Raw genomic sequence first — 72,089 nt, 5'->3', positions numbered from 1 at the left:
GATTTTTCATCAAGTTCCTAGCCCTATACATTACAAATTACTATAAATACCGTGATTTTATATATATTTATTTTTCACATCCTTGGGGAAGGAGGGGGAAATTCATCCTCATTTCCTCCTAAGTTCAACGTAGAATTGGAAACGAGGCAAGTGCGAAGAGAAATATGGAATTCCTAATATCCACTGCCTACCATAAACTATTCCGGCAGGGCAGCAAATCACGTGATCGCAAGAAATGTTTCGTCATAATAATTTCATCTCCCCTTCCATCTATTGGTACCAATAATAACCCAAGGCTCGACAGCCCTCGAAAGGGCCTTGGCCTATCTCCCGACTGCCAGTTTCCCTCCCACAATCCTACCTTGAGGTGTGAAGTTCTTCAACCGGTAATGGTGTCACGGTATCTTGTGACATGCTAAACGCAGTTCGATATAAATTATTTTTTGTTTATTGATTCATTTTATGCACAAACAAGAAAGTGTGAGGTTTGATTTTATTTTTGTGAATAAACTTGTATCCGAGCCAGACGTCGGGAGTTGGGAGATGGGTTTTTTCTTGAGTGACAGCCGCCGCCTAGAACATGACATATTTGCACCAACGCGGAGATAAGGAAAGATTATTTTCGCCGCTACCGGGCTCGAGTCGCAGCAGGCGTTCGAACCCATGTTCACGGATGACCAGGAGAACCAGCTGGAGCCCAACTCTGCAAGGATCCAGGACGCGTCGCTGACCGCGCCTTTCAAGACAATGGACAGAGGTCATTTCCATCCCCTGAGAAAGCGAAGCCAAGCCACTAGAGCGTCCTGTTCAACGGAAGAATTCGAATCTCTTATATATAGGCAGTACTATGATTCCAGACACAGTTTTTACCCGGATTTCATAGAGAGAGCATCTCCGCGCTACACTCTCGCGTGATCATTGCTTTGTGTCCGTGAACTTTGTTTCCTTACGTACTGTGAGCGACTTGCAGATAGAGAGTTACCAGTGTGCGCCTTATTTTGGTGAAGATTACGCGGTGATTTGTTTTTGCCAAGCGTGGACTACATAAGGATGGAGGGCTAAAGAAGATAGAGAAGGGAGTCCGTCGACTCCCCTGACGCCTGCAACGACGCCGAAGCCAGTCAGACGACGCCGAAACCAAACACTGCCCAAAGCCCGAAGGACGCTGTCAGATCGACGTCCCAACCAAAGCCCGAAGGACGTCTTCAGAGAGAGAGATTGAAGGACGACTCCAGAACGACGCCGATCGAAGCCAGAGGGAGAGATTGAAGGACGACTCCAGAACGACGCTTCCAGAACGACGCCGAATCGAAGCCCGTCACCAGAGAGATTCCTGACCGGCGCGTGACCACGTACATCCGACGCTAGTGGCAAGAGGAACGCCCGAAGTACTAAGGAGGTGCAAGTACACCAGATCGTCGCAATTATTCTTCGTCGCGATCGACCTCGGAGGACAATTTCGCCACAAAGGAACCGTGTGCAAGTCCCGCGTCCAGGAGAGATGAATGACCACGCCATGTAGCAGAGTCTGGTACAGTATACTTCAGAGGGTCTCATGTTCATGTAAACGTGCGTCGTTAGTATCAACACCGTACAGTTAACGCCGAAGCCTCACTTATTTGCAAAGTTACTCAGGAAACACCGAACATAATCCCCGCATCTGATAATTTTTGGTATTGTTATAAAAAAGAGTCATTTCATGTTCAGATGTGCTAATTTAATTGTCTGCATTCAGGGTTAGAAGCTCCATTTCATTTCTTTAATATTTAGTATAAATTGTCAAAGTGTGCTCCATTTTTTGTGTAACCGACCGCCCCGTCGCGCCATTTGATTTGTCAATACTTGACTGATGAGTCCTTTTTAATTGTGGAAAGTGTAAATTTTATTGCAAGGTCGTGCGCATGAAGTAGTATTATTTGTTGCATAGTGGTTTTTAAGGTAATTTTTGCTCGCGCCGACGATTGATTAGTGTATTCCGGCAGCTGGAGCCAATTAAGTTTTTGCATCCCTATGTAATTGTGTAGTTGTTCTCATTGGACGAGAGAGGCTTATGTGTAATACCCCCGTCCGAGAAACTTGTATAATGTCGTGATTACGACTCGATGCATACGTTCATTCGAACGAAAGATTTAACCACGCCGACCCAATTGTCTTAGTTAACCGCTTTCCGAGGGCTGGCACTTAAGTTAATTTAAAAGAGCACAGGAGCTGGCAGACAAATGCCCTAAATTCACATAAAGGTTTAAAAATTAAAAGGAATGATATCGTACCATACCCCGTTCGATTAAGAAATATTGACCCTGGCAGACCTTGTCAGCTCCTGCTCAGAATGTGTAGAATAAGCATTCTACAGGAAATGGTAAGAACACTGGCCTTTGGCAAGAGGTGACGAGAGGCCAAGCGAGTGTTTAAATACGTGCGCATGAGAGCGACACGAGGTCTTTTAATCTGGAATCATCGGAGAAGCAGGAGCTACTGGTCTTATTTCTAAACCGAACAGGGTAAGCTAGTCTACACCCATTCTGCCATTTGCATTGCTCACTTCAGTCTAGAAACGAATCATGAGTCTATTTTAATGTATAGTTAGATATTTGTACCTGCCCGTTCAGGGCTGTCTCTACCATCAACTAGTACTGATAGCTACATCCCTATTTAAGATCCCGCGTTCAGAGGAACGCTACGTGGTGAGATGCTTGGGCTTTTCATCCATTTTTACGGAAATGTGATGAAAAATTAGCGCTACGTAGTGGAGTTGCGGAATTTTTTCATTTATTTCACTCTGAAATAAATGAAAATTGAAATTTGTTAAATAGTGACATGTCAGAATTGTTTTTTTTCTCCGCGAATCTTTATTTTTGGGGAAAGCTGCGTAGCACGCAGTTTTAATGTTAATGATGGTTAATGTCGATAATCAGCTTTAATTCAGTCCTTACCCACCGCACCCACCCAATAGGCTAATCACCCGCTGCATTAAAGCACATTACAATGCGGAGGAAACGGGCGCTTTTGCTTCGTCGCGGTTTTCCGCGTCGATGCGATGTGGCATAAGGTACGTCCGTCATTCCGCGCGCCGGAAGGTTCGATGTCGGACATTCGAGTGTCATATTCCGCCCAGAATTTGGCCAGCCCGGGCACGTCTACCGACAAGCCCTTGTCATTCCGCTCCTAGGAACGCCGTGGTTCGCTCGAACCCGGTACCTTCGGTCAGGGCCTGATGGCTATGACAAAACTACCACCTGGGAAATTATCATCAATTCCCAGGATTTTATCTAAATTTTGAAAGTGGCATTTGATTTTGATGACCCTTGTCCTTGCAGTAGTCTCTTGAAATACAATTTGGTATTTTTTTAAACGTAAATTTGGTGCGTGACTTATGATATTTCGGCTATAAACGATACGACTCAATCACACCATGATGTGTGTACTTAGTGGGTCACAGCAGAGAGTATTGCTGAAGTTAATTGTGTTTTAATTAATTAAAGTCCTTTAAAGTTTCAATTTCATATATATATTTTTAAAACAGACCGTAACTTGTTAATGATCCGAAAAGTAACGCCGTTTGTGTTTATGTGTTTTAAGTTAAACTGCGTAACGCAACTCCCATACCTTGGGTACGATACGACTGTTAAAGATTATCGCAAGGAGGATATTTAATTTTATCACGTATAGTTTTGAAATGCACAAGGATCAGTGGTCGACTCACTCGTAATTTAAAATGACTGAAATCTCCTCGCCCCGAAGATGGGAGCCTTGGTACTAATAATTGTAGTGCAAATTGATAAGGAGATAGTCGAGAGAATACACGAGTCAGTCGCAGAGCATTTTTATTTTTACCTTGTTTAAGGAATATTTTTTTTACTAAAGTAAAGTTAATATGTGAAAAAACGAAACGCTAATTATATTTCTAGGAATAGAGGAGCAATTATATGTCCGCTACTATACGCTGGCGTAAGTAGTAAGAGTGACGCTACCATTCGGCTAGAGCAGGGGTTTCCAACTGGCGGCCCGCGGGCCGCATGCGGCCCCCGTTGCCTTTTTCTGCGGCCCGCGAAGCCAGTTTACAAAGTACATTAATTTTATTTATTTTTATTAAAATACGTTCTTTTTTTACTGAAGGAACGGATGTTCTGTGAAGAAAGACAATATCACAGGTAGAATTGATTTTGCAGTCAATAATGATAATCAGAAGAATCTAAAGTGACGTAACTTTCTCTTCACACCATGCATTCCATTCCTTCGCTATGTGGAATGAACTCGCCTGCTTCCGCGAAGGCTTCACGCTTTGTGTTCAGAAACAAACTGCAGAGAGGCGCTATAGAGATCTGTTTTACTATGCACGAAGTACGAAGAGATTTCCAGTGTCCCAACTCGGATTGTACTGTGACTGATTGTTAAAGTTTGTGCAAATATCGAAATGAGCGATATCTCCAAAAAACGTAAGATTGAAAATTAAAATAGCTTCTCTCCAACTTGAATTGCGTGATTTGCAAGGCGATGTGTTCCTTCAAACTAGGCAAGAAAAGGAGCCAGACTTTTTCAAATACCTTTCAAAAGAATGCTTTCCAAACCTTCGTAGTTTTGAACAAAGAATGACATCGATGTTCGGCAGCACATACACGTGTGAAAGCGTTTTTTCTTCAATGAAGTTCATCAAGAACCGCTACAGAAGCAGACTGGCAGATTCTTCACTGCTTCACCTTCCGAGACTTTCAAATATAGAAACTCAAATACAACTTTAATAAAAGAAGCAGATCGGGCTCAATTTTCACATTGAACACTTACTATGAAGGATTCTTATTTGTATGGTGTGTCTTTAATTTCTTTCAATTCATCAATAAGTATTGGGTTTTTGTGAAATAAATTGTAATTATACAATTTTGATTTGTAATTCCATTGTTTTATTGCCTCATTTTAGAAATTTAGGTCATGCGAAAGTACTACATTTTGAGTTCAGTACTTACAATTTTTGTAATTTTTAATTCCCACCCAAAAAAAAAAAAAATGCGGCCCGCCTATCAACTGCTGGATATAATTTTGGCCCTCGGACCTTTTGAAGTTGGAAACCACTGGGCTAGAGTATAACCCGCTCGTTGATTCAATGTTCTAGCTAAGGGATAATAATAGGTGTTTTTAGTTGTACGCGCAGAAATACCGGTAGTGAAATATAAAAGAGTGCGCAAGTGTTTATATATATGTTTTAAGGAATAGAGGAGCAATGATGTCCGCTACTAAAGGTAGTAAGTGTGACGCTCCCTTCCATTAGTTTTAAGGTTAATTATGTCTTCCCCTACGAATTAATTGTGTACACAGAGGTACCCGTAGCAAGAGGAATGACACTGTCATTGTAGCGCAATGACATAAGAATGACTTAGTCTGCATGACTTTTAGTTTGTTAAAACACCATAGTTAGGCGTAAGCCAACTTGTAATGAAAAGTAGAACGAGACGTAAGCGGTATTCAAGGCGTGGAGTATTTCACATATTAACGAGATTTTTTTGTTATTATCCATATATTTATTGTCTCCTTCAGCTATTTATTAAAGGATAGCTTAATATTCCTCCTCTTGCGTTTTCTAGCTTTGAATTTTAAATACCTTAAATTTCATGTGTATTTATATTATGATATTTATATTTCAAGTTACGGCATTCCTTAATGTTTAAATAAACATTCTTTAGCGTTATTCAACAGATTTCGTGTGGTTATTTAATCGCATCGCAAATCACTAAATCACTAAATAGCGATAAAAGTTAAAAAGGTTGTTTAAATTAAGGCAAATCTGGTTGTCATTTTTTTCATTAAATAACGATGAAGTATTGCGAATAGTGTAATCAATCAAGCCCTCCCCTTAGGTATAATCACGTTTACTTTCCGTCAGCTTACGATAGGTTTAAACACACAAGTTTAATCTCTGCACCGAAAGCACGATTCATTCGTTGTTTTCCTTTTGTTCCTTCGAACTCAGGATATGTGCAGTCGCAAGACTCAAGTCCAGGATTTTCCTCCCATGTAAGTCACCAGATTTCCGTGCGGAAATTTTCACATTCGAGTTAGCGGAAGAATCATATCTTATTTCAGTCTCGGAGAGAGATAATTTGATGACACCTTTCTTTGTTGTAGATGAACTTTACACTCAGCTGGCGTCGACACTGAAATTCCTAGCCTCCCAAAGAGGCGAGAATAAGAGTCTTTTCAAGGACGCTTATTTATGCGACGTTTTCTCGTTCCTTCAGAATTTTCAAAAGTTTCCAGAATGAAATTTAATTACTTCTTACAGATTAATTTCATGTTAATCTTCGTAAAGTAGGTAATAGCGAGTAATTGTGCTTATATTTTAATCTCCCACACGTCATAGACTTTAGTTGAAGTAATATCATACGAAATCCTATAATTTTCTCCCGGCCCGGCGTCATGATGTTCATTTACGGTTCCGTTTCAATTTTTTTTCCTAAGGCGACCATAAAAAGTAGTTTTGTTTACCTTATTAGGCTAAAAACTCAAAAGAGTGGATTTAGACGCCTACAGTTGTCATGGGTCAAGTGTAATCTCTTACGCGACGAGCATTTATGCTAAGTGACGAAGAAAATCCACGGCGGTTTATAGCATTATTATTATTATTATTCCTCTTTTCTGTTTAACGCAATGCCTTATATTTTTTTTCCTTTATTCTCAGAACCGTAAATTTACTTCACGGATAGCCAAGAAATGTTTTCTAAATCAATAACCCAGTTTAGTTTCAGTTTTGAATTTACTGTTATCCTATTACTAATTTGGAACTTCATTTTAACTGTTTATTTATGCTATACGTCAGGCGTATGCAAGCGCAAACAAACCTTGACTAGTGAGCGCTAACAGTGCGTCACTATGTCGCCTTGATTTATTCATCCATTCTATTATGTACCTTTCGTAATTAATGATTTTAAGGTCATTGGAGCCATGTCATTTACTCTTTTATTTTACTTGTGGTTAGGTCCGTTTTAACAGCTGTGACGTTACCAAATTTTGGGTTATTTTTTTTTTCTCGTCAGTTCCGCATTTTTTACAATGCTTTGACACTTCTGACATGATATTAATGGATTTCGTCGGGTTAATTTTCTGATACCAGGGGATATATTTGATACCATCTACATACTACTTTTATATATTTATCAATATTTAATCCTACATTTTTCGTTTATTTTATAGTGCCATGTCATAACTTTAGTTTTATATTGCACATTATTTTATATTTGGGAGAAGCCAGGGGCTATATATAATTTAGTCAATATATACATATATTACTTTTGATGAAGTCAGATTTTCATTTTAATGGTGTTCCAGTGTTACGGCGTCAAATGACATTTTCCGCCTTTTATTTTCTTTAGCCTTCATTCAAACTTTGTTTTATACCTTATATCACTTATTGGGCAGTTTATTTTTACTTATTTTTACTCATGATTTTCACTTGCCTATAGAAGACGATTACTTTACACATTTTTTATATATTTTTAAATATTGAATGACTGAGAGCAATGTAGTTTTTACCATGTCCAACCTGTTTCCTCCCCTGTTCGGGAATTCCAAGAGTTCAAGGAATTTCGAAAAGTCCAGTGATTTTTTGAGGCCGGAAGAAGAACGCATTCCTGAAGGCTTTGGAGCTCACCAGCCTCCTTTGGTTTTCAGCGGTGTATGTCACGTAGCAGCACCGAAAATCCTATTCCAAGTGACATCCCAGGACTGGAACAGCGTCAGAAACATCAGAAGAAATGTCATCTTACAGAGCAACCCCCCCCCACGACTCTAACCCCCTTAAGAAGAAGCATGAACATCTTTCATGTACATCGTCCCCTTTTGCTCTGTATGGCCAGGCAATGTCCTTCACCACATATTGGAACTTTCCGGGTACAGTCAACGACCCAAATGTGTTGAGACCCAGCCCTGTGGATCAGCAACCTGCCAGGCCACCTGTGACGTTTCATCCTACCAGTGGCCATAATTACTGTATGCAATGGCGTCTGCTGTGAACTTTCGGGGGCCTATCCTAACATCCCCCCAGTGTTCGCCATTGGACAAGGCATATTTTTGGGGCTTGGAACCGCTACTTGGAGTGGCTTCCCATGGACTACCCTGTGTTCGCCCGCCCCACGGCCCACGTCTTTTCATCTGACCTTTGCTGACCAGTATTCCGAAACTTTCCACACCGGGATTCGAATCCGGTCCCCCAGTGAAAATGATCGGTCAAGGACCGTGTATGTCACAGAACAGTGCTTCGTACCCCAGGACTCCGGGGTTGGAATGTATTTGGACTGTCCTGCCGTCTCATTTCTCAGGTCATAGTGTGCACACATAGTGTGCTAAGAACGTCAGTGGCAAGTGCAAACATAACCTTCATCCATTTTTTAATCTTCGTGTGGTTGTGCGCAGTCCAGTGGAGTTTGGTGTTTACCACGGTCCTTTGCTCTCGCCTCGAACTGTCATCCTGATGAGGCGGAAGATTGCGAGCATGCGGCATTAAAGTTTCTCACGGATTATGTTCTGTGCTTATTTAGCACTTATTCAGAAGCAAGTCGCATGTATCGCGTTACGATGCAGTGTGTTGAACTTTCCGCTGACTCCACGGACCTGCGAACAACACTTTATATCGCATGTTGACCAACCGTCAGCATTGTTGATTACGAAAGACTCTTCCAGCGTGTGGCTAATGAAAACAAAAGACTTTCTTTCAGCTTTCAAGCTTGAGCTTAATTCTGTTCCATTTAATTTTCGTTGAAGGGTCTCCGACATTTTTTTGTTATTATTTTATTTTATGTAACTTTTTTTTTCATGTAATAAACAAAAACCTTTTAAATTTTGGTGAATGGCAGAAGGTTCAATTTAAACTTTTCATGACTACAATTTCAATTTTAGAAATTGTCTTGCAAGAGGGGGTGTCGTACCATACCCCGTTCGATTAAGAAATATTGACCCTGGCAGACCTTGTCAGCTCCTGCTCAGAATGTGTAGAATAAGCATTCTACAGGAAATGGTAAGAACACTGGCCTTTGGCAAGAGGTGACGAGAGGCCAAGCGATTGTTTAAATACGTGCGCATGAGAGCGACACGAGGTCTTTTAATCTGGAATCATCGCAGAAGCAGGAGCTACTGGTCTTATTTCTAAACCGAACAGGGTAAGCTAGTCTACACCCATTCTGCCATTTGCATTGCTCACTTCAGTCTAGAAACGAATCATGAGTCTATTTTAATGTATAGTTAGATATTTGTACCTGCCCGTTCAGGGCTGTCTCTACCATCAACTAGTTCTAATAGTACATCCCTATTTAAGATCCCCGCGTTCAGAGGAACGCTACGATATGTTAATGAGATCCATGATTTGTATCCATACTTCACATGTAAAAATACCTCATGTGTGTGAAAGAGAGATAGAGTGAATGTTGTGAGAGTGAGGAGGCTTTGTAAACAGTTGTTGATTGCAATATTTTTTTGTTGTTACAATATATATTCACTTTTTTACCGTTCGTCAGTGTTGTTATTTGACGTTTTTCAGGTACCAGATATTATGCTATTAGTGTTTTTATGACTGTTCGAATCTACATATCAAAGGTAAACAAAACAGTGTAACTTTTCAAGGTATTAATCTCCGCCTCGCAATAGTATGACAATAAACGACCGTCTCAGTACCGAACTTGATAACTGGACCGTGAGTCACGACCGGTTTCCCGTACACATAATGACGTTTGGCCCCGTGCCGGGGTATGATTGACACGTCATTTCGGGGACCGTGAGTGCACTCGTTACATTTGGCGCCGCGAACATGGGACGGCAACTTTTGTCATTCCTTTCCAAGAAAACCAGGTTACGAGAGCGGTAGAAATTTCATTGTTGTATACGTCATGCATAAAATTCTTGTGTTAGGTTCCTGATGATTTGTGTGTTTTTCGTTTTGTATTTCGAGGGTTATTTTCATGTATTTGTCGTATGTTCACGTGTAAGGACACGTTTTTGGGCGTAATTGGTAACAATAGGGCAGATATTTTTTCGGCGAAAGCAGCAAGGGCAGCTGCATAGGGCATTTTTTATGTACTTTTTGTGCATTTTTTTGGTTTTTGGCGTAATTTATGGCATCAGGCTGAGTTGCGGGATAAGGGATTCCCGACGGACCTCCTTTTTCTTTTTATGTATCGATTTGTAATTCACATTTTGTGTGAGCTCGCGTAAGTTTGCGTAACTTTTCCAAAGTGCGACAGAAAATCGAGCAGATATTTAGCGAAAGGCCTTCATGAGATTAAGAAATCGTCGTATAGACTGTTTGAACAAGAGTGACGTCATGATGGTCTGCGAGGCTTGTGGAAAGGAATTTGCTGATTTCGAAATCGACAGCGAGGGGGCCAGACTGGTTTGTCTTCAGTGCAAGGGCCTGTTGGAAATGGAAAGGGAGATACCAAGTGCCCAAGGGGGTACATCGTCACGTGCGGACAGCGACCACAGCAAGGAACAAGATGACGTAGGAAGTGGCAGTGGTGCCAACCAACTCCAGCTGGTCCTCCAGATGCTCCAATGAATGGAAACCAGGATGCAGACCGAGATGCGGACCAACATGCAAGGAATGGAAACCAGGATGCAAGCCAACATCCAGGGATTGCAGGCTGAGGTGCAAGGGATGCAGACCGACGTACGAGGGATGGAAGAACGCCTCCAAGGGACGGTTCGCGCCTCCGGAGAAGAAGTGACACAACAGCTCCTTCAGACGATCCAAGAATCCGAGGCTCGAATCGAATCCAGGATCGCCAGGACTGACGTTCGCCTCAATGAACAGGAAGCCAAGGTGGCAACACTGGCGCAGAGCGTGCGTGAACAGGAAGGAGCTTTGCAACACATCGGCCAACAATGTGCACAGCTGGAGTCAGACTGCACTCGGAGCAACGATGCCCTCGAGCGACAAGTACGGCGAGCGGTGAGCGTAGCGGAAGGGAATTCCGAAAAGATAAAGGAAATAGAAGAGAAACTGCAACGACTGAACGTAGCCGACGTCCCCGGATCATCGCGAGAGCCGGCAGCTATGACGTCACCACAGCCAGCTGCGGTCCCCTCGTCTTCAAGGCGCGCGAGTGACGCAAGACCGACTACGCTTGTCAACGGAGGAAGCGAAGTGGAACCTGGACTACATCTTCCATCGCCGCGACCGTTCGAAGCCCAAACTTCAAACAGGGAAGATATACGGTCTGAACCAGCACCGACGAGAAGGGCTCTGTTCCCGCCTGAATATAAGAAACATTTCAAGAAGTTCTCCGGGGCCGACAGGATATTGCCGTCTGCCTTCATCGAGGAATTTGAAGCAACAGCCCGGGAGTTAGGACTTGTGGATGGGGAGCGATTACTCGTGCTGAAAGGCCTAATGCAAGATCGGGCAAAGAACTGGCTGGATCGGAATGAAATACACTTTCATTCATACTCGGCGTTTAGGGAAGCGTTCTTGACACACTTTCAGCGCCCCATGCAAGTGGAAAGGATGCTTATCCAACTGAGGAACGAGAGGTACGACAGGAACGGGGGACTTACTTTTTCACAATATTTCTGGCGTAAGTTCAATGATTTCCAGGCTCTCCAGCCACAGATGACCACGTCGGAGATAATTGCGGCCCTAATTTATCATTACCCGCAAGAGATAAGACGGCATCTCAACGGGGCGTGCGTTTTCGATGCAGAGGCCATGTCGCTTACGCTCGAGAACTTAAACCAGTGCGAAGAGGAACGCGAGAGGACGCGGAGTGACAGATGGAACAAAAGGAGACGACCGGAGGATGAAGGAAGCCGAGGAAATAAGCATCCACGCGTTCACCTGGTCCAGCAAAGATACGGTGGGCAGCAACACGCTCCAGGAGCCGAAGTAAGCCGTTTTCTAGACAATCCGCCTTCACCGCGACGCAGACGCCAGTGCCGAGGAAGGAGACGTCGAGGTGGACCGAGCCGTAGGTCGCCGGGTCACCATGACAACAGCGACAACAACAACTTCTTCAACGGGCGGGTAAGCAACGGCTATTACCAACGTCATCCGGACAGTAGACCGGGGAGCCCGCGTTCTGACAACGAGAACACAAGGCGCGGCCAGATGGGGGTCCAGAGGAGCCCGACTAGGAATGCGAACGGCCCGGGTTCGAGACATGGATCACCGCAGCCGGGGCCGTCAAATTACCACCACACGGGAAACCGTTAGGAGTCTCGCGTCAGGGCTCAGATGCGGGACAGACTGCACCCAACCCACCTAAATTCGAGCCAAACCACCCAGGAGAAAAAACCACGCCAATCCGGATTCGAGCTGCCTGGTTGGGCGAAGATATGCACGGCGATGAGGATGCGGAGGAGAAACGCGAGGACCATTGGCCTACGAGATCACCGTTAGTGGAGCTGCGAGTTGGAAACGAGGTTGTAACTGGACTTCTGGATACGGGATGCGAGGCAAGCCTTTGTTCCGAGGCAACATGGCGGCGAGTAACAGAAGGGGTACGCCGGCCACAACTTCGCCACCTACGAGATTTCAGACTCGTAGATTTCTCCGGGAAAGCGAGAGAGAAGCCGCTTGGACACACAGTTCTGCATGCGTCCATGAACGATCACCCAGTAGAAGTTGAAGTTTTGGTGGTCCAGTCTTTGTCTGTCGACTTGTTAATCGGGATGGATTTCCTCAGTCGATATGCCTCGGTCCTGAATATCGGCAAGCATTTCGTAACTCTGGCTAATCGCGACGAAGAGTTTGACGTCGAGTTCATGAAGCCCGGGGAAGGAGAAGAGAGCGGGTTCCAGCCAAACGTCGCATTGTGCACCGAGGTCAACCACCACGAGAAGCTTAAAGAGAAAGTGGATTCAACGGTAGCCTCCTGCGGAAGCCTCACCATAGGGGAGAAGAGAGTCTTCGCCGAACTATTGGAGGAAAATGCCGTCGTTCTCGCCGAGATACCAGGGAGGTGTAACAAATACGTGCACGAAATCGTCGTTGAGGGAGAAAAACCGGTAGTCAGCAAACCTTACCCCATCGCTTTTACGCACCGCCCGGAAGTGCGTCGGCAGTTGCAGCAGATGTTGGAATGGGGCGTCATAAGAAAGTCACGTGCGGTTCATGTAAATCCCCTCCTAGTTGTGAAAAAAAATGACGGTAGCCTTAGAATTTGTGGCGACTTCCGCGGATTGAACCAAAGATGCAAGTTAGAGCGCGTCCGGAGATTAAAATTACAAGACACCCTGCAGTTGTTCCACGACAAAAAGGTATTCTCTAAGATAGACATGCTGTCTGGATTTTGGCAAATATCTCTAACGGAAAAAAGCATGCCATACACCGCCTTCGGGTTTGAGGATAACCTGTATGAATTTACTGTAGTTCCTTTTGGCATATCAAACGGGGTACAGGCCTTCACGCACGCCATGGCGGAGGTACTAGGGGACGAAGTCAAAGATTTTTGCCTGTGGTACGTGGACGATATATTGTGCTTTTCGAGGGACGTGGCGGAACATTTTGAACATCTGAGCATCATCTTCACCAAGTTGCGAGAAGCGGGAATGACGATCAAGCTCGAAAAGTCGGCCTTTTTCCAATCAGAGGTGAAGTTTTTGGGACACGTGATAGATGAAAAAGGTGTGAGGCAAGATCCAGCGAAGTTCGAGACGATCCGGAAACTAGAAGCCCCCACGACCAGAAAAGGAGTGCAGCGCCTGCTGGGAATATTCACGTGGCACCGCCGCTTCGTTCCGAACTTCAGTGACATTGCGAGCCCACTCTTCGAACTTCTGAAGCAAGGGAAAAAATGGAAGTGGACAGCCGAACACCAAGGAGCCTTGGGTAAGCTGAAGGACGCCGTCTGTGAGCAGCTTTACCTTTATCACGCCGACCTCTCGGACACGTTTTATGTGCAGAGCGACGCCTCGATTTCGGCTCTAGGGGCGGTCTTGTATCAGGAAAAAGAGGGGGAAAAACGGATCATCCAGTACGCCAGCCGCTCCCTGAGAGGGGCGGAAAGGAACTACTCCGTCGGCGAGCTCGAGTGTCTGGCGGTAGTTTGGGCACTAGAAATTTTTCATGTTTACCTGGCCGGAGGGCACTTCGTCGTAAGGACAGACCACCGTAACCTACAGTGGCTGCACCGTGCGAAGAACTGGAGCGGACGCCTCACGAGAAGGAGTCATCACTTGCAGAAATATTCGTTTGATGTAGAATATGTGAAGGGGCGCGACAACGTAGTTCCAGACGCCTTGTCCAGATACGTCGAAGGAAAGGGACTAACCAAGGTGCGCGTGAATCTCATGCAATTTGATTCCCCGTACTTAACCATCTTCAGTCGTGAACGATTCGCCGAAATGCAGCGTGAAGATGCCGAGACCGGGGAGTACTACCGTATCCTGGAGGGTCAGCAACCCGCCGAAGCCCGCCGCCAGCGACGCGTAAAGGAGCATTTCGTTATCTCGAACGGGATCCTATGCAAGGTAGACGTTCACAACCCCGAACTCCTGAGGCTGTGTGTTCCAACTGAAGCGAGGGAGAAAATCTTAGAAGAGGCGCACGACAAGTCGGGGCATTTCGGCGGGAAGAAGATGTGGAGGCATCTCGATCACCTCTATTTCTGGAGAGGGATGCGCAAGGATGCGAAGAGATGGGCGCGAGACTGCGTAATCTGCATGCAGACGAAACCTAACCGTGCGAAGGCGGCCAAGAATCCGACGTCGCTAGTGGCGGAAAAGCCGCGGGAGATAGTCTTCGCAGACTGCGTGGGACCGCTTCCGAAGAGCAGTGACGGAATGAGGTACATTTTCACCGTTATGGATGGATGCAGCCGTTTCCTCATGGCGTACCCAGTCCGGACAACCACGACGAAAGTACTACTCCAGAAATTGACCGGCACCTACTTCACACACATGGGGACCCCACGCTACGTGCTCACCGACCGAGGAGGCCAGTTTACGAGTAGCCTGTGGAAGAAGACGTTGGAAGAGTATGCTGTCAAGCCCATATGGACACCGAGCTACCGACCGCAGGCGAATAAGGTAGAGTGCATGCATTGCGAGATGAATCGTCTGTTGCGAGTATTTTGTCACAAGCAGCATAACGAATGGAGCAAGCATATTCCATCTATTGTGCTTCTTCTCAATAACACGGAGTCAGACACCCTAGGTTTCGCGCCCGCAGAGCTTCAGTGGGGCAGCACGCAGCGAAGAGACGTAATCCGCCACTTCGGTCTCAAGGAGGGTGACCACGACCTAACGGCCAACCAAAAGGTCTTAATGGCCGTGGAAAGGACGAGGAAGGCAAGACAAACAGCAAACGAGAAGAGGGCACGAGACGGCGCAGGGGTTAAAGCAGGTGACCTCGTGTTCGTGAAAAATCACGGACTCGGCTCGCAAATTGAGGGAAAGATAAAGAAGCTGTTTTTTATGTACGACGGGCCGTATTTTTGTAAGAGCAAGCTAGCCACCAACATACTTGAACTGGTAGATTGCACGACCGGAAAAACGCTAGCGCCGCAACATGCAGAGAACTGCAAAAGGTGGAACTGCTCCGACGAAAAGCGCCAAGAGTGGTTAGCGCGATATAAAAGCACGAGCGAGTCTTTGGTTTGAATTCTGATCAGGATGTGAGGTACATTTATCCTATTTTTGTGTAAATTATTGAGAGTGTACAATATGTATATTTATAATGTAAATTGGAGGTATCATTTATATCATGTGTGTTGTGTTATCGAACTGGTTGACTTTTCTTGTACAGGGTGTTAAAAAATTTGTAGTCAAAATTTCATGCCCCTGAGTAGTAAAAAATTTTATTCGCCTACAGAATTTTTCGATCGGAAGGAGGGCGAGATGTCACGGTATCTTGTGACATGCTAAACGCAGTTCGATATAAATTATTTTTTGTTTATTGATTCATTTTATGCACAAACAAGAAAGTGTGAGGTTTGATTTTATTTTTGTGAATAAACTTGTATCCGAGCCAGACGTCGGGAGTTGGGAGATGGGTTTTTTCTTGAGTGACAGCCGCCGCCTAGAACATGACATATTTGCACCAACGCGGAGATAAGGAAAGATTATTTTCGCCGCTACCGGGCTCGAGTCGCAGCAGGCGTTCGAACCCATGTTCACGGATGACCAGGAGAACCAGCTGGAGCCCAACTCTGCAAGGATCCAGGACGCGTCGCTGACCGCGCCTTTCAAGACAATGGACAGAGGTCATTTCCATCCCCTGAGAAAGCGAAGCCAAGCCACTAGAGCGTCCTGTTCAACGGAAGAATTCGAATCTCTTATATATAGGCAGTACTATGATTCCAGACACAGTTTTTACCCGGATTTCATAGAGAGAGCATCTCCGCGCTACACTCTCGCGTGATCATTGCTTTGTGTCCGTGAACTTTGTTTCCTTACGTACTGTGAGCGACTTGCAGATAGAGAGTTACCAGTGTGCGCCTTATTTTGGTGAAGATTACGCGGTGATTTGTTTTTGCCAAGCGTGGACTACATAAGGATGGAGGGCTAAAGAAGATAGAGAAGGGAGTCCGTCGACTCCCCTGACGCCTGCAACGACGCCGAAGCCAGTCAGACGACGCCGAAACCAAACACTGCCCAAAGCCCGAAGGACGCTGTCAGATCGACGTCCCAACCAAAGCCCGAAGGACGTCTTCAGAGAGAGAGATTGAAGGACGACTCCAGAACGACGCCGATCGAAGCCAGAGGGAGAGATTGAAGGACGACTCCAGAACGACGCTTCCAGAACGACGCCGAATCGAAGCCCGTCACCAGAGAGATTCCTGACCGGCGCGTGACCACGTACATCCGACGCTAGTGGCAAGAGGAACGCCCGAAGTACTAAGGAGGTGCAAGTACACCAGATCGTCGCAATTATTCTTCGTCGCGATCGACCTCGGAGGACAATTTCGCCACAAAGGAACCGTGTGCAAGTCCCGCGTCCAGGAGAGATGAATGACCACGCCATGTAGCAGAGTCTGGTACAGTATACTTCAGAGGGTCTCATGTTCATGTAAACGTGCGTCGTTAGTATCAACACCGTACAGTTAACGCCGAAGCCTCACTTATTTGCAAAGTTACTCAGGAAACACCGAACATAATCCCCGCATCTGATAATTTTTGGTATTGTTATAAAAAAGAGTCATTTCATGTTCAGATGTGCTAATTTAATTGTCTGCATTCAGGGTTAGAAGCTCCATTTCATTTCTTTAATATTTAGTATAAATTGTCAAAGTGTGCTCCATTTTTTGTGTAACCGACCGCCCCGTCGCGCCATTTGATTTGTCAATACTTGACTGATGAGTCCTTTTTAATTGTGGAAAGTGTAAATTTTATTGCAAGGTCGTGCGCATGAAGTAGTATTATTTGTTTCATAGTGGTTTTTAAGGTAATTTTTGCTCGCGCCGACGATTGATTAGTGTATTCCGGCAGCTGGAGCCAATTAAGTTTTTGCATCCCTATGTAATTGTGTAGTTGTTCTCATTGGACGAGAGAGGCTTATGTGTAATACCCCCGTCCGAGAAACTTGTATAATGTCGTGATTACGACTCGATGCATACGTTCATTCGAACGAAAGATTTAACCACGCCGACCCAATTGTCTTAGTTAACCGCTTTCCGAGGGCTGGCACTTAAGTTAATTTAAAAGAGCACAGGAGCTGGCAGACAAATGCCCTAAATTCACATAAAGGTTTAAAAATTAAAAGGAATGATATGTTAATGAGATCCATGATTTGTATCCATACTTCACATGTAAAAATACCTGATGTGTGTGAAAGAGAGATAGAGTGAATGTTGTGAGAGTGAGGAGGCTTTGTAAACAGTTGTTGATTGCAATATTTTTTTGTTGTTACAATATATATTCACTTTTTTACCGTTCGTCAGTGTTGTTATTTGACGTTTTTCAGGTACCAGATATTATGCTATTAGTGTTTTTATGACTGTTCGAATCTACATATCAAAGGTAAACAAAACAGTGTAACTTTTCAAGGTATTAATCTCCGCCTCGCAATAGTATGACAATAAACGACCGTCTCAGTACCGAACTCGATAACTGGACCGTGAGTCACGACCGGTTTCCCGTACACATAACGACGTTTGGCCCCGTGCCGGGGTATGATTGACACGTCATTTCGGGGACCGTGAGTGCACTCGTTACAATGGGGTTGCGTATGGTGAGCACGTCGTACCCCCAGTTGCTGTTGGAGATTTCCGAGACCGGGTTACGCTACTCACTCGAAGCTCCCCAATTTCCTCACGATAGTGGGTTGCCAAAATACCATATAATTCATCTTTCACCATCATCCTGCTACCTAACAATTTCACACATAGGCTACATACTAAAAGAAAACAACAACAATATAACGAGCACTAGAAATTCATAACCTTAAATCTTACTTGTAACTGCTTCAGTTTATAATTTCTTTTTAATTTTGTACTGAATTAGTGTAGTTGCAAGAGCGAAGCGGGTTGTGAGACAGAAGCATGGTTGATCTTAATAAAGGTGACATGATCTCTATAAAAGCACAATGGAGGTAAAATAATACAGAGAGATGCAATAAATGCAAGGGCAAAGAAGTTAATCGAGAATATACGAGGGTGCATGAAGTCAGGAAACAATATGAACAAAATAATTCAAGTAATTTCGGTAGAAGTCAAAATCACAAGGATAGCACAAAATAAGTATCCACTGGATGATGTGCTCAGTACGTATCGCTCTGCCATCTATTGCGGAAATTGCCAACTACGAAGTTCGAGAGCGAGTTCCTAGATGTCGCAACCTGCACGATGCATCCGTTGGCGTATTGATCGCACGAAGGCATTTCTTAATCCCGCGGTCCAGAGGAAGGACATGATATTCAAACGCAGCATCCCATCTTCCCATCCCCCGTTTTTCTCATCTCCGTGTTTATTTCGCGAGAGGTTGCCATGGTTTCCGAACGCTCTACGTCGTCTTCATGGAAAGATTTCCTTCTGCGGTGACGCCATATGGGGAACAGGAGTGATTATCTCGGTTCCAGCTTATCCTCTTTTGAAATTTCTCCCTCTAACAACTTTTCTCAGTCAATAAAAGCGAAGCGTTTCTTCTGTGGAAAATGAAAAGACACGGAATTGGAACCAATGTTGCCAGTGTTTCAATTAACGGTCGCTAAGTCGAAATATGTAACTGTATTTTGAGTTTGGCGCCTAAATCAATCTGCCAGGTCTAAATTTCGGGCGACTTTGCGGTTCTCATCTTTATAACCATATATTGAGAACCTGTATATGCTCTCTCGAATCTTTTTCAATGCAGGAACATGCACTACTTGATATTTTCAGATTGCATCATGGATGATCACTTTTATACTTCGCTGGCTTCATCATGACAATGAATGCATATGAATACTTGCCGAAGTTGAGCTTCGCGGCCACAAGAATTTGTCTTCGTTACGTTTTTAAACATTCAAGTACAGGGGCGGCGATTTGGTTCCAAAACCTGGGTGGAGGGAACAAGGTGCCAAAACTGGATGGGACAAGGAAAGTTTACTTTTCCTTGGTAGATAAGGTTTAGTATGCTGTGAGGGCAAGAGTGGCAAAAAGTAGGGGGGCGGGGCTACAGAATTATGGCGACCAAAAGGTTTCAACTAACAATCTATGTTTGAATGCAACCCACAAACAATCCAAAATGTAGGTTTGTACAGAGCATTCCCTGACATTCGCTACGAGACTCGGTGGCAAGCGGCCCGGCATCAGCGCTTGTCTTTCCCGGTGAACGGGTCGGTTATGCAGAGTGTCCGAAAAGTCACGCAACCCGGTGTTTACGACCGTATAACGGAATAGCGAAACGGAATGAGAAGAAACGCTTGCCGAGAGAATTCCCTGTATATTGGGAAAATTTAGAGAGACAAACATATGTAAGAACATGCATGTTTTAATAACAAATAAGCAAAGTGTTGCAAAAGGCGGATTTTTTTTTTTTTTTTTTTTTTTTTTTTTTTTTTTTTTTTTTTTTTTGCAAATCGTGTGTATTGATGCACAGAACTCACTGAGGTAAATTATTGCAACATTTCACAATACCAACGAACAATTTGGATGGCCATCTATTGAATTTGACAGAAAAAGAACTTTGACGAAGTTTCAAAAACATTGCACAAGGGAATAAATGGGCTGTTTCAAGAATCGATGTTTTCACAATATTACGAGGGACACTGGCAACACTGTTGCTGTCACGTGTCACTAACAGACGTGTTTCACCTCAGGCTATCACACTAAGGCACTTTTAACGGCAAAGGAGAAAGTTGGTTATTCTCGAACATATGCAATAAATTACATACACCTTGCAACCCTGAAATGTGGGTATCCCTACAAATTAAAGCAAATGTTCGAAGTGTCCACCATTTTCTTGGATACATAATTTGGTTCGCTTGATATGAAAACTGTAATTTTAATAGCCGACTCTAGCGACTGTCGCGGACCCGTTAACCGGGAAAGACAAGCGCTGATGCCGGGCAGCTTGACGCCGAGTCTCGTAGCGAATGTCAGGGAATACTATGCAGTATCCACTTGGTACCGGATTTTCTGTTATTTAATCGCATTTTTGGAGGCTAATTTGCTACCTTTGCCACATAAATGTTATACATTAGTCTCCAAACGGAGCCTATATATTGATAAACTACTTTCGAGTGCACAAAACCGACGCAACACAACTCTCATTAAAGATTTCAATTACTTCTGATCTGTGCAATACTACATGTTGGTTCGGACTCTACTTAAAACGGTAAGCGTAGTCCAGATTAGCCTGATCATAAAGTGGGTTTAATAGAGTGTTTCAAAAATGGGGCTGGCCCAGAACTATCCGTTTCTATACTATATTAACGTAAACACCAACAAATATCCTTAAAAGGAACAGAAACAGAATTATGAAGTTTATACACACAGACAGCACACTATTTACAAAACTGTAACATAAAAACATAACTGTAATAGCCAATAGCTTTAGGTTAGGCTAGGTTTAGACAAATTAGTTACTAATTTAATCAGTAGCCTGGTCATGTAGGTATGTATGTATGTATACATGTATGCGTGTATTGTGTACGGTAACAAATTCGATAACGGACAGCTATTGGATCATTGAGTTGTAATAAAAAAACATTAACAGATGCACACCTATGTGTGCGTATGCACACAAAACATATAACTGTAAGACAAACAGGAATTAGGCAAAAAGAGGAATTCCTGTTTCGTCTAAAATGATGTGCAGGTGTCAGATGATCTTGTGCTGATTAGATATTGGGTGAAACGAGAATAGAATAGTGAAGAATGAGATAAAATGTATAGTGTGGGTACTTCCTTATGTTGTTGAATCATAGGTTTGTTTGCCTCATAATTCGCCGTAGTGGACATTCACGTGATATAAATTAACAAGTCATTTCTTCAAAACTACACATGATATTTCACTTCTGTCTGTTTTGTTCATTTGTATACACACGAAGGTACGACATACTCTAATTTCTAAACAGTATAGCCATTGTTACACTTATTAAAAAGTGCAATTTAAAAATAAGTTTGTTTTACCTCACAGTATTATGGGATAAATTTCATAAAGTGCGGTATATCTTTTCAACTACCGTTTTAAACTTGTTGTAAATAAATTTAAAGCACATGTTCACAACGTGCGACAATTAGGGATCCAGTGGGAAACTAGCAATTTTCAAAATTTCCCGATAACTGCAGTTTTCTAAGATTTGCATATTTTCTGCTTTTTCTTCCGATATTCGGGTAGGTGAATTACATGTCCTCAAAGAATGGTCTTATGTCGTGCTTTCCTGAAAATTTGGTCCATCTAGCGTCAATAGGGTCAACACTAGAAACAATTTTCCGGTATTGATTAATTGAAGAATTGGAAACATCTTTTCTGGATTTCTGGTGGGCACAAGAGTTGAGGATATGCTCGCAAGTTATGCTGCTTAATAAGAGTAGCATTCAAGTCCCTGATGAGTGAAACAACAGGGCGAAGTAAAGACAAGATAACAAAAGTTGACGTCAGAGTCTGTTGCACTCAGAAGGGCATTTCTAGCGCTCCTGAATCTGGCTCTGCCCTAGAGACCTCCAACCAGGCGCTGTCTATACGCCTGAGATGTTCGAAGGAGAAAACCACCTTTGACATTTGTCGTTCGTTAGGAGCAAGACGAGGGTGGGACAAAGGTAAATCGATACAGGCAGAAATACAACAATAAACGAAGTTTGAAGGAACTTTTCAGGCTGTCAAATGAACAAGATACGCACTGGAAATTCAACTCCCATTTTTGTCAAAGTCATAGTTTCAGAAGAGGAAAGTAGTGCTTTTGTAAGAAAGTAATCAGCCGGGTAGAGTGAGCTTAGGACGTTCTCTCCTTTTACAGAAGGAACTTATTTACATCTCACTTCGAACTAGATATGGTATCGAGTTTGTGTTTGTGTGTGTGTGTTAATCGCATTTAATTCACATATAGGCAAGGAGTTATTTAAGGGGGCCTAGGGGGTCCGTACCCCCCCGAAAGGCTTACTAAGTACTAAAATAATGAAAATAATAATAATAATAATAATAATAATAATAATAATAATAATAATAATAATGAAAATATTATACCGCCGCACTTATTGGAATCATACGACTTTGAATGACAGTAGCAAAGAAGATTTATACAAGATTTATTATTATTACTACTACTAATAATATGCATAAAAATATTACCAGGAACTTTACTTTCCGTTAACCGGATCTAACATCTTTCTTTTGATATTCAATAAATTTTCTTCATCTATTTGACATTAATTTCCTTGGTAGGCCTTTTATTTTTTTTTACAAAATTTTGCAGACCTTAGCTATACGTAAGGTAGGTAATGAATACGTGTTCTTATATCACTATCCTTGTACCGTCTTTAACCTATTCATGTAATAAAAATATATTACTTAATATGAATATATTAATTAATTCCATTTTAATTAATGTAATGTAATTATCATTATTTTAATTTAAAAAATGTTATTATTGCATTCTTTGTTTATCTTCAGTCCCCCATTGCAGTTCTGAAGATAAACAAAGAATGGAAGAAGGTGTTAGAAAGAGTGGAAAGGACAAGAGAGAAAGAGGAGAGAAGAAGGAAGAAGAATGAAGGAAAAAGAGTGTGAGATAAAGAGTACAACCGCATTCCATGTGGAAGAAAATGTTTAGCCTTTTAGGTGAAAGTACATTTGACAAAGGAAAGCCACCTGCTAGAATGTTCCAGAACAACTTTCTAATAGTCTAGAGGGGAGTAATGTTTGTGTATATATATCGTCCTGTTTTTGTACCTTGTTACATTTGTACTTGGTGCAGAGTTTGAAGAAGACCTTGCTAGAAGGTTGAAACGTTATGTTTAGTTTATGTTTTTAATAAAATAAATTTCTGCCTTGGTCAGCATATTTAGTTTTTCATATCATGGAAACAAGGCTTAATGGTGTTATAGTTATTTTTATTATTATGAGACACTTGATTCGGACTCATCCATCCCCGAAATATATTTCTAGGTACGTACCTGCATATAGGCTAATCGAGGCTAGAATTACACTTTAAAGTGGAATCCGAACCACTCAGTGGGGGTATTATCACACGTTACCTGGCTTACCTTTGCCGGAAAACGTGAAGTTGTCGGACTTCTCTTTCTGTTTTACTTGCATGCTTGCATTGGCACTTCATTTCCATTTTATCTATTCATAAATAAGAATTGTTTCGGCTAACCAGGTCAAATTTGTAACGATCACTTGTTAATCATTTTGTACAATTCGAATTAGTTCATAAATATGCTGAAATATAACACGAAGAAGAAGATATAACTTCTTGATATTAAAGCAAAATAACTACGCAAAATGCAGTTCACTATTGTCTATATTCAGTTTTGGTTATATGCAGGGCTCGAAAAATCCCGGTCGCCAGGTTGCCATGGCGACTAAAGATTTCAGCCTGGCGACTGTGATCTTTTGCTATAATATGTACAAAATTTTGATGATTCTAAGTTCAAATTGCAGTAGAGCGTAAGTTAGCAAGTGATTTTTTTTTTTACCAACGTTGTGAACATTCTAGTCCGTAACAATTTCTTACCGTTTGTCCCCCAACACCCCATTTCCTGCTTCCTCAAATGATTTAGCGATGTTTTAAATACGGTGATGCTCAGCATCTTATACAGAGTGTTTCAAAAGTCGCACAACCCATACTCTGGAAATCATGAAAACCGTAAGAGATATTTACACCGGGTTTTCTGCATTATAAAGTCTCATCCATTGAGATATTTTTCAATGCTTAAAATTATCAGTTCACTGCGTACAGAAAATTATATAAATTACTGTAATAACTAACGGAAAGCAGCATTCAATTTTTTTTTCCAGAAATGAACTTCTGAGTAAGAAAAATATGTAAGAAATTATCGAAAGGTCATAATTAGACATTTGATGACTGATGCCATGTCAGTCTGTCATTTGGGACAATCTATCGCATCTTGTTATTGTTTTTAACTTTTGTTATCTTTGTTTCTACTTTATGTTGTTTCAGTGTAAAATGGCCAAATAAGACTGTATCTGAAACTCAGAGTAAATAAATAAATATTGGTCATGTGCAACATTTGATGAATTTTTGACTGGCGATTTTATGGATTGAGTGAAAAGCGCCAATTTTTGGGACATATCTCCATATATGGCAACACTAGCAGGTCGAAATATTGTCAACAGTTGTATGCAAGATGTGTCTACCTATTGGATGTACATTTACGTGAAAAATCGTAAATCAATATTTTGTGCCGAAATTGGACTCTTGAGAGAATCGTAGGTTGCCCGTGGTTACATTGAATTCTCTTCGCTCACTTTCGCCGCTACTGTGCCTTTTAAATTGATTCAGAATGGCGTATTCATTGGAGCAGTGCGTGTACATTGCTTGAGAATATTTTACTACTTATTCTTACACTCATGTGCAAGAGGTTTTCCAATAAGAATGCCTTGCTTTTGCTGTAGCTCACAAAGCAACTGTTTTACAACCAGTCAAACAGCAACAAATGATCCCACAAATTGTTTAAGAGTTGGTATTTATTGTTGAAAATCAGTTCTCAAATGTTTTCAGCAAATTAACAATGTTTTTTTAAAAATAATGTAATTGCTTTTATTTAGATAAATGCTAACATAAATTTATGAGCCCAGTGATAGCCTGTAGGATTAGTTTAGTGCAGAAAACCTGGTGTATATATCTCTTACCATTTTCATAATATACATTTTCAAAGTTTGGATTGCGCGACTTTTGGGACATACTGTAGTATGCATAATTGCTAGTAGGTGGTTTCCTGGCGCCTGATTTTCAGAGCTGGCGCCTAGCTTTGAAGAAAATTTTTCGAGCACTGGTTATATGCATTGCTATTACATGACTATTGATTTTTAGTTCCCATAGCAACGTCAGAATTGTAAATATTACAACGTTTATACAGCGTTAGCGGCAATTAATTATACAACACATAATTAACGTTGTGCAAAAGTTATTATTATACAGGGTCTACCAATTTAAACGTTAGAACTTTAAAATTAGATAGAATGAAAACCACAAGTGATAATGGCATTAAGTCTTGAACAATATGTTGTTCAAATGTCATCTTCTGCTTCGGTAGGTGGAATTGGTATTCTGAATGTTCAATTTTCCAGCACGTCTGCACACATTGAGCGGTATAGCCTCAATGGTTCGTTCGATGTTCCGTTTCAGGTCACGAACTGTGCGTGCCTTAGTCTCATAGACCTTACATTTGACACAATCCCATCGAAAATAATCCAGGGGGGTTAGGTCACATGATCTTGGTGGCCAGTTCACATCATCCTCTCTGGACAAAACTCGTTCGGGGGATTTTTCCTGTAATAATTCCGTTGTTTGACGAGCTGTGTTGCAAGTTGCATCCTTCTGTTGGAAAAAAACATTGTTCATGTCAAGATTTGCCAGTTTTGGCCACAAAAAACAGACAGGTTTGGATCTTCAAACGCGCTCTGGCCTACCGAAGCGATAATGTCAGCTGAACGGCCGACTGAGCCTGTTCGTTCAAATTTCTCTACGAGGCGGTAATTATGGCGTTCTGTCGGTCGATTATCTTGACCATAAATTGCTCTCAATGCACGAAATGTCTGTCGAACTGAACACGAATTTTTATAATAAATTCGAATAATTTCTATGCGTTGTTGCATTGTGCATCTCTCCATGAAAACTTGCCACAGACTACTGCACACAGATGTCACAGTTCAATCTCGACATTTCAGTCAGTGTTGCCACACCACTCTTTCAAAGTTCTGACGTTCAAATTTTTAGACCCTATATAAATTAAGTAGACTTGAGTTAGTTACTCCCAAGAATTAAAAATAAACTTCAAAATCAATGGAAACAGTAGTGTACAGTACAATTTCAATCCACGGATAACATTCACAAAATAAACCTTGGTTCCATCCAAGACCAGTAATAATTTTTATTATTTATTTATTTATTTATTTATTTATACATACTCCCCATAACAGAGCTATTGCTCCACTTACAACGGGGGCTTACAAGTAAATAAACTATGGTACATAATATCCATATACATAAACATAATATTAACATATACATAAACACAAATATTAACATATACAAACACATAAACCAATTGCATATACACAAATAATTAAATGATATTAATGCCTATTTTCAGTTTGTGTTATATTATATTGTATTATAAAATTATATTTAGCATTGATAAAATAACTAAAAATACAAAATTACAATTTTTTAGACAAAATACTAATTATGAATAAATTGTTTAATGACAGATAAATATCTCTCGTAGGACATAGCAAAATCAATATTAACATTATTTTGTATTAGTACATTATGAGCTTTACATATTTGAACCATTACTGAATTCTGATGTACAATATTTTTAGAATTAACCAAAGAAAATGGCAAATAAGAACGCAACGTTCTAGGTTTAATTGTGAATCCTATCAACTGAAGACAATCTTGAGCATCAATTAAGTTATTTATAAATTTATAAAGTAAAATATGTTTGGCTAGTTCTCTTCTTGATTGTAATGAAGAGAACCCAAATTCAGATAAAATAGTATTATAGGATATTCTTTCTAAATATGAAGATCTTTTAAATTTTTTGTAATATAAATATCTTACGAACTTATTCTGAACATTTTCAATTAAATCACGGTAGCATTGAAAATAAGGATCCCAGATGACACTAACATACTCTAACTTACTTCTTAATATCGAATTGTATATTGAAGCAATAGCTTGAATATTATTAATTTCTCTGGTAGTTCTAAATATAAAGCCTAAAATTCTAAATGCATCCGATACTAATGTTTGTACGTGCTCTCTGTAAGTAAGCCTTGAGTCGAGTAAAAGTCCCAAATCCTTTATAAGTTTAACTCTATTTAAAACTATTCCATTCATAGTATAGTTATGAGTATAAGATAAGTTATGTCTGCTAAACGTAATAGTTCTGCATTTACTTATATTAAAATCTAACCTATTGGTGACACTCCACTGAAAGCAATTGTTTATATCTTTCTGTAATTGCGCTAAATCACTTATATTTGTAATGGATTTAAATATTTTTAGGTCATATGCGCCTACGTACGGGTTATGTTCGCACTAATGATTACGTAGCACGTTTACACATAACATCTAAACAAGCCTGCTCATGCGGGGAAATTAATTAAGATGCCACACATCTCTCTTTACAATGTCCTAATTTCGACAGAGAACGACACAAACCCTGCATCCCTAATTACCCTCCTCACGGATCCCAATCCTCCTGTTATGTGGATCCTTTATGGATATGCAAGAAGATGTAAATTAACAATTTAGCAAATGTTTCTCCCTTTATTTCTCGTGAAAAACAAGTGCATAGCGAACTAAATTAATTTTGTCAAAAAATTCAGAAAGATGACCAAAATCTACTAACAGTCGATAGGGTCAGTAAGTAGAAGAAGAAGAAGATGAAAGGGCGTATGCTGTAAGGTCCCAGCGAATATGAATACAGATTGTCAAATACTATTCTATTGGCAGGCATTGAAGGTTAATCTTGAGTGTACGTACAGTAGTAATGCAGATCGCCTCAGGACACATAATACTCAGTTCCCATGCTAGAATGTAATGAAGGTGGTTAGTTTCACCAATATACGTTAAGTGATTGATATGCTTTATTTTACTTTGCTTTTGCGAAGATGACTATGAGTGATGATATGATGAAATTGGTCACCCACAAACATCCTTGCCCAGGAGGGAATTCGAACCCGGGACCCCTGGCATCATAGCGCGATGTGATAACCACTCCGCCATGGGGGCAGGCTAATATACGCGTTTCCTAGGATGACCGACTAAGCTTTGTTTGATTGATTCAATTAGGTTGAATCGAATCCGTTTTTCTGCCACTTTGGCTAATCGCGAAGATGTGGATGAATGGTGAGGAGATGAAACGGGTGAAGGGACAATCAGAAATACGAGGGACGGCACAAGTAACAATTAGAACATAGCCAGGGATCCCTTCATCAATTTCATCATATCATCAGTCATCCTCATCTTCGCGATTAGCCAAAAGTGGAAAATAAGCGACATAAAATACAGTAGCGTGCAAATTAATCCGAACAAGATACACATTTTGTCATTTAATGCAATTGCTGCAATATACATAACTATACATGTATTTAGAAATACCCTTAGCCTAGTACTTTATGTGACCCCCTTGTTTGTAATCACATCATTGACACGTTTAGGCATGGATGACACTAAATTTGCACAAATATTTTAAATTTCTTCATCATGGTACCATACGTTAACAAGGGCACAAAGCATTTTCTCCTTGGTTGAACAATCCACTTTTGACATCCATCTTTTGCAGATAGATCATAAATTTTCAATTGGATTTAAGTCAGGTGAGTTTCCTGGCCAGAACTCATTGACATTTCGAGATGTATGACATTTCGCTAGGTCCTGTTCGAAAACACAACTGACTCTTCGTCTGTCGACGATAACAAAATACTTCAACAATAGACTACACTTCGGGTCTTCAACAATGAACTATTTTGTAAAAATGGATCGTTGTTCATAGCACAGGGCATTATCGAGAAAGAATGTGCAGTTATTTAAAAACAAGTGAAACTAAAGCTTAAAACTGCAACGTATTTTAAGCTTATTGTATACCTGTAATCTTGTTCGGATTAATTTGCACGCTACTGTAACTCATATCATCAGTTTTGGGGATAGCAGCCCCAAATGTCAGTAAAATACTTAGTACAATGTTGCAAGACTTAAGTCGCACTTCATAACGAGTTAAATTACTAAAATGACATCAACGACAACGTTTTAAGGCTGTAAAGTCGTTCTTTATTAACTCATACTTGTGCAACGTTCCAATAAAGCTTACGTCCTCAACGCGCAATTTTGACACTTTTTTTTTCCCAGCACGATTGTGCATAAACAAAATCAAAGCGTATATCGAATCGGACAGTCGGAAAAATGGAAGTCCCGCTCCGCTCGTGGTCCGGACTAAGTAATTTGCATGCAACGAAACGTGGAACGAAGCGAGTTGTACGATCCCAATGTTAACGTTGAATGAATCATTTATCAGCGGCGTGCATAAATATTTAACACTTGTTAATGGAGTATTCGACAACACTTTCGCCCGCCCTTCCCATTTGTGAGTTGCGATTGCTCTGCATTCGACTGGGACAGGTGCTGCTACACGCTTGCAATTGGTCGCAAGTCATGTATTTATCATCCACTCCTTTAAAATGACATATGCATCCGGGAAGGAATTGTAAATTACGAATATTCAAGTGCTTATTTTTGGATAACGAAAAAATTGTTTCCGACGACGTTAATAATTTTTGTGCTATTTACGAAATCGATTACTTTTTTATCTTAGCCAATCGAGACCCACTTCCAATTCAATTTCTCGATTCGTTCACGCGCTACGACGCAGAGGTGCCGGGTTCGAATCCCCGCCTGGGCATTGATTGTCTTTGTGAATGTCCCTTTATCGATTTCAGCATTGCACAGTGGTTCGGATCCCACTTTAAACTGTAGGTCCAGTCCCGATTACCCTATCTGTGCATAAAGTGGACCAATCAATTTCATCACTCATCCTCAGCGTCGCGATTAGTCAAAAGTGGTAGAAAAGTGATCCTAAATAACAAACAAATCGTGTATTAACAATACATTCTGTATCACGATTCACAAAATGTCCTGTGGATAAAATAAAATTGGAAGGGAACAATGAGGATTTTAAAGGTAGCGATCACTCACTGATCTCGTCAATACGCTTACAATTGACAATAGAAGAGAGTTGTGAGTATGAATCAAATGTAGGATATGCTTATTACTCATAGACTTTGAGAAAGCATTTGATTCGATTAATGCACACACAACCGGATATGCGTTACGATATGACTATTATCAATGTCAGTTTTTCTAATATTTCCCTTCAATTCCCCTTCACGACGCCTATGGATGGATCTTAGTGAATTTTGGATTCGATAGAAAAGTCTAAAATTCTTGTACAGTATGCACCAAAATATACAGTACTGAAATGAAAAGATGAAGAAAAGTATAAGACATGTTACAATATAGTGACTGGTCTATATGCAACCCAAAAAACAATCGTGCCTTTTGGGTTGAATAACTGTCAGGAAACCTAAGGTTAGGTTAGGTTAGGTTAGGGCATGTGGAGTGGACGATTGTCATTTGGGTTGCATATGGACCAGTCACCTTCACGACCGCTTCCGTAAGAGCGGAAATAATGCTCAACTGTGAATACTTTCTCCTCCGTCGAGAGACCCATTTCCAACAACAACTGCACAACACAACTTCCTTTTCACTACTGCGAACACGTGCAGCTGGAGCTATGCCCCGTCGACAAACGCAACCACGTGTTCGAGATGCGCGAGTTTCAGTACTGTATATTTTGGCGCATACCGTGTTTAGATATATCCGTAATTCACCTTAAGCGTATTTAATATGTTGGGTCGAATAGAAATATCAAAGGATGATGGCCGGGAGCAATTCCAGGGATGATCAAAAGGCCAGAAGGCGAAAGGTGATGTATCATTAATGGTAAAGCTTGCGTCCGTGTTTGGTGAGCCAGAATGCCACTGATTAGAGGGAAAGCTCTTTGAAGTCCGCAAATTTACACCCGCTGAGTAACATTAAACGCATTAACACATGCATTTCGGTCACCAACGTGCATTTAAATACAAGTGAACGTCACAAATTGTGATTCACAAGAAACAAACTGGCAATATTTCACGTTGATCGTGTCGTGGTGTGGTTGTGTTCGAGATTTCCAAATTATGCAAATTCTCAGATAATTGCTGTAGAATGTAATTTCGGTACACTTACAACACTTCTAGCAATTTCATTTTCTTTCTGTATTTCTTGCGTTTCGTGCGGTAATTTCATTAAATGAACGCAGGGCAATTCCTAGGATCTTAATAAGTTCTTACATTGTGTTCACAGGTGTTAATATTCAGCTTCGACGCCCGCTGAAGAAGGAAATAGGTGTTAAAACTAAGAAATCTTGTGACGTCATGTTCACTGGTCAGTGTAAAATATACACATATGGCCCAGGAAATATTAGGCTTTGGCCCATAGCAAATTATGGGGACGCTGAAATTTGGTTGACCATTTTGGCCATTAGGGGGTGGAGCATTTTCACAAAAGCTCCCAAGTATCGTCTTGCGATACCCCTTTCACTAAAGATCAAAATCGAAGATTTTCAGAAATTCAGTTATAACGTCTGAAGGAGTAGGAGTTTCGGAGCAAATCTTTTATCGATTTATTTTTTAATGCTTCAGTGAACACATTAAGCAGGAAAAACGAAAATATTTGGGACTCGTTTTGCAGTCTAGGCCGAACAGAAATTAAGAAAGCTGTGAATTATTTCTTAACCTTTAAAAAGGGTATGCGAATATGGGTATGCCAAAATACCTTTTTCGGCCTTCATTGGCTGGGACTAAGAAAAGCAGAGGAAGTAGAGAGAAAAGAAACAAAGCAAAGCGCGAGATAAATAAGTAAAATAATCGATTTATCGATTTTGTGTATCTTACTTCGCTTTGCTGCAACTTATGTCTAGGCCGCGATTAGAACCCGAAACCCCAGACATCGTAGTGCACCGTGCTAACCACTCCGCCACGGAGGTCGGCTGCTTATACACGAGACAGGATGTGCAAGCGGTCGATCAACTCCGTCTAAAGATACAGTCACCACCACTGCATGGGTGGTGAAAATTTTAAACTACAAGTACGCGTTGCTAACTCATTATCGTCCCTCATTGGATTGTTTATATACGCCGTAACTCGTGAGTTTGAACATATTAGGCTGAACCAAATTTTCGTCCGTCTCAAATTGCCCCGTTGCTACGTAAAATGTTGAGAATTTCGAATATTTACCACCAGCAAAGCCGGTTCAGTAGAGCGAAGAAGGTGGAATTTTCTTGGAGAAGGGTTGGGTTGACTTCTAACTCCTCTTCATCGGGACTGGACCCCAACCATACCGAAAATCGACCCCGGGACCTCTTGATTACAAGGCTACGGCATCGGGGAGGTCCGATCTTGGAGAAGGGTTGCGTCCTGTCAGATATGGTGGCAGCTGGAAGATAATAGAATATTCATTGTTAACCTCAAGTGTGTTTTACGATACTTTATAATACTACAAGATGAGTCAAAAGTCCCTGACCGCCCCTTATAATATGAAAAGGAGTGTAGATTTCAGCAACTGGTCATGGTGGTAATATGTTAGACCTAGGGGGAAACTTTTTGATGCATGTCATGACAACGTCCGCCATCCAACTTTATTTCTTTAAATGGGAAGGGGGCATGTGGGGTATGATTTTGGGCTAGAATTTTACCAGGAATTCAGTGGTGAATCAGATTTATGAAAATTTTAATGATAAGGAAGTTATGAGCATATGAAAACAATGAAAGTTACACAATGTGTTCAATATGCTGTCCTTCTTGTGCTATGCACATGTTGAGACCGTTCTGCCATGCTCTGTGGACACGGAGCAATATCTCAGGTGTGATTTGTGAACAGTCATCCAGTATCCGTTGCTCCAAGTGACCCGCATCCGAATCTTTTCGGCATGCACGATCGACTTCACGTAAAAATCGAGTGGGGCTAAATCTGGTGATCGTGGAGGCCATTCCACTGGCCTACGTCGACCAATCCATCGACCAGGGAACTGGAGATCCAGATAGTGACGAAGCTATCGCCCATAATGAGGTGGTGCCCCATCCTGCTGAAAATATGAGGGGAAGCTGCCATCCTCCGTCACAACTGACGGTAAAATGTGTTCTTGTAACAACTGTAAGTAGCCCTCTGCATTTAAATTGTCATGAATGAAGATCGGGCCAATGATACGTGTCCCCCAGATCCCGGGCAACACCATAACCTTCCCAGCACCAACCATATTGCTTGGATCTCTACACAACGGGTTCTCGGAAGACCAATACCGCATGTTCTGTTTATTCAGTTCCCCATTCACATAAAAATTTGCTTCATCAGAATTCAGAATATGCAGTGCAAAGTGTGGGTCCTGGCGAATTTGCTCCACAGCCCATTCACAAAACTGCATTCTCCTATCCGGGTCGTCCTCAGAGAGATGGTGATACAGCTGCAGCTTGTACGGGTGCCACTTAACCATCTTTTAAACCCTGCAAGTGGAACTCTGGCTGACTCCACATTGCACACACATTCGACGTGTGCTGCGCTGCGGAGACTTGGCAAACGATGCTAACACTGCCGTAGCTGTTCCTGTCCTGGACTGTACCGTTCTCTTCGAACCTGACCAGCAATTGGGACACTAATGTACGACACTGGGTTCCGTTCGTTGAAATCACGAGCTCCAGCACGGGCACTTCTGCCCCTCCCCCAGCTTGATGGTCTGAATTCGTTCGGGCTTGGCCAATGGCATGGTCCAGCTCCTGCAAATGATACGTAATTATCACTTTCATATGCCCATAACTTCCTTATCATTAAAGTTTTCATAAATCTGACTTCACTACTGAATTCCTGTTGAAATTTGCAACGTCCCACCTACACAAAATCAGCACACTCTAAACACTTCACTTAGGAGGACGGCAAAAGTCTACCCATATGCGCTAACTTTTTGTCAGTCGTAGAACATGGACTCAGAAATATCTCAGGGCTTGCTGGGTGTAAGGAAAGACTATACCAGCTTAATATATATATATATTTATATATGTTTATTATAGTCTCAACACAAGGGTGTCCGTTTGCACACTTACACACGTGTCTTTACCTGAAACCTTTACCACGCTCGTGCATTTACTTGTACCACACACGTGCTTTTACCTGTTCCCCGCACGTTCACCAAGAGATAAGGGGGGCAGGGAACATCCAATTTATTCCTCGCTGTGAGGCGCCAGGGGGAGTATGGGGACCTAATTTTATTTAGGGCCTTGGTCGCCGCTGACGTCACGGGTTCCCCTGTAAAAGAGAGTAGGTTGTGCGTAGTACCCCAACCACAGTAGGGAATTGGCCGAAACCAATCGGTACTCCCGAATAACGGGCGCAGGGTAAAAGGATTAAAGGATGCCGCGACACCCCGGCGTTAGCTGGGAGTTGGCAAGCCAACCGGTGTCTCCTATGAAGGGACGGCAGGTTAGAAAAGGAAGGTCCGGGTGCTCCCAGACAAGCCGGGCAGGTAGAACCTGGGCACCTATCAGCCTAAGCGAGCGGACCAGGTAGGTAGGTTGCTGCTAGGCTCTTCTTTCTCCGTCCTTCCTTCTGGGATGGCTTCTAGTTCTCAGGCTGGGAGGCCAGTTAACCCTGGATGTTTGCCTGTTGACATCAGGGAGCCAACTAAGCTCCGGTCTCGCTGCGCTGGGTTTTATACTCGCGGTGGCGCATGGGTGGTGAAAATTTTAAACTACAAGTACGCGTTGCTAACTCATTTTTTTACATATTGCAAACTTCGTACTGAGGAATATCAAGGTTTTGACATTGAGAAATCACTAGTGGGAAAATCACTAGATGCACGTGACAATATAAACTAAAACTGTGTGCATTCAGACAATACAATTAATAATGAGCCTCGCAGGACTCTACTATTCTAAACAACACGTTGAACAATGTAAATGACAATAATTGATAACATTAAAAAGAATATAGTGACCACGCAGGGTCTAATAATGAGTGAAGCTAGTAAACGTAGAGGTGGAACCGTTAACGTTTACTGAATACATTTAAACTAAAAGTGTACGCCTCGCAGGGACATTCCGCTTAACTCTTTCATCAGATTAAAAAGAATATAGTGACCACGCAAGGTCTAATAATAATTAAATGGCGACCAAGCAGGGTCGTTACATATGCCCCTTCCTCGGGCGAAAATTTTGAAGAAATTTAAATCTTACAATTTATGAAAAATTTTCATGAAACATTGATTTCAAATTCAATAGAAAAAAAATGACAGTAATAAGAGTCTGTTTCTCCTACACATTAGTCACTAGGTCATCTTCTTCCCCTACCACTTCTCTTCTTCGCTCCGTTGAACACCTGTAGAGGCGAAGGTTGTCGAAGTTGACTCGGTCGACGGGTTGCCTGGTCCTGGGGTGAACTAACATTGCTGTGTTGTTCCGAAGATCAGTGGCTAAATAAGGTCCAATATACACCTCGAAGAGCTTAGCTATTGTTCTATTCTTCCTCGAACTAAGTTTATGATTTCGAACAAGAACCAAGTCGTCTTCGTGCAGCTCGAGCACATGGCCTTTAGTCTTAAATTTTCGTTTGATATTTCTAGAGCGCTCTTTGGACTTGGCTGGAAACAGCTTTTGATTCCAGTAGGAGATTTGCGGTCTGCTTCGTTGAAAGACCAGTTGTAATGATGAAGGACTTCGTTAGGCATGAATACATGGATTAATGACCCAAGAACAATACATTGTAATATCTGACACAGAATGTAGAACAAAGTAACTAGCCAGCTGATAACCAATACACTCACAAATAGATACCGTGATGGTCGGATAATGTTCCAAGTCTTCCACAGATATAGTTCATTCTTCAGAACTTCCATCAGGAAAAGTGGCACAGAATACGGCGTGTAAAGAACAGTTTCGGTACACTGCAACATCTCACACTTATCTTCCTTCACTGGAACGAGCTTCTCAGGGATTCTCTTCAGAGTACAGTCCAGCACACTTCTCGACTCCTGTGTTTGGGAACCAGTCAAAATATCTACTGACACTACTTTCCGTCGTAGGTCCGCGGATTTATACATCTCAACATCCTCTTCCTGGGCCATGTGGATGTACCGCACTGCTTCAATATTCAGAGGATTCCCTTCCTCATGATCAGGAGTTCTCCCGAAAAATAACTTCACTGAGCTTCTTCTGAATCGCATCTCTACATCGTGCTGCTCGATGAATTTCTTGACTAAAAGAAGATCTATAACAATATATTTCACAATTCCGATCTCCAGTCCCACACGTCTACTTCCGATGACACGCTTCTTATGACTTCCAGAGAAATCTACCAATCGCACCTCTGGAACTTTCTGGATCTGTATGCCAGGTATCCTATCTACTAACTTAGTCCAGATTGAATAATTAAGGATCGAGCATTCACTTCCAGTATCAATCACACAGGTTACTGTAAAGTCCATTAATTTAGCTTGCACCACTGGAGATCTGTATCTAATTTTGAATTCCCTTGCAGACTTCAATTCCTTTTGTAAAATGGTCTCTTCAGTTTCTGTTAGCTGGAAATTTACTTGTAACTCTTGGACATCTTTATCTATTAATTTGGGCCGCTCCATCGAAGTCCCTTGCCTAAACAGGAACGAAGCATTTAGACAAGGTCCTAGTTTGTCTGGCTAGACTGGGACCTTTGATTTTGATGAAACACCCGCGTTGTTTCTACGGCCTCCTCCTGCTCCGATGTAATGTTTTGTCTAGGAGATGGAGGTCCGCGAATCTCATTCTGCTCACCCGAAAATTGTCGTCTCGGAGGACTAGGGCTACTTCTACCCTCACGGATCCTTCTTGGGTAAGGAGATCTACGTCTTTGGTTTTGGTAAGGTCGGAAAGAGTTTCTTCTAAAATCACGCCTGCCTCCTCTTTCATCAGTGAAACGTTGAGAACGCTGACAATTACCGTCTGACCTCGTTTCTATGTTCCGGACTTTATAGTTCCTTGAGGGATTCTGTTCTTTTCCCTTCGGTTCATCTTTGTTCCTCCATGCATCTGGCTCATCATAGATTTCAAAATCCTTCAGGAAATGAGTTAGGTCATCTACCGTTCTAGGCGCATGTGCTAAACAAAGGTTTCGCATTCTATAAGGAAGTTGTCCGATGATCAAATTAAGTACTTCTCCCTCATTAAAGTTATCACTCAAGTTTCTATAGGCCGCATAAACGCTCCAGGCAAAGCTCTCCATACTTTCGTGGACAAGTCTGGAATATCTCCTGTTCCTCACAGCTGTTAGCTGCCGTTGTCTAGCCTTCTCAGAAGCGAATTCTTCTTTGAACCTGGCGCAAAAGTCAGCATCATTCACGAAACTATCGATATTTCCTGCAAGCCAGTGTTCAGCTTTATCAGTGAAGACTCTAGGAAGCAACTCCAGCCTATAATGCTCGGGTACCTGCATAAGTTCAAAGCTGACGTTGAGCTCCCGAAGATATTTTTCAGCTGACTGAGCCTCAATGTCGCCTTTAAATTTAGGAATGTGGGCGATATCCGCCATTCTAGGCATCTTAAAATCTGGCCTTCTTCTAGGTGGCGATCCATCTGAAGTGTCATCGTATCGAGGCCTCTTTCTTCCATCAGCCTTCATTCTGTTGGCAGCGAATAGAGGTTTCTCAGCCAACCTGGGAGGCTCATAAGGAGTAGCATTCGGATTGAGATCTCTATCCGGAGTAAAAGGGCTGGAATGATCATCTGGAGTGGGTTCTGTCTGAACATTCAATCTTTGGAACTGAATCTGAAGTTCACTTATCCTCTGGACAAATGTTCCTGTCTGATCTTGCATTTCTCTTCTCAGAGATACTTAAAGCTTCCTTGTCTCTACCCTAAGAGAATTCACCTTCTCTTCAGCTGCCTGCTCTACGTCCTTCCGCAGAGTTGCGGTCATTGACTCCATCACTTCCTTCTGTTCCTGCACGACTTTCTCGATGGATTCGGTCTTCTCTCCCAAATTTTGGACAGCTTTCTCAATGGACTCCACTGTAATCTCTACTTGTCCGCGCCACTGAGATGATGGTTCCAGTTTTTCCTGAAGTACCCCTTTCAATCTTTCCTCAACCTTTACTATATCTTGCTGAGAAGTAATTTGAATACTTTCTACTCCGGCCTTAAGACCTTCTATGTCAGTCCTCTGCTGGGCAAAGAGGGCTTGCAGTTCATTCCTACGCTTCTCTTCTTCTTCCTCTTTTTCTTTTCGTCTTCTGGCTTCTTCTTCCTCTTTTTCTCTTCGTCTTTTGGCTTCTCCTTCCTCTTTTTCTCTTTGTCTTTTGGCTTCTTCTTCCTCTTTCTCTTTCTTTCTTATTTCCTCTAGGCTCTCAATTAAAGCTCGGAGAGTTTCAAAGTCTTTTTCCCTTTTCTCCTCAATTTCTATTCTTTCTAGCTCTCTTTTCTCTTCGATCTCTCGTTTCTCTAGCTCCCTTTTCTCTTCAACCTCTCGTTTCTCTAGCTCTCTTTTCTCTTCATGGAACTCTATTAAGGATCTAAGTTCTAACAGTTCCTTTTTTCTCAGCTTTTCAGCTTGAACTGCCTCTCTTTTGCGCATCTTGTCTTCCTCCTGTTTCTCTTTCTTTCTGTCTTCTCTATCTTTCGTCAGCCATTCCAACAACCAATGGTCTGATGGAGGCTTGGTCAGCGGACTTGGTTCTTGTATTGCGGTCTCCGCTACTTGGGTCTGCGGAGCACCTTCACACGTCTGGCATTTAACTTCTACAGCAGGGAAGGTAGCCACATCTTTTCCATCACAGTTCCAGTGAATTTGGCGCAGGCACTGGCAACACTGGAAATATGCTGCCTCTTCTCCCAGTTCTTCACAGCAACCAAATCCAGACTCTGAATCCATGGTCTTCCTCCCTCTACTTCTCAGGTTCATACCAGTAAATTCTTGCTCCATGTTTAATACAGTCCACACTTTCACTTTCACTGGACAGTCCTTTTAATGCACGGTTCGGTTGACTTCACTTAATTGCACAATTCTGTCGGGCCCCACGTTATGGCGCCAAATACTTTTGCAATGGTGCACACAGTACTTTCACAATCTGGCATCCTTTCTGCCTTGCACAATCGAGCCCCACGTTAAGGAGCCAAATTCTTTTGCAACGTCCCACCTACACAAAATCAGCACACTCTAAACACTTCACTTAGGAGGACGGCAAAAGTCTACCCATATGCGCTAACTTTTTGTCAGTCGTAGAACATGGACTCAGAAATATCTCAGGGCTTGCTGGGTGTAAGGAAAGACTATACCAGCTTAATATATATATATATATTTATATATGTTTATTATAGTCTCAACACAAGGGTGTCCGTTTGCACACTTACACACGTGTCTTTACCTGAAACCTTTACCACGCTCGTGCATTTACTTGTACCACACACGTGCTTTTACCTGTTCCCCGCACGTTCACCAAGAGATAAGGGGGGCAGGGAACATCCAATTTATTCCTCCCTGTGAGGCGCCAGGGGGAGTATGGGGACCTAATTTTATTTAGGGCCTTGGTCGCCGCTGACGTCACGGGTTCCCCTGTAAAAGAGAGTAGGTTGTGCGTAGTACCCCAACCACAGTAGGGAATTGGCCGAAACCAATCGGTACTCCCGAATAACGGGCGCAGGGTAAAAGGATTAAAGGATGCCGCGACACCCCGGCGTTAGCTGGGAGTTGGCAAGCCAACCGGTGTCTCCTATGAAGGGACGGCAGGTTAGAAAAGGAAGGTCCGGGTGCTCCCAGACAAGCCGGGCAGGTAGAACCTGGGCACCTATCAGCCTAAGCGAGCGGACCAGGTAGGTAGGTTGCTGCTAGGCTCTTCTTTCTCCGTCCTTCCTTCTGGGATGGCTTCTAGTTCTCAGGCTGGGAGGCCAGTTAACCCTGGATGTTTGCCTGTTGACATCAGGGAGCCAACTAAGCTCCGGTCTCGCTGCGCTGGGTTTTATACTCGCGGTGGCGCATGGGTGGTGAAAATTTTAAACTACAAGTACGCGTTGCTAACTCATTTTTTTACATATTGCAAACTTCGTACTGAGGAATATCAAGGTTTTGACATTGAGAAATCACTAGTGGGAAAATCACTAGATGCACGTGACAATATAAACTAAAACTGTGTGCATTCAGACAATACAATTAATAATGAGCCTCGCAGGACTCTACTATTCTAAACAACACGTTGAACAATGTAAATGACAATAATTGATAACATTAAAAAGAATATAGTGACCACGCAGGGTCTAATAATGAGTGAAGCTAGTAAACGTAGAGGTGGAACCGTTAACGTTTACTGAATACATTTAAACTAAAAGTGTACGCCTCGCAGGGACATTCCGCTTAACTCTTTCATCAGATTAAAAAGAATATAGTGACCACGCAAGGTCTAATAATAATTAAATGGCGACCAAGCAGGGTCGTTACATATGCCCCTTCCTCGGGCGAAAATTTTGAAGAAATTTAAATCTTACAATTTATGAAAAATTTTCATGAAACATTGATTTCAAATTCAATAGAAAAAAAATGACAGTAATAAGAGTCTGTTTCTCCTACACATTAGTCACTAGGTCATCTTCTTCCCCTACCACTTCTCTTCTTCACTCCGATGAACACCTGTAGAGGCGAAGGTTGTCGAAGTTGACTCGGTCGACGGGTTGCCTGGTCCTGGGGTGAACTAACATTGCTGTGTTGTTCCGAAGATCAGTGGCTAAATAAGGTCCAATATACACCTCGAAGAGCTTAGCTATTGTTCTATTCTTCCTCGAACTAAGTTTATGATTTCGAACAAGAACCAAGTCGTCTTCGTGCAGCTCGAGCGCATGGCCTTTAGTCTTAAATTTTCGTTTGATATTTCTAGAGCGCTCTTTGGACTTGGCTGGAAACAGCTTTTGATTCCAGTAGGAGATTTGCGGTCTGCTTCGTTGAAAGACCAGTTGTAATGATGAAGGACTTCGTTAGGCATGAATACATGGATTAATGACCCAAGAACAATACATTGTAATATCTGACACAGAATGTAGAACAAAGTAACTAGCCAGCTGATAACCAATACACTCACAAATAGATACCGTGATGGTCGGATAATGTTCCAAGTCTTCCACAGATATAGTTCATTCTTCAGAACTTCCATCAGGAAAAGTGGCACAGAATACGGCGTGTAAAGAACAGTTTCGGTACACTGCAACATCTCACACTTATCTTCCTTCACTGGAACGAGCTTCTCAGGGATTCTCTTCAGAGTACAGTCCAGCACACTTCTCGACTCCTGTGTTTGGGAACCAGTCAAAATATCTACTGACACTACTTTCCGTCGTAGGTCCGCGGATTTATACATCTCAACATCCTCTTCCTGGGCCATGTGGATGTACCGCACTGCTTCAATATTCAGAGGATTCCCTTCCTCATGATCAGGAGTTCTCCCGAAAAATAACTTCACTGAGCTTCTTCTGAATCGCATCTCTACATCGTGCTGCTCGATGAATTTCTTGACTAAAAGAAGATCTATAACAATATATTTCACAATTCCGATCTCCAGTCCCACACGTCTACTTCCGATGACACGCTTCTTATGACTTCCAGAGAAATCTACCAATCGCACCTCTGGAACTTTCTGGATCTGTATGCCAGGTATCCTATCTACTAACTTAGTCCAGATTGAATAATTAAGGATCGAGCATTCACTTCCAGTATCAATCACACAGGTTACTGTAAAGTCCATTAATTTAGCTTGCACCACTGGAGATCTGTATCTAATTTTGAATTCCCTTGCAGACTTCAATTCCTTTTGTAAAATGGTCTCTTCAGTTTCTGTTAGCTGGAAATTTACTTGTAACTCTTGGACATCTTTATCTATTAATTTGGGCCGCTCCATCGAAGTCCCTTGCCTAAACAGGAACGAAGCATTTAGACAAGGTCCTAGTTTGTCTGGCTAGACTGGGACCTTTGATTTTGATGAAACACCCGCGTTGTTTCTACGGTCTCCTCCTGCTCCGATGTAATGTTTTGTCTAGGAGATGGAGGTCCGCGAATCTCATTCTGCTCACCCGAAAATTGTCGTCTCGGAGGACTAGGGCTACTTCTACCCTCACGGATCCTTCTTGGGTAAGGAGATCTACGTCTTTGGTTTTGGTAAGGTCGGAAAGAGTTTCTTCTAAAATCACGCCTGCCTCCTCTTTCATCAGTGAAACGTTGAGAACGCTGACAATTACCGTCTGACCTCGTTTCTATGTTCCGGACTTTATAGTTCCTTGAGGGATTCTGTTCTTTTCCCTTCGGTTCATCTTTGTTCCTCCATGCATCTGGCTCATCATAGATTTCAAAATCCTTCAGGAAATGAGTTAGGTCATCTACCGTTCTAGGCGCATGTGCTAAACAAAGGTTTCGCATTCTATAAGGAAGTTGTCCGATGATCAAATTAAGTACTTCTCCCTCATTAAAGTTATCACTCAAGTTTCTATAGGCCGCATAAACGCTCCAGGCAAAGCTCTCCATACTTTCGTGGACAAGTCTGGAATATCTCCTGTTCCTCACAGCTGTTAGCTGCCGTTGTCTAGCCTTCTCAGAAGCGAATTCTTCTTTGAACCTGGCGCAAAAGTCAGCATCATTCACGAAACTATCGATATTTCCTGCAAGCCAGTGTTCAGCTTTATCAGTGAAGACTCTAGGAAGCAACTCCAGCCTATAATGCTCGGGTACCTGCATAAGTTCAAAGCTGACGTTGAGCTCCCGAAGACATTTTTCAGCTGACTGAGCCTCAATGTCGCCTTTAAATTTAGGAATGTGGGCGATATCCGCCATTCTAGGCATCTTAAAATCTGGCCTTCTTCTAGGTGGCGATCCATCTGAAGTGTCATCGTATCGAGGCCTCTTTCTTCCATCAGCCTTCATTCTGTTGGCAGCGAATAGAGGTTTCTCAGCCAACCTGGGAGGCTCATAAGGAGTAGCATTCGGATTGAGATCTCTATCCGGAGTAAAAGGGCTGGAATGATCATCTGGAGTGGGTTCTGTCTGAACATTCAATCTTTGGAACTGAATCTGAAGTTCACTTATCCTCTGGACAAATGTTCCTGTCTGATCTTGCATTTCTCTTCTCAGAGATACTTAAAGCTTCCTTGTCTCTACCCTAAGAGAATTCACCTTCTCTTCAGCTGCCTGCTCTACGTCCTTCCGCAGAGTTGCGGTCATTGACTCCATCACTTCCTTCTGTTCCTGCACGACTTTCTCGATGGATTCGGTCTTCTCTCCCAAATTTTGGACAGCTTTCTCAATGGACTCCACTGTAATCTCTACTTGTCCGCGCCACTGAGATGATGGTTCCAGTTTTTCCTGAAGTACCCCTTTCAATCTTTCCTCAACCTTTACTATATCTTGCTGAGAAGTAATTTGAATACTTTCTACTCCGGCCTTAAGACCTTCTATGTCAGTCCTCTGCTGGGCAAAGAGGGCTTGCAGTTCATTCCTACGCTTCTCTTCTTCTTCCTCTTTTTCTTTTCGTCTTCTGGCTTCTTCTTCCTCTTTTTCTCTTCGTCTTTTGGCTTCTCCTTCCTCTTTTTCTCTTTGTCTTTTGGCTTCCTCTTCCTCTTTCTCTTTCTTTCTTATTTCCTCTAGGCTCTCAATTAAAGCTCGGAGAGTTTCAAAGTCTTTTTCCCTTTTCTCCTCAATTTCTATTCTTTCTAGCTCTCTTTTCTCTTCGATCTCTTGTTTCTCTAGCTCCCTTTTCTCTTCAACCTCTCGTTTCTCTAGCTCTCTTTTCTCTTCATGGAACTCTATTAAGGATCTAAGTTCTAACAGTTCCTTTTTTCTCAGCTTTTCAGCTTGAACTGCCTCTCTTTTGCGCATTTTGTCTTCCTCCTGTTTCTCTTTCTTTCTGTCTTCCCTATCTTTCGTCAGCCATTCCAACAACCAATGGTCTGATGGAGGCTTGGTCAGCGGACTTGGTTCTTGTATTGCGGTCTCCGCTACTTGGGTCTGCGGAGCACCTTCACACGTCTGGCATTTAACTTCTACAGCAGGGAAGGTAGCCACATCTTTTCCATCACAGTTCCAGTGAATTTGGCGCAGGCACTGGCAACACTGGAAATATGCTGCCTCTTCTCCCAGTTCTTCACAGCAACCAAATCCAGACTCTGAATCCATGGTCTTCCTCCCTCTACTTCTCAGGTTCATACCAGTAAATTCTTGCTCCATGTTTAATACAGTCCACACTTTCACTTTCACTGGACAGTCCTTTTAATGCACGGTTCGGTTGACTTCACTTAATTGCACAATTCTGTCGGGCCCCACGTTATGGCGCCAAATACTTTTGCAATGGTGCACACAGTACTTTCACAATCTGGCATCCTTTCTGCCTTGCACAATCGAGCCCCACGTTAAGGAGCCAAATTCTTTTGCAACGTCCCACCTACACAAAATCAGCACACTCTAAACACTTCACTTAGGAGGACGGCAAAAGTCTACCCATATGCGCTAACTTTTTGTCAGTCGTAGAACATGGACTCAGAAATATCTCAGGGCTTGCTGGGTGTAAGGAAAGACTATACCAGCTTAATATATATATATATATTTATATATGTTTATTATAGTCTCAACACAAGGGTGTCCGTTTGCACACTTACACACGTGTCTTTACCTGAAACCTTTACCACGCTCGTGCATTTACTTGTACCACACACGTGCTTTTACCTGTTCCCCGCACGTTCACCAAGAGATAAGGGGGCAGGGAACATCCAATTTATTCCTCGCTGTGAGGCGCCAGGGGGAGTATGGGGACCTAATTTTATTTAGGACCTTGGTCGCCGCTGACGTCACGGGTTCCCCTGTAAAAGAGAGTAGGTTGTGCGTAGTACCCCAACCACAGCCGGGAATTGGCCGAAACCAATCGGTACTCCCGAATAACGGGCGCAGGGTAAAAGGATTAAAGGATGCCGCGACACCCCGGCGTTAGCTGGGAGTTGGCAAGCCAACCGGTGTCTCCTATGAAGGGACGGCAGGTTAGAAGAGGAAGGTCCGGGTGCTCCCAGACAAGCCGGTCAGGTAGAACCTGGGCACCTATCAGCCTAAGCGAGCGGACCAGGTAGGTAGGTTGCTGCTAGGCTCTTCTTTCTCCGTCCTTCCTTCTGGGATGGCTTCTAGTTCTCAGGCTGGGAGGCCAGTTAACCCTGGATGTTTGCCTGTTGACATCAGGGAGCCAACTAAGCTCCGGTCTCGCTGCGCTGGGTTTTATACTCGCGGTGGCGCATGGGTGGTGAAAATTTTAAACTACAAGTACGCGTTGCTAACTCATTTTTTTACATATTGCAAACTTCGTACTGAGGAATATCAAGGTTTTGACATTGAGAAATCACTAGTGGGAAAAATCACTAGATGCACGTGACAATATAAACTAAAACTGTGTGCATTCAGACAATACAATTAATAATGAGCCTCGCAGGACTCTACTATTCTAAACAACACGTTGAACAATGTAAATGACAATAATTGATAACATTAAAAAGAATATAGTGACCACGCAGGGTCTAATAATGAGTGAAGCTAGTAAACGTAGAGGTGGAACCGTTAACGTTTACTGAATACATTTAAACTAAAAGTGTACGCCTCGCAGGGACATTCCGCTTAACTCTTTCATCAGATTAAAAAGAATATAGTGACCACGCAAGGTCTAATAATAATTAAATGGCGACCAAGCAGGGTTGTTACAAATTCTAGCCCAAAACCATACCCCATATGCCCCCCTTCCCACTTAAAGAAATGAAGTTGGATCCAAGATGGCGGACGTTGTCATGAAATGCACCAAAAAGCTTCCCCCTAGGCCTAACATTTTACTACCATGACCAACTGCTGCAATCTATACTCCCATTCATTTTATAAGGGGTGGTCAGGGACTTTTGACTCCTGTACAATCGAAATTTTATATTTTCTCTTCTAATTTTTCTAAAAGAATTAATGTTTGATCCACAAAATATCTATAATTTACCAATGTCTTATAGCCTTAACGAAAAGTATTTTAGAAAGGCCACCGTGTTTGCATCCACGTTCTTACCAGGTGGAGGCACATTGCACAGTGGTTCGGATCCCACTTTAAACTGTAGGTCCAGTCCCAATTTGCGTATCTGTGCATAGCGTGCACTTAAGCTATTTCAAACAAAGAAACATTTCAAAGCGTCCACATTGTAATTTAAATTGTACAGAATAAAACAAAACATAAAAATAAAGCATTATAAAACTTGCAAAAAAAATGGTAATAATTGAAGCTGTTTCATGGTGAGACTTGTTTCATAACAGATCACTAGGCTCCATCCATTCAAGATTTAGGAACATAACCTCTGCTTTTGTCGTTGCTATGGCTACTAAATAGTAGCGACGGGACAGATTAATAGGGTACTTAACCGATATCAGCCGATAATGCACATTCGGGTTATTGGTTTATTTACCAACGGTTTTGTCGATCGGATACGCGCTTATAGTAGGTGACTGAATTTCAAGCTTCTATATTTTCATATTACTCTTTTTAAATATGAAAGGACAATTCACATGCTCTGTTTTTTATATACATTTCTAAATAGTAAAAGTACTAAAAGTAGTGATTCTGTTATACACTTGCGTGCAAAGAAATAGACTCACCTCACACTTTTGACATAAAATGTTTACTTGTTCTTACGTTTTCTTCCAACTGTTTGGAGGCGCTAGTGAACTCTGCATGTAGTTCAGTAATAAATACGTATGACGTGTTCTGACGAGCTAAAAAAAAAAAAGAGTTCGCGCCAGAGTTCCTGTCCCTACTCTTCGATCCCAGAACTTCGTGTTGCGGTAGAAGACGAGTAATATCCCACAGGAAAGAATATTAAATTTGATTCTATGCCTAATCGTATGCGGGCTGTTATTAGAGCAAGGAGAGGCCATACACGTTATTAGAAATTAACAATTGTTACCACATGTTATTGTTTAAGTTCTTGAAAACTTAGTTATCTATCATTCTGAAACTGTTTTTTTTTCGAAGCATTACATTTTGAAAATTTTCACTTATCAGAATAAAGCAATGTTAATAAATTTAGGTTCACTTTAAGCGTTATTAAATGATATTTCAAACAACATACTTCATACTTCTCTTATTGCCTTACTTTATTCTTATTTTTTAAAAAAAAAACATTTTATGTCAAAAGTGTGAGGTGTGTCTATTTTTTTGCACCGAAGTGTAGTATAAATACACATTTGTTTCACAACAAGCTAATGGTTTGAGGTATAACACAGAATATGCAGATTTTCTCCTAATACACAATTGCTCTACATATGCCTTTTTACTAATGTAATTTTATGTTAGATTTTGATGGGATTTGTGATGTACAATTTTAATAGTGAATTTATCGACAAATTGTCAACTTATTTATATCTTCTCTCTTTATTGATTCTCCCCCTTTTATTTTCATTCTAGTTTTTTGGGGCTTTTTCGTATGTGTTGGTATCTCTTTCGTCTGGGTTTTTCCATACCTTCAAGTTTATGGTATTTCTCTTTCTATGTTTTCATGACCATTTCCGCACCATTTATTCTTTCCTTTCTATCTTCTTTCACTTCGCTCTCTCTCTTTTTCTCTCTTTCTCCCTCTCTCTCTCACACTCCAATCTTTTGTGTTTCTTCTTTTCATTCTTCTATGGCTTCTTTCTATCTCTTCTTAATCTTTCCTTTAACAAGTATCTTTCTTATAATGACGTGTACAGTCACGGGCAATTCTCGGTTGTAATGAGAGCGTTGAAAGTAAATAGGTTTGTTACAACCCAGAAGTGTCGGTGACTGTACATCCCCACGAAAAGATGAAACGTTCCTTAGTCAAAATAACATGATTTAATTAAAAGAGCAAATAATAAGTTGACATGAAAGACTGGAAAGCATTCGCGTGATGCCTCTCAGGGTATGGGGTAATATCTCTTTGCTAGTTCGTCAAATAAAAATCAAAGTTAAGTTTGCATTAAGAAAAAGGAAGTCTATTTTACTTCTTTGTAAACTAAATACTTATATGCCTAACATATAATCCATTTCACTCAAAGAAATTAAACTTTTTTTTATATAAATGTATATTTGGTTGTAGCTTTGCTGCTATGCACCAGTTACATTTGTTTTACATTTTATAATTTTACAATTTCATAATTTTACAATTTCATAATTTTACAATTTTATAATTTTACAATTTCATAATTTTACCATTTCATAATTTTACCATTTCATAATTTTATAATATAATATTTTCTCTCACAATATAGTTTTTAAGTACATATATTATTTTCTTCGTTGGGTTCCTCAAAAGTGTTGACAAGGCGTATGCGCCATTATATCCTGCTTCTTTTAGATCTCTTAAGAAATAATCACGCGTAGTTACATTAAGGCGACATTCAAATATAATGTGATCAGGTGTTCCTTCAGTTGCACCACACTGACAGATTGGGAATTGAACAATCTTCCTAGTGTACAGGTCTTTAGCGGCTAGGGTGTAATTTAGCCGACATCTAAGAAGGTTTGTTAAAGAGTTTCTTGAGAGGTTAATGTCTTGATACCAAGGTTCTTTCGGTATAAGTGGTTGAATTGAATAATATTTTTTCCCATTAGTCTTCCCTGTAATTGTCCATTGTTTCTGCCAACTTTTCAACAATTCTGTTTTAGCATGCGACTCGAGCGCTTTTGCAGAAAATTTGATCCGAAGCGATCGGTGACTTGATTCTTCAGCTGCGTACTTGGCTAACGTGTCTGCTATGTGGTTCCCTTCTATGGATGTATGCCCAGGAGTCCAGACAAAAGAAATACTGTATCCTGAGTTGGTTAGTTTGTGATATAAAATTTTTATGTTAACAATGTACCAGTCTACATAGTAATCAGCTGTTATCGATCCCAGGGAGTGTAAGACTGACGCTGAATCAGTGGCTATCACTACCCTCTTGAGGTTTTTCTCCTGTATATACAACAATGCTTGACGAATAGCAAACGCTTCCGCCGTAAATATTGAAAATTCTGCTGGTAATGGGTAGATTTTGTATTCCATTAGATTATTGTAATATGTTGCAGCTCCAGTGTTACCAGTTGCGAACTTTGATGCGTCTGTATATACTATGTAAAAATCTTCATGCACTACAGAGTGTACATATTCCATGAATATGTTATTCACCATACTTGGCATTGACGTTCGTGTATCTTTATCTGGATATGGAGGAAAGTGAACGGGAAGTATTGTTGCTAATTTAAAATAGTCTGTCGTAAAGCACGGAGACGTTGAAAATCTAATAACATTCGGTATGAAATCCTTAATCGACTTGTATGCTGTGAATAAGATTGGAAGATTTAATTTATTGTTGTAAATCCGTTTTACCTGGGATCTGAGGTCACAGGGAAGTTTCATTTAAACATTTAGGTAGAGCTTAGTAATATCTGTTGGCTGAACCTGCTCCGATTAGGAGGGTAGAGATATGGAAAGTTGATGTAAAGGTTATTCACGCTTGTTCATACCTGGTAGGTGTGTGTGTTGTCTTGTCCTGATGCTTCTTGCAGACCGAATCGTGACAGTTGCCAAGGTTCTATCCAGCGACCCTCAGCTCACCAAACCGAGCAATCCCTTTCGACTTGTAGCATGCTAGGCAGCGGTAACTCCGTGTTCCATCGTCGTAGTTAGCAGTGTAATGTGTTGTAACGTAATCAGACTAATTATCCATGTAGCGTCGATGAGTGTCAAAAATCCAAAAGAGAGCGAGCTCCGGGTAGGAGCTTGCTTTTATAATCTCAGGCGTCGAAAGGTTGTTAAACCTTTCGAACACGATGAATCTTGTTTAGATCCACGCGTTTGCCTTTCAGTTCCTTGTTTTACGGAAGTTACAAGTTAGCGCATTCTTGGGATCACTCGCTGGTCGGACAAGTCCAGGAAATAAACAAGTGTGAATATTAACATGACGATGTTTTCTCGGTTTAATAATCTCCATATCTCTACATTCCACTTGTTGAAATAATCGAACCACTCTGTGATGGTCGATTACCTTCGCCGGAGTAGGTTATATTTAAAAATTATCATTTATTAACATATCAAACTCGTAGAAAACCAATACAGCAAGCCAATCACTAGAAGAATCACATCACCGTAAAAAAAAAATTGAAATCATCAGAAGAGTCATATCATCATAAATATCGTAGCACCAATCACCGTTGAGAAAAAAAATATAAAAACCCGTAGAGAGAGAAAAAAATAACTGTAGGTCAAAGCCTCTTGTATACTCAAAAAGTACGAGCACCATTAACTTAGTCTTGAGGCACATATAAAAATAATCGTGTTCTATTGACACATAACTAGGTTTTGAATGAACGATGACAACACGAAAATATAAAAACACATGTCAGCACACTGTGATGAAACGCTGGAAAACGCACGTGGTTGTATTTACTGTTTGCGGAGTTCAAAGTACACTCGGCATAACACACACGATGCTGGGCGGAGCCTTGAGGTAAGTTACCATGGCAACGCTGTAGACTTCATGTCGCCATAGGCTGGACATTCTTTGCAGCTGACGATAAAAAAAAACACAAAAGAAAGAGACGTATCTCTAATCCAGTATGGGCAGCACCCATGGTCACAAAGTTGTGGCACTGTAAATGACATACGTGTGTACTAATTGCGTGTGCCTGACGGTAGTTGATGGGGCTGATCACCGGAACACTTTTAGCCGATGAAAAATAACATATGCATCATATGACGTCAGGAAACAAGAGCAGGATGCACTCAGGGGGAGGGGCCTTGCCGATGTAGGTCGCCGTGACGTCATGGTAGAGCAGTCTGGAAGTCAAGTTTGCGATGGCGCTTCAGGGCAAGAAACGTCCTGAGTAAAGCGCTCCAGTTCTGCATCGCGGTCTGGGAGATGGAAAAATCAGCCATGCGGTCCAGACGGGAACGGGTCCTTTGGTGCTGGAATTCCACAAGATCGTGGTCGGTCGCTGCGATGAGCCTAGGTCTCTCGCTCGGTGGCACAAGCAGGTGGTCATCATGAATCCGGTAGCATCCGTGGCGATGAGAATGAAACAAGCGCAAAAATGGAAAAATTAGGAAAAATGTAAAAGGTAGTGGAGCAGAGTTACAATAAATTATTACGGGTGATAAAATCGATTGAAAAAGGACTTTCAGATAAAACTTGGGAATTATTTTGGGGGGGAGGGGAGGTAATAGGTGGAATAATTCCATGTTATAAGGAAAGTTCGCCGGGGCGCAACGTGGGGGGGGGAAATTTGAATAGTCGGCTTAGCCGGGCATGAAATGAGAAAAGAAAGGGGAGTTTAGCGATAATTGAACGAACTAAGTGATTACGAGACATTTCCTTCTGTAATATGTGTAAATGTCGTATATAAAAATAGTTGCAAGAATTTTACGTGTATTGTGGACAAAGGATTAAGCGCCTTCGATTCGCTGCTAATAAAAAAAATTGAAAAAGAAGTAAAAAAGAGTAAGTAATATGTTTGTGTAAAAGTTCATTGAAAAATAGAGTAGGTTTTAATTTCATGGGATATGAGCTATACCATGTTGTATGCTATCAATAAATGAACTATAAAATTAAAGGAGAGAGTGGGAACATTTGCCTATATTTATTATATGCTTTGTTAACATATTTAGTGCATTGCAGCTTTCAAAGAAGAAGTTCGCGTTACACCTAAGCGTAAATAAAAAAAATTGCTATGGCCAAAAAGCCAAAAGTTCAAGCAAGTTCTACGCAGTTCATTTGTTCTTTAAATCATTCATCTTGTTCTATCTTAGTTCTTTCTTTCTTTGTACTTTTTTTTCTTCATTTGAGCGTATGTGTACCAGCAAATGGGGAAAAAAATATTTGCTAGTTAGAATCATAAACACACTAAGTACTTATTAGTCAAATCAGCTAAGTGATACGTTCTGACTATTACTATGCGTTTAATCGCAAATTATAAAATAACATTAAAATATCAGTAAAAATAAATTATTAGGCAAGAGATGTATTATAAATGTTCCGACGATTGAGATAGCATTCTGTAATCCTAATCTTGTTAAAAATAAAAATGAGTTCGTTCTAACGCAGAAATGCAGTGCGAGCACGGTAAGTGGAAAGAGGGGGGAGGAGTCGATGAGCGTGAGAAAATGCTGGATCATGGGATGTTAGCATGTGCAATGTACGCAACGAGAAGGCTAAAAAGAGTGACAACGGAGTGGCGTGTTAATGAATGTTAGTGGGGTTATCATGGCACTAGTCGTAGCGGGCTTTGAGTCTAGAAATAGTAATAGTGTCAGTCTTTTGTTTACTCCTGCCGTCGATGAAAGTGACTTCGTAGGAATTCTCGTTAACTTTGCGAAGAATAGTTCCTTTGTACTTATAAGAGGACGCAAAAGCTTTTGACACACCTGGAGTCGGAGTGGCATCTAGAATCCATACATGTTGTCCTGGTGAGTACTGTATTTGCCTAGAAGTGCGCTCTGTGTACTTTTTCTGCTGTTCGTAACGCTTGTGTAAGTTGTCATGTGCGGTCTTACGTATGGATGTCAGGAGTTCTAGCCTTTGTGCGTTTGTCTGGGAGACATTGTCGGGGTTCGAAGGAAGGACAGCGTCTGCTAAGATCCTTGGGTTGTAGCCAAACAAAGTAAAATACGGGCTCTGGAGGGATCCAGATTGGATTGTAACGTTGTGGCTGAATGTCGCACTAGCTAAATAGTCACACCACGAAGCCTTCTTTTCTAACACAAAAACTCTCATAACTTTCTTTAAGTAACTAAATGAACTTTCAACTAATCCATTCGTGAAATGGGCACAAGTATCTACATATTTTAGTTCTACGCCTGTAATATTAGCTAACTCTCGTAAGAGTAAACTTGAATTGGGTGTTGAACGATCTGAATAGATCGTTTCCGGGATGCCATGGACTAAAAAGACTTTCTCAACTAAAGCTGTTGCTATGTTTTGTGCATCATGGTTAGCCAAAGGAGCTGTAATGACATATCTTGTACAACTATCGACTACTGATAGGAAATATTTGTATTTGTGCGTTTTTGAAGAGACTAAAGGACCACAAACGTCAATATGAATTCGTTGGAAAGGAACTTGGGCTGGTTGAAATGTTTGCAGGGTATGTGGTTTAGAACCTTGTGGTTTCTTTGAAATCTGACAAGGGATGCAATGTCTCACCTTATCGTACACAAATTTCTTCATATTAGGGAAAAAGTAGCGCATAAGCATTAAATTATATGTCTTTTGTGCACCTTGGTGACTTCCATTCATTTTGTGTGCATGAATAAGGTCAAAAACTTGATTTCGTAATGCATGGGGAATACAAAGTCTATCCCTATAACCAGTTTTGATTTTATTAGTCCTGTATAAGACTCCATTTTTGAGTACATAAGAATACGAAAGTTTATCTAGCTTGGGATTACTAGGTTGATCTTTGTTTTCTAAAACGTCAATAATGTCTCTTAAATAGGGGTCTTTACGTTGTTCTGAACTAATATCAAAATCTGCTGCTTGTGCATGAAATACTTGATGAAAGAATAAGTCATCATCATCATCATCATCTTTCTTGTCATGATTAGTCTTGTCAAGCGGTAAACTTGCACGGGAGAGTGCATCCGCAAGTTCATTTTTACTAGCGCTGACATGGCTTATTTCGAAATCAAAATTCTGAAAATAAAGGGCTCTTCTTCCTAAAATAGAACTATGGTGTTTAGTTGAACGAAGATAGGATAAGGCTTTGTTGTCTGTGAGAACCACAAAATGTTGATTCATAAGAAAAAATTTGAAAGTTTTCAAAACATAATATGCACCTGCAATTTCGAGTGAAAATGTGTCAGCTCTTTTCTCTGTGTCTGTTAAGGCTCGTGAACAATAGGCACATGGATGTAAATTTCCTTCTTCATCAGGCTGTAACAATGCTCCTCCAATGCCAATTCCGCTCGCATCAATGTATACATATGAGGGGCGCTTAGGGTCATAAGGGCGGAGGATAGGGGCGGAAGTGATCATTTCTTTCAGTGTTTCGAAGCTTTTCTGGTGTTCATCAGTCCATTGAAACTTAACATTCTTTTTAAGAAGCTTGAATAAACATTCTGTTGGTCCTGCAAAACCTTGCACAAATCGTCGAATGAAATTTACAAGTCCTAGAAAACTACGAAGCTTGCGTTTGGTGGTAGGGGTGGGATATTCCAAAATAGCTTTAAGAATATGTTCTGAAATCTTAACTCCCTTTTGAGATACCAAGTTACCGAGAACTTTTACTTCGGTAAAAGCTAGCCTACACTTAGAGGGTGATAATTTAAGGGATGCTTGTCTTAACTTTTGAAACACTCTGTCCAGAACGTTAATCATGTGTGGGAGATTTGAACTGTAAATAATAATGTCATCAGTGTAAACAGAAAGTTCTGAACTGTCTATTCCACTAAGGGCAAGTTCGCTTACGCGGTTCATTACACCGGGGGATGTTTTCAATCCCTGGAATAACCTTGCATATCTAAAACTGCCAAGATTGTTAATAGAAAAGGCGGTAATGTCCTTAGAACGCTCTGTTAATGGAATTTGAAAAAATGCACTGGACATGTCTAAAATTGAGTAATATTTCTTTCCAGCCATCTCTGTCATGATGGTTTTTATGTCTGGGGATTGTAAGGAAATCGGAGCTATAATTCTGTTTAAGTCGCGGAGGTCAGAGATAAAACGGTAAGTCCCATTGGGTTTCTTAACTAATAGGACTGGGTGTCGATAGGGACTCCCTTCACAGCGTTCTATAACACCTTGGTCTAGTAATTTCTGAACTTCCTGTTTCATGGGTTCTCGGTAATGAAAAGGGATAGGGTAGGTCTTGGCATACACTGGGGTGTCATCTGTCAGTTTGATGTCATATTCCAAAACATTGGTTTTAGTCAATTTATCCCCTGGCCAGAGAAAAATATCTGCATACGTGTATGCGAGCTTTAGGATTTTTTCTCTTTCTTCTCGGGGAATATCAGGGTTAACTGTGAGGAGGGAGGGGTCAAATTTCTTTTGACTTTCACTGATTTGTTGCTTTACTGTACTACTTTCATTACAAGAGTATGAAAATACGACATCTTCGCTTTTATTTTCCCAAACGGAAGTAACATCACTTAAAATTTCACAGGTCGATATTTCGCCTAATATTGTGTCACTTTCCAAAGTGATTGTGGTTTCCGTAGGGTTGTGTATGTGAATGACAGGTGACTGCGGGTTTACTGCAGCATTGGGAAGGACTACTGGATGCTGGCTCATAAGGGAAGCAGATGGTGTAAAAAGTACAGGCTTAGAGGTATTAGGTGTCGTAGTGGTAATGTTCAAATTGATATAAGTCTTGGATCGTGGACTTAACTGAACTGTGTTTGAAAGGGTAGCTTTTCCCTCATACACATTTGCATTTTCAATTTGGGTAAATATGTCATGTGACAGCTGGTGAGTCTTGTACTTTGATCTTAAAATACTATAATTTGGAGTACGTCCTAAATGATAAAGAGTTATTGTGTTGTCTTTTAACGAAATTTCGCACCTCTGCGTTCGTAAAAAGTCATTTCCTAAAAGGGAAGGGACGTTAGTTGAATCTACTATTCTAAACGGGTGCGAATATTTACGCTTTCCAATTATGATAGGAAGAACTACAATTTCAGACACACTCAGTTTCGATCCGGACACACCTTGGATTGTGGACTTTACCTTGTATGTTTTTCTTTCAGTAGGAAGGAGGTGGGAGGGATAAATTGATATTTGGGAACCCACGTCAGTAAGTAAATCTACTTGTTTCCCTTGTATGCTACTATTGATAAAATATAGGCCATTTCTCTCAATGATAGGAACTTTGTCTAATCTGGTATTATCTTCGATTTCGTTCCTGCAAGTCGAAGACGATTTTAGTTTAAACTACTGTCTCGTTGTGGCTTGTAAAAGCAGTTATCGCTCTCGTGATTATAACGACCACAGAACTTACAGGCTGATGTATTTACTTCGTCGCGATTACCCTGATCTCGACGTTGAAACCTCTTGTTACTATTACCTCTGAACTGGCCTCGAGAGTTCGACCTAAAATTTCCTCTATGATTAGCTCTATAATTACCCCTGTAAGGAGAGGAGTTATTATTCCCCTTGTTGAAAACTCTGTTCATGTCATGTGCGTTTTGATTAGCCGTTTTCGCAAATTCCAACACATTTGAGCAAAAATTAAAAAGAGAATTTGTGTTCATCTGTTCGGTTGAATGCAAAGCTAAGTTCGACATTTGTGACGAAAGTTTATTTATCTCATCACCAGAGGCTGCACTTTGAGCGTGTTCCACTGTGGCTACGGCTGGTGGCGCCGCGCAGCGAGTACTATCAGAACTCGGTACAGCAAACATGCTAGATTGTGACGCTGAGAAACTGGGTGCTTGATACATGGCCTGGGAAGGAATTACAGGAGCGGGTTGTGATTGAAGACTTTGGACTTGATGAGTCGATGGTGGGAGAAAAGGAGATGGACACTGGTTGTATGACACAAACTGCTGACTCGGGCTGTGAGGATTACTTGGGAGGGGGAGTAGACCTGTGCATGCGAACAGCTGTGAATTGGTGTCGGGGTGAACGTGTGAGGCATGCTTGCCTGTGCAATGGCCTGATCAATTTCCAATTTCTCTTCCAACATACGTGAATTAATCAATGACTGCTGGCGTTCGAAATTTTGTAGGTGGGCAATTAATTCTTCTGTCTTGGCAAAGTGCTTGTTAGTTAAACAGCCAATGTATTTGGCTCGCAGTCCCGTGATTATATAAGAGAGAGTTTGTTCTTCAGTGGCGTTCGGGAAGTATTGCTGGACCAATGCCTTCTTAGCAATAACGTAGGTGTGAATGGGTTCGGTTATCATTTGCTTTCTTTGGAGTATTATCTGTACGGGATCTGCTGATAGGTACGATCCTTTAAATAGCGTACTTAGCTCGTTTTTGATATGGGTGTATGTCAGGTCTATAAAATTGGGTCGTGTCTGTATGTCATGAAAATAAGTTAAAGCGGTGTCAGTCAAAAATAAAGGTAACATCTCTTTACGCTTAGCTTCCGACCATCCTGCGGCGTGTGCTACATTTTGAAACTTAAGAAAAAATGAGTCAATGCCTTTTGGGTCATTTCCGCTAAATGGTACCGGGTATAATGCATTTGGGATTGAGGTGGCCATGTTAGTGGTGGGAATTTCTACAGTTACGTTATCAGAGCTATTAGGATTGTTAGAGGGAGTACTTGCTAAGGGCTGAGGTTGATTTCTGTTGGGTGTTTGCAGTCCAAGGACAAATTGAGGGTAATTTCTATTAGCAGACCTTAACCGTGTTAGTGGAGGGGAGGGAATTGGGGATAAAGGACGTGTGTTTATTGGATTTGCCGTGATTGCAGTTGCTAACTCTATGCTTTGGTCGAGGGAGAAATCTAGGTGTTCGTGCAACGCTATCTGTGACGTATTCATAAACGAAGGTTCGTCGTGCTGACCAAAGAACAAATGAAAGTATGGGTATATAGTTATTTATGTCATTAATATATCGCTTGTCAAATAAGTATAAGCAAGTGTTCTCATTCCTGTGTGAATGATGCTTGAATACTTGGTATGCAGAAGAACTAGATTTTTGTTGGGGGGGGGACTCGGCATAAGAGAAAAAGAGGGGTTGTTTGTCATAGGGTAATACACAAAATTGTCACTAGGTCTGACGCATCTTAAGCGTACTGTGGGAGTATGAGCTGGAATTACTAAAAATTTACTTTAAAAAATGCTCCCAAAGTGGGAGGGAGGGGGGAAGACTAATTTAATTGAAAGCAATTCGTACAGAAGGGTACTTAATTGCAAAAAAGGCCTGAAACACCTCCACCATGTTGTAAATCCGTTTTACCTGGGATCTGAGGTCACAGGGAAGTTTCATTTAAACATTTAGGTAGAGCTTAGTAATATCTGTTGGCTGAACCTGCTCCGATTAGGAGGGTAGAGTTATGGAAAGTTGGTGTAAAGGTTATTCACGCTTGTTCATACCTGGTAGGTGTGTGTGTTGTCTTGTCCTGATGCTTCTTGCAGACCGAATCGTGACAGTTGCCAAGGTTCTATCCAGCAGTAGGGTAAACGGTACGTTCTGGGCCACCCCCGAAATTTTGGTTTACTTTTATTGTGTATACCTATACAGTAATATACTCAAAATCGAACTTTGACTGTTACAAAAAGTGATACAATTCAAGCGCAAAAAAAAAAGTCAAAGCTCAAATTCCAATTTTCATAGAGCAAAATTGCTAATTTTCGAAAATCCCTCTATAACTTTTGCTAAAATTTTATTTTTCAATAATTAAAGCGAAGTGCTAAGTTAAAAATATTATAAATTATTACAAATTTTAGCAAAATACCCCAGCATTCTGTATTTGTATATCTCTATATCACCATATGTGTACTAATTTTTATTTCTTATACTGTTAGGAAGTTGAGAGAAAGAGGTTTGTTAAAATAATTAATTAAAGGTAAAAAAAAAGGTAAAGTGTTCCCCTGTGCATAGCACCACGCCATGAAGGCGTATAGGGGGTGTGGGGGTAACGCCCCACACTTTCTTGATCCGCTCGTGAGTGGGGGTGATGTGATCAGCATCACGCCCCTGACCGCCTTTACCCCCCAGGGTTTCCCCCAGGTACCCATGTTATTCGACGCTGGGTAGGCGCCGGGGCCGCTTCCACCGTTAGAAAAGTTCCCGGATTTGAACCGGCCGGGGATCGAACCCGGGACCTTGAGCATGGTAGTCAGACTCGTTACCGACTGAGCCACCGCGGCCACTAATTAATTAACTAATTAATTATCTAAAATTTCATAGTTTTGAGAAGAATCCTAAACCTCAATATATTTCATGCAAATATATTAATAAAATAACCATATAAATATTTTCTAATTATGCCAATGAATGTGTTTGGGTTTAAGAAACATCATATTCAACAAATAGAGAAAATTCCAGTCAACATGGATATTATAAAAAATATTCTTAGTAAATTGAGAAGTTTGGTCATTATTCATCTAAATAGTATCTGGTACCAAATTGATGAAGACACAGGGAAACAATTACATGTATTCAATAATAACAAACCATCATATAAAATTCCTGTCAGTTGGAAAATGCAAATAAGTATCTCTCCATCCAATGCAGCACTTGTACACATAGGTCGGAATTTGTATAGAATTAAGCATAATGCAATTAGTTCCGACACAACATACGAAGTGCAAGCAGGTGAATTCCTGTATGCTGAAACAATTGGGGAGTATAATAAATTAATTCCTCTCTTCATCGAAATAAGAATAATCTATGAATCTATGAATTTATGAAATATATAAAATACCGAAAACAAAATAATAAATAAAATAACAAATATATTATGGACATATTTGGGAACAGGAGAAGACAGGAAATAACGGATAATTCCAATGATATTGCTAGATTAGATGAACGTCTAAAAAAACTTAAATTAATTTTACAAAATTCATTAAATGTGAATATACAAGCAGAAATCACAAATCTTCAAACTCAACTGATTGACCCCATAGTGAAAATTGATGGAGAACTCAAATCTCTACTGGAAAAATATACTAATTTAGCCTCAATAGACAATCTTCAAAACTTGGAGGAAAGTGTAGCCAAATTAAAAAATGAACTCGATAAATTTCGACAAATGCATATAACCAATACCGAACAATTGAAACAGCAATTAAACGAGCAAGCGAATAGTATTCGCACCGAACTGCAAACCATTGTTCAGGGTATCAAAACTCAAGAGGAATTTGAACAAGTAAATGCGAGTATTGCCAAATTACGAGAACAGTTTCAATCTTTTGAGATTCCTACACTGGAAAATATTAAAATAGAACTTCAGACAGATGAACTGCATTCAGCCATAACCGAAGTTCAAACCAAACTTCAAACATTGGAAGATTTTATTCATAATTTGCCTTCATCTACTGAACTCAATGCCATTGCTCGTAGTGTAACAAACATTAAATTGCAGCTGGAAACTTTTGAGGATTTTGGTAAGATACAAGCAACCATAGCTCACATCGAAGATACTCTTAAAACTATGAAAAATGAATTAATTACTGTACAGGAAACTCTGGAATCAAAATTGCCAGGTATCACCGAAACTTTAGCCCTAGTACAACAACAAGTTGGTAAATTATAAAATCTCAATACCGAATCTGAATTATCTCATTTCCACCATCTCATAGATGACATACAGAATAAGTTAGAAACACTGCAGCAATCTACGCCTACTCATGATGACATAACCCAACTGCAAGAAATTTTGAAAACTGTTGCAGATGCAACCGAACTAGATGCTGTAAAATTAACTCTAACCACACTTCAGAATACTGTAGCAATGTTGCCTACTTCACAGGAAATAAGAGCCATGAAGAGAGCGGTAAATCGAATACTCAAATCTGAAGATATTAAAAATATTCAGGGGGAAATTGCACAAATCAAAGAAACTGTTGCTAATCTTCCCACCAACCAAATAATCAATGAACTAAACTTATTATTTATGGACATCAGAAATCAAGTACACGATCTCGCTAGCCAGAGTTCGAAATTGAAACTAGTAGAAAGTTTACAGCAGATTATCTCGAACATTAAGGTGCAAATTAGCACCATTGAAGCAGCACAAGAATCGAACTTATCGAATTTCGCCAATCAATTGCATGATTTGAAAGAACAATTCAAACAGGTATATGTGGATGTGAAAATTAAACCGGGTTACGATGAGTTGGTTCGTACTATCAGCGAACACCTGGAACCGGTATTAAGCAGATTAGACGATGCAGATTCTCGTCAGTTTTATTCTATGGAAATTCTTAGGTTACAAAGTATTCCAAACACTCGAGGGTACTGGACATATGTTAATGCAGGTAATGTTTACAAATTATACCCGTACGCACAGGCACACGAATTTTTTGTTGATGGCCAACTTAGATTTTTGAAGTTTAGATTTCTAAAAAATATAAAACATATCGAAGTTCCCAAATTTACTATAATAAGAAAAGATGGTATACACAAAGCAGTTCAAATACCTATAGCATACTGCGATGAATCTGCCAACAAATATAAAATACATGAGGATGAACAATTATCGCTTTTTCATATTGAAACTGGTGATAAATTAATTTTTGACATAAAACAATTATACCCTGAGGATAATCCATTTTATGTAATATTTTCTCTTCGCATTAGATGTCTAGACAAGGTATAGTTAATGAATTACACAGACCAGCCCGTCGTAATTACAAACGATTATCTGTGGTAACAAAAAGCATAGATGATCTGTGGGAGGGTGATCTGATAGAAATGTCTACGGGGGTTTTAAAAAATTTACATAAGATAAATCATGGTTACAAATATTTACTTACCGTGATAGATACATTTAGCAAATATGCATGGGCAATTCCTATAAAATCTAAAACAGCAACTTGTGTCGCTGAAGCTTTCAAATTTATTTTCGAGCAAGGTAGAATACCGAATTATTTGCACACAGAAAGAGGAAAAGAATTTTACAATTCCACATTTACCAAATTAATGAATCAACATAATATTAAACATTATTCTACATACAGTGATCTTAAAGCAAGTATAGTAGAACGATTCAACAGAACATTAAAAAATCTCAAGTGGAAACAATTTACTCTACAGGGTAACTATAAATGGGTAGAAATTTTACCTGACCTAGTACATAATTACAATAATTCCATGCATAGAACCATACATATGAAACCTGCCGAGGTAACTAAATGTGATGAACAACGATTGATTTCTACTGTTTACTGTCATAAGTATAAATACACAACAGAGAAACCCAGATTTAAAATAGGAGATAAAGTGCGAGTTAGTAAATTTAAGCATTTATTTGAGAAAAGTTACACAAACAATTGGAGCACCGAATTGTTTACAGTGGTTCGAGTTTTACCAGGCAACAGGTATACTTATATATTAAAAGATAATTATAATAAAATACTGAAAGGAAGATTTTATGAAGAGGAACTCAGTAAAACAAAATATCCAGATACATATCTTATTGAAAAAATATTAAAGAAAAAGAATAACAAATTGTATGTAAAATGGCTAGGATTGCCAGAAAAAAGTTGGATAGAGGCAAACCAGGTGATTCTATGATACCAACTTGGAACGTTGTGCAACGTTTGCCAGAGTTAGTAGAAACTAGTAAAAAAAATGGTGAGTTGTTACCAGACAATATTAGGTGTCTTATTGTAGGCCCATCCGGTTGTGGTAAAACTACACTGCTGGTAGATAATTTCTTGCTTGCGCCTAATTGGTTAGACTGGAAAAATAGGCACCTGTATGTATTCTCAAAAAGTTTAGAACAACCAAAATACCAGCAACTCATGAAATTGTATAAGGGACTGGGTATAGCCACATTTGGATCAGAAATTAAACCTCTCGACCACTGTTTAGAAAATTCTGTTGTGGTATTCGATGATGTGATTCTGGAAAATTAAAATTTAATTCGAAATTTCTTCACTCAAGGTCGACACAGAGGAATAGATTGTTTTTATTTGGCTCAAACATATTCTAAGATTCCCAAACAGTTACTGAGGGATAATTCATATTTAATATGTTTGTTTCGTCAAGATCACACTAACCTTAAACATGTTCATGATGATTATGTGGGGGGAGATTTAAATTACGACAAATTTTCCAAATTTTGTTCATCCTGTTGGAACGATTATGATTTTGGATTTGTTACAATCGACATGACTAGAAAACCTAACAATGGAAAATATAGAAACAAAATCAACGATTTCATGAACGTTAAATCGATATAAAAAACGTTAAAACGTTATAAAAATAACCTCTAATCAAAAAAATGACAAAACACAAAATAGAAGACAATTCTAAATTACGTGAGTACCTCACCAAACGATTCAAAGGTTGGAAATCAGAAAATCGAGGATTCTATGAACAACACAAACGTCAAGATCAACCAATTATAGATGCAATCAGTGGTCTTGGTAAAGAAATTAAAGGTGTCACAGAACAAAATAAAAATCTCATAAATGAATTGGTACCTCTTACTGCTAAAAATTATACAGATTTTCTTCCTACACCATTATCTAGTATCCATACTCCCCTAACACTCCAACAGCCGCCTATTAAAACTATAGGTGAACCTGAGAAAATTGAGTTGGGTCCTCTGGCAAGAGATTACCTAAGTACTGGAAAATTTGAAAAAGATGAAGTGTTTGGATTGTATCCGACCATGGAACCAAATGAAGGTGTAGTATGGAAAATTGGGAAATCTAGAGTAACATTTCAAGGCGATGATGTGAAAATAAATTTGGGTGAAAGAAATAGTTGGTCGAGATACCCGGGAACTATAGGGTTGTGGGAACTGATTACCAAGAAACACCCTAAAGATTACACAGATGAAGATTACCAGAGTTACTCCGAAATTTTGATATTGTCCGATGCTCTATACCAAAATAATGATGCCAGTCAGAATAGAGTTAATTCGAGCAGTGGCGACAAATACAAAAATCTAATTAAACCGATCTGGAACCAACTTAAAACCGGTAGTGGTATCAAACAATATAATACTCTACCTAAAGAGTTTGTCTGGGTGGATGATGTGAGAAAACTCATAGATAGATTGCTGGTTATAGCCGGAGAAGAAAATGCTGGGAACAATAATTTCTATAATGAAAAAATAGGTATTGTAAACATGATCAGTGATAAATTAGCCAATTTTATTGTAAATGATCCAAAAGGTATAGGATACTTAATTAAAATTATCAATACTCTACCTCCTAAATTCTGGAATGTATCAGAAGGTCGAGATTTGGTTAATGATATTATAAATAAACTTCCATTCGAATTACATGTACCTGGTTACCAGTACTGTGGTCCGGGCACCAAACTTGATAAACGATTAAAAAGAGGAGATAGGGGAATTAATCAACTTGATGCCGCTTGTAAAGATCATGATATTGCATACAATACACACACAGACCTCGACAAACGTCATGCAGCTGATCAAAAATTGGAGCATGCAGCATTTGGAAGATTAACCAGTAGAGATGCTTCTTTGGGTGAGAAAATAGCAGCATTGGGTACAACAATTGCTATGAACACAAAACAAAAATTAGGGTGGGGTTTGTAGAGAATTAGTTAATTTTAGTTAGTAATTTAGTTTGTTAATATATAAATAAATACCCTTAAAAAATAATTTTAAAAAAATATGAAACCGAAAGGAGTAGTATATCAAATTCCATATCGGGATCTCAAAAATTTAAAAATTGTAAATTCAATTTTAACTAAAAAAAACAACAGGAGAAAAAAAACAATGTATATCCAAAGGAAATGGGATGAAGTTATTACTTAGTACACCACAATTAAAACGATTGCAAAATATAAGAAAAAAAGCACATAGTGGTGGATTCATATTCAGCATTCCTGCTATCCTAGCTGCTTTGGGTGCCGTGGGAAGTTTAGCTGGTGGCAGTGCTGCTATTGCAAAAACTGTACTCGATTCAAAAAAAAAATAAAGCCGAATTAGAGGAACAAAAACGCCATAATCTGGCTATGGAGAAAAAATTAGGCAGTGGTGTGAAATCCAGAGTACTCAGAAAATTTAAAAAAAAAGAAAAGCCGCTCACGAACCAAGACATTGAATCTTTAGTTAAAATATTTAAAATTCAACATTTCAGAGGAGTTTTCATGTCGGATTCTCTCCCTAAAAATAGTCACTCTCGAGAATGTGGTGTGGTCAATTTGGATAAGTCCGAAAATATTGGTACCCACTGGATCTGTTATTATAAACAAAGCAACAATGTTTTTATTTTTGATTCTTTTGGAGGGAGACCACCTAGAGAATTAGTTAATTATTTAAAATATTGTAATATTTATTACAACGACCAGCGCATACAAGATTTTGATCAAATTATATGTGGTCATATTTGTATTACGATGCTCAGAATATTAAATAAAATACCACACATAAAATTACAAGATTTTCAGAAAGCAGTATTATACATAAAATATGGGAATTTTTCATCTTTCTAGTGAAACTTCGATCTTGGAACTGCATCTCCACGATGATATTATATATCCAAAATCTATAGCTCTGAGAGCATTCTACAGCATGTATCTGATTCCGAATGTAACTTCATACAACAACAGTATATTTGTAGGTAACGAGAAAATTATTATTCCTCCTGGACAATATAATTTATCTACTCTACAATCAGAATTTCCTAATACTGTACTACTCTCTCAAAATTCTGTAACACACAGAGTAGAGATTGTATCCACCAATGAAACAGTAGATCTATCTAACATGGGTGAACTTTTAGGATTTGAGAACAATTCAAAATTAGAACCTGGTACTAGACACATAGGTAAATTTATACCGAAATTCCTAGCTATCGAGACGTTGAATGTTCACTGTAATATTGCTAAAGGAATGATTATCAAAGCCGAAAAAAATTCAATTGGTACTCACAAGGAAACAGGGATTATTGCTACATTTAAACCGAATTCTGAATTTATGGAACCTATTTTCTATTCCCCAATCTCACCAATCTATTTTCCTGTTTACTATGATAAAGTTAATTACATAGAGATAAGAATTACAAATGAGAAAAACGAGATAGTCGATTTTGCCGGTGCTAATACCACTGCAATAGTAGAAATTAATATATAAAAAATTATATATAAATACCAATGGAAAATATCGAAAGTTATGAGTTACAGTCATTCCCTCCAAACAGGAGGACATTTGCTAATCTTAATCAACCGAATAAGGAAGTACTGTTTGATATTTCTGTCGGGGACGGATTTATTCATCCTCATAGATCCGATCTGTATATAAAATTTGATATTGTAAAACAAAGTAATAGTGAAGAATTTCCAGCTGCTGCTAATGTAAAACTTATAGACAATTTTGTTCCATTCTTGTTCTCACAAATTGAAGTCAGGAAACATGGTACAGTTATTGACAGAATTGATTGTCCTGGAATTACATCCACTACTGTGGCAACATTAAAATTATCAAAATCAGAAAGTGTATATTATAAATTAGGTGGATTCGAAGCTGGAACAAAAATTATGACAAAAAGTCACACAGTACTGTTCCGCATGAGATTGCTATTTGGTTTTTTCTCCGATTATAAAGAAATTATGTGGAAAGGTGGTTTAAGCATCATATTTCGCAGATCACCCAATGATTATAATGCTATAATGAGATATAAAACTTTAAATGCAGATGGGACAGCCAACGACGCTAGTTTACCCGAAGTTGCAAAATGTGTGATCCAGTCTATGTAGTTACGCATGCCTATAGTTGAATATGAATCGAATTATGCTCTGAAGTACAAATCCAACATTTTGAAAAATCCTCAAATTCCAATACAATTTTATACATATCAATGCATACAGAAACCTGTAGAGGGTAAATTTTTCGAGTACGACATTACTAATCAGTTCCAATCTCTACAATATGACATGCCAGAATTTGTAGCCGTATTGTTTCAGACAGGGAGAGATGACAATCAGGAAAAAGATAGCATCAAATTTGATAACTGTAAAATTAAAAATATATATCTTAAGAATGGTAGGAATGAGGTATTCCCACGTGAAAATTACAATTTAAATATTACAGAACAAGATTATTTAAAATTATATGAAGCATATTCTGCATTTAAAAGAGTAACTGAAGGAAATATCGATATGTATTATAACCCAGACGAGTTCATAGTTCACAGACCTATGTTTTTAATAAATGCATCAAAAAGAAAATTGGTGGTTATTAATGATCGAACTAATATTAAGTTAATGTGTGAGTTTCATGAAACTTTACCTGAAAATACCATATGTAGTGCAATTTTAATTGTGGAGAAATCATACATATATGATGTAAAAAATGAAAGAGTGATAGAACAATTTTAACAGAATAGAATAAAATAGAACAAAATATAATAGAACAGTGTTAGGTTGCTGTATTATTTTAAAAAAAATATTAATTATATAAAATAAATTATGTAATATTTGCATTAATTTTTTTGAATTTATAGAATAATTTTAATAAAAATATAATAGAATAAAATAATTTTAAATTGTTGTAATATTTATGTTAATTTTTTTTAATTTATAACATTTAGAACAAATTTTTAATGTATTATAGTGTCCATATTCTCTAGTATGGATATTGCAATTTAATACTTGCAATTTATTATCATTCCCATCAAGAGCTATTTTATTTTCTATTGTAGTATAAACACCATCTAATTTACTAGTAAGATGGTAGGCAGGCATGTATATTTTTTTTATTTTTATTTTTTAAACATTGTTTGAAATCATCTATTGCAAGTTTTCTTGTACATGCCTGTTTTACACCCTTAGCTTTTTTAATTTCTTTTTCTTCCCCATCCATTTTCATGCAATACATTTTCGATCTGAGTCCGGCAAATTCTGATATTATGGACCCTGCTGCCTTATCTTTCATTTTCCCAGGGATCATCTGGTTTTCAATATTGTATAATGGATGATTTTCTGAATAATTGCTAAAATCAAAATATTTATTTATAGAGAACAAGTCATTGTATAAATTATTTGTTTCTATCTCATATACAAAACTATCAGTATCCATATAAGCTACTTTAATTCTATTTTTGTATTTAGGTTTCATAACATCATAATGAAATTTATACATTTCCAATTTTGATAATTCTAAAACTGTAACACCAACAGCTATCGGTGCATCACACATTATATTGGTGTTGGATCTTTCAATAAGAGTTAGATTATTAGTAATTTTTGTAAAACTTTTATATGTGGGGTCGGCAATAAGTTTCAGAAGTTTTTTTCGGTCTGACACCAAATTACACCTCACTCGATTTCTTTTGTTCTCTAAACATTTTCCATATATGGAATTACTCATTAATTTATAAAGATTTTTTTCAACTTTAGAATTTGTTTGTATTCGATTATTTGTATTTTTCTCAATATATTGAGCTAACCATCTTTCTTGATCAAATTTTAACCCTTTATGGATTTTTGTTAATTTCATACCATGTTTCAAATAATACTGTAACAGTCGATAATGAAGTACATAATTATTTTTATTTTCAAATGATAATATCAATTTTGTTTCCTCTGTACCTGGTACTTTTTGAGAAACTGGTGCCATAGCAAAACCATGGTGTCGGTCATGTAGATGTGATGGATATTCCAAATCAACTTCCAGTAGACAACCTTTTGCATGATCTTCAGACCAGTTTAAGAAATCTTTGTCTTCAAGTTCTGTATCTGTCATCCATTCGTAATTGCCAATTGGTAGTGATTGATTCATGACATAACCATATAAATTGTTCATGTCAATATATAAAATATATTTAAATTTTTTATTAGCATTATAATTTCTAGATAAATATGTATTATTTGCTTTTGCATATCTTAAAGGACACTGGACTATACCACCACGCTTACCAGATTCAACAAACATGAACTGTTCGATATCGGTAACAAGACCAATTTCAACCTCTGTATTTAAAAGCATAGCTTGCCAGGATAAACCAGGTGTTGTATACATAAAAACAGGATCCAAATTGTATTTCTTGAAACAACGATTTCGAAAAATCTCGAACACATCAGCTAACAAAAGACCATCCAGTTTTAAATAGATATCATGATAATCTCCCATTGTTTTACAATTTAATATATTCCAAATTGTCTGTGCATATTGATAATCTATTTCACTACATTCTTCATCCTGAAGATGGTTATAAAATTTATTTTTCGGTGGTAACTGTGTCTCATTAAATTTATCAAAACTATCCATGTATTGATAGGGGTAAACTCCTTTTCTTTTTAGCAATTCCATATTAACATTATTAAAATATTTTCTTGTGTGAATAAATTCATCATCGGATAATTGTTTCACCAGATTTGCCAAACTACTAGATAGAAACTGATATGAATCTAGAAACCTAAGTTTAATTATTTGTCCATTTTCTAATCTGATAGTTTTTCTATGGTAATATATTTATCTTTACTGCGTGGTATAATATTAATATTTTCTGTATCATATCCTAATTCTTTGATAAATAAATGTGCATCAAAATTTTGTAAATTATGAATAAATACTGGAATAAAATTTGGTTTCTTTATTTTCAAGTTACATGAATTGCAAATTGTTTCAATATATTCTCCATTAAAATGGTTATGGTGTTTAACTTTTGGATTAAATAAATTAAAATTATTTTTACAATATTTGCATTGTTTGGTATCATAATGTTTCTGATGTTGTTCTGGTGTAAGTTTATTCATCAATTTTGTATTATATAAAATTGGAGCAAAATCTTTTACCCCCTCTCTAAGTTTTTCAATAAATATTCGAGATGCATTTTTACCTCTATAAATAAATAATTGTTGTGGATTATTTTCTTCATAAGTTTTTACTAATTTTAGTACAAAACCACAAGATTCATGGTTAGCTATATTTGTTGTATATGATTCATTTGGATCGGGAAGACATGTTTGCATCGGTATCTGTATTGTTTCAAAATCAGCATAGATTACAAATGGATGTTGTACCAGCGATTCATAATTAGAAAATTTTATACTTTTGGATGGAAATTTGTAAGTTACATGAGGATAATAATAACATTTTTCAATATGTTCCTCTAATTGCTGTTCACATGATTTGTCACCTCTTCCATAAAATTTTGACAACCATCTATCACATAGAGTAATTTTAAGATGATGTAATGTTATTTGATTATGCACCAATTTTGTTAGATTTTGTATGAGACAATAGTGTTTCTTATTTCTCTCTGTAACATATAAAAATCTTATGATATGTGCACCAGCAGATAGTGGATAGTGTCTGAGTGGATAAATATTATTATTTATATCATAACCATAAACATGAACATTTATTGATTTTTTATTGTATTGTTGATAATGCTTTTCAAATTTCTCAATATCTGAGATTTGTACTGGATATTTTATTCCTGACATGGATTTTTTAAATTCTGTTTCAAATTTTTCATAATGGGAGACACGATATTTGTGATCATTATGATTTTTAACTGGATGAAAATATGCTATGATGCACCAGAGGAAACATTTATTATCATTATTTTGAATATTTAATACAGATTTTTTGTTTTCAATCTCTTTAGGTAATTTAATATAACCAGATCATCCAAGAGGGGCATTTTTTGCTATTTTCAATTCAAGTTCATGGTTTGTATCACAAAGAGACCAACCTGAATCTTGTTTTTCGAACTGTTGTTGTTGTAACTTAAGTTCTTCACAAATTCTATCATAAATATCATCTAAATTATTAGTATCATTATAGTATAATTTTAACACATGAGTCTGATGATAAAATTTTTCTATTTTATTACCAGGATTTATATAATTTGATGATAAAATACAATATAATTTGAGAGAATATTGTCTAAGTTTATGACAAATTAAATTTTTAAATTTAGGTTTAAGTTTAGCTAGAAAATTTGGAATATCTAATTCTTCATTATCTACATGTGTTGTATTATATACAACATGATATAAAATATCTTGGTTTGGATTTTTAATTTGATTATTCATTTTGTTATAATTCGGTTTTATATTTATATTTTATATTTGGGTTTTATATCTATATTTTTATAATTTGGGTTTTATATATATAAAATATTTTTTTAGGATTCTTCTCAAAACAATAAAATTTTAGGTAAATTAATTATTTAATAAATCTCTTCTCTCAACTTCTAATTCTCAAATAATAATTGAAAATAGCAAAATATTTGTATTTATAATCAGTAAACTCTCCGTTTTATATTTAATCGGGAAAAAATTTGATTTATATCTATATTTTTTATAATTTAGGTTTTATATATACAAAAATTTTTTTTTGGATTCTTCTCAAAACAATAAAATTTTAGGTATATTTTTGCGACGAGCTGTAGAAGCCACAATTACCTAACGTATTTTTTTAAATATATTTGTAAAATCCATCTAATGTCTGAATTAAAAAAATATTATATTTGTTAACTGTTTAAGGAAAATTTTTGCAAAATACCCCGACAACGTTTCAGCTACTAGGACCTCATTACCATGAGCCTAATCCTAGTAAGCCACATACACACCTGTTCTTCGTATCGCATATGCTAGTAAGTCAGATGACATCATGGGAGAATCACATTTCCCCCAATGAACCCACCACAACAAACGTCGCACATGCTAGAATAAACATGGTCAGGATATTTTATGTTAAATTACGGCTGCCTGTATGCAGTTATAGGCAAATCAATAAAAGAGCGCTCTAATATACAATGATTTCTCCTACCATGTACCCTAACATACAATTTAACATAACAAGTAAAATTTCGATTCGTCTATATATACCCAACAAAACTCAGAAACTGTCATACGCGAGAGCTATATTTTGCAACAACTATAATTACCCAACACTAGCAACAAGAACAAAAAATTATATCAATTACTTGTATAATATTAATTAGTAACTTTAGATAATATTAATTATTAGTTTTCAGTTGTAATTAATTTTAAAAAACAATTAATAACATGTTAGGTGATGATAACCAAGTGCATTGCATTTCTTTTTTACACACAAACAAAGCACCACTTAGTTCACAAAACCTTTAACAGATGGTAGATAGTTACATGGTTCTAGTTAGGATGATGTTGGATTGGAGTTGAAGAAGACTATTTGTTGTAGTGACCACAGTATTGTTTATTTTTTTGTGTTTTCTGTTCTCTTACGAGAATTAATATAGGTTGTCATAGAACCCTCCAATTCATGACTTAGGAAAAATCTGTTTGCGGATTCATCATGTACACCTATACGTGAGAAAAAGTAT

This window comes from Lepisma saccharinum, chromosome 4 (assembly GCF_977018435.1).
Source record: "Lepisma saccharinum chromosome 4, izLepSacc3.1, whole genome shotgun sequence".
Lineage (NCBI taxonomy): Eukaryota > Metazoa > Arthropoda > Insecta > Zygentoma > Lepismatidae > Lepisma > Lepisma saccharinum.
The sequence above is the reverse complement of the archived record's forward strand: the minus strand, read 5'-3'. Positions refer to the sequence as shown.